General features: G+C 34.5%; 7 protein-coding genes and 1 long non-coding RNA gene across 11 annotated transcripts; 3 read left to right on the forward strand and 5 right to left on the reverse strand.

Moving 5' to 3' along the window:
* The first annotated feature begins 4,325 nt into the window (after positions 1 to 4,325).
* LOC127132682 (xyloglucan 6-xylosyltransferase 2) lies at positions 4,326 to 7,550 on the forward strand. Of its 2 annotated transcripts, none has more exons than XM_051061644.1 (2): positions 4,326 to 5,888; positions 6,777 to 7,550. In XM_051061644.1, the coding sequence occupies exons 1-2, from the start codon at positions 4,533 to 4,535 to the stop codon at positions 6,843 to 6,845; spliced, it is 1,425 nt and encodes a 474-aa protein (XP_050917601.1). In that variant the 5' UTR covers positions 4,326 to 4,532; the 3' UTR covers positions 6,846 to 7,550. The 2 variants fall into 2 exon arrangements, with proteins under 2 accessions (XP_050917601.1, XP_050917602.1); XM_051061645.1 differs by lacking the exon at positions 6,777 to 7,550 and adding an exon at positions 6,719 to 6,760.
* Positions 7,551 to 11,353: 3,803 nt separating this feature from the next.
* On the reverse strand, positions 11,354 to 12,731 carry LOC127129760 (uncharacterized). The gene is made up of 4 exons (XM_051058887.1): positions 12,261 to 12,731; positions 11,662 to 11,754; positions 11,513 to 11,584; positions 11,354 to 11,419 (listed from the first exon to the last, which is right to left on the reverse strand). Exons 1-4 carry the CDS (start codon positions 12,729 to 12,731, stop codon positions 11,354 to 11,356), a joined length of 702 nt encoding a protein of 233 aa, XP_050914844.1.
* Positions 12,732 to 14,294: 1,563 nt separating this feature from the next.
* On the reverse strand, positions 14,295 to 15,141 carry LOC127132683 (translocator protein homolog). The gene has a single exon (XM_051061646.1). It carries the CDS (start codon positions 15,067 to 15,069, stop codon positions 14,452 to 14,454), a length of 618 nt encoding a protein of 205 aa, XP_050917603.1. The 5' UTR covers positions 15,070 to 15,141; the 3' UTR covers positions 14,295 to 14,451.
* Positions 15,142 to 27,864: 12,723 nt separating this feature from the next.
* LOC127132684 (dol-P-Man:Man(5)GlcNAc(2)-PP-Dol alpha-1,3-mannosyltransferase) lies at positions 27,865 to 32,638 on the forward strand. Its single transcript, XM_051061647.1, has 12 exons — positions 27,865 to 28,149; positions 28,258 to 28,430; positions 28,713 to 28,781; positions 29,373 to 29,530; positions 29,604 to 29,670; positions 29,780 to 29,833; positions 30,167 to 30,255; positions 30,508 to 30,624; positions 31,474 to 31,610; positions 31,700 to 31,778; positions 32,006 to 32,062; positions 32,156 to 32,638. The coding sequence occupies exons 1-12, from the start codon at positions 27,963 to 27,965 to the stop codon at positions 32,322 to 32,324; spliced, it is 1,356 nt and encodes a 451-aa protein (XP_050917604.1). The 5' UTR covers positions 27,865 to 27,962; the 3' UTR covers positions 32,325 to 32,638.
* A 2,494-nt stretch (positions 32,639 to 35,132) lies between these two features.
* LOC127132685 (heat shock factor-binding protein) lies at positions 35,133 to 37,448 on the forward strand. Of its 2 annotated transcripts, none has more exons than XM_051061649.1 (5): positions 35,133 to 35,504; positions 35,767 to 35,820; positions 36,401 to 36,424; positions 36,506 to 36,553; positions 37,081 to 37,448. In XM_051061649.1, the coding sequence occupies exons 1-5, from the start codon at positions 35,502 to 35,504 to the stop codon at positions 37,216 to 37,218; spliced, it is 267 nt and encodes an 88-aa protein (XP_050917606.1). In that variant the 5' UTR covers positions 35,133 to 35,501; the 3' UTR covers positions 37,219 to 37,448. The 2 variants fall into 2 exon arrangements, with proteins under 2 accessions (XP_050917606.1, XP_050917607.1); XM_051061650.1 differs by having other exon boundaries at positions 36,506 to 36,548; positions 37,076 to 37,448.
* On the reverse strand, positions 36,401 to 37,306 carry LOC127132686 (uncharacterized). The gene is made up of 2 exons (XR_007806797.1): positions 37,081 to 37,306; positions 36,401 to 36,553 (listed from the first exon to the last, which is right to left on the reverse strand). It is a non-coding gene; the product is annotated as an uncharacterized LOC127132686 (long non-coding RNA).
* A 6,337-nt stretch (positions 37,449 to 43,785) lies between the features above and the next one.
* On the reverse strand, positions 43,786 to 47,517 carry LOC127132687 (protein LOW PSII ACCUMULATION 1, chloroplastic). Of its 2 annotated transcripts, XM_051061651.1 has the most exons (9): positions 47,212 to 47,515; positions 47,016 to 47,119; positions 45,539 to 45,674; positions 45,191 to 45,422; positions 44,820 to 44,977; positions 44,547 to 44,735; positions 44,346 to 44,446; positions 44,139 to 44,235; positions 43,786 to 44,068 (listed from the first exon to the last, which is right to left on the reverse strand). In XM_051061651.1, the coding sequence occupies exons 1-9, from the start codon at positions 47,461 to 47,463 to the stop codon at positions 43,994 to 43,996; spliced, it is 1,344 nt and encodes a 447-aa protein (XP_050917608.1). In that variant the 5' UTR covers positions 47,464 to 47,515; the 3' UTR covers positions 43,786 to 43,993. The 2 variants fall into 2 exon arrangements, 1 of the variants encoding a protein (XP_050917608.1); XR_007806798.1 differs by lacking the exon at positions 43,786 to 44,068 and having other exon boundaries at positions 44,137 to 44,235; positions 44,346 to 44,442; positions 47,212 to 47,517.
* Positions 47,518 to 48,309: 792 nt separating this feature from the next.
* On the reverse strand, positions 48,310 to 51,165 carry LOC127132689 (bifunctional protein FolD 2). The gene is made up of 5 exons (XM_051061652.1): positions 50,889 to 51,165; positions 50,596 to 50,779; positions 49,933 to 50,090; positions 48,995 to 49,207; positions 48,310 to 48,675 (listed from the first exon to the last, which is right to left on the reverse strand). Exons 1-5 carry the CDS (start codon positions 50,979 to 50,981, stop codon positions 48,439 to 48,441), a joined length of 885 nt encoding a protein of 294 aa, XP_050917609.1. The 5' UTR covers positions 50,982 to 51,165; the 3' UTR covers positions 48,310 to 48,438.
* Between the last annotated feature and the right edge of the window lie 11,912 nt (positions 51,166 to 63,077).

The raw sequence follows: 63,077 nt of genomic DNA on the forward strand, positions 1-63,077 counted from the left end.
GCAATGGATGGTCGGATAAAAGTTTCACAGAGTTGTTGGCCCTTATGAGAGAAATGCTACCGGATGATAATGTTCTTCCTAATCGAACCTATGAGGCAAAAAAATGTTGTGCTCTATTGGCATGAGCTATGATAAGATACATGCTTGTCCTAACGATTGCATTTTGTTTCGTAACGAATATGCAATGTTAACTGAGTGCCCTAAATGCGGTTTGTCTCGATATAAGAAAAGATTATCTCCCGCAAAAGTCTTATGGTATTTTCCGATAATTCCGAGATTTAGGCGCATGTTTCGTAGTGAAACCGATGCAAGACATCTTACTTGGCATGCAGATGAAAGAATTATTGATGGAAAGTATCGGCATCCGGCTGATTCACCACAGTGGTCGAAGATTGATAATGATTATCCTGAGTTTGGATCAGAAGCAAGAAACCTTCGATTGGCATTATCTACTGATGGAATGAACCCACATGGTCTTCAAAGTATCTCACATACCACATGGCCTGTGATTCTTATGATTTATAACCTACCTCCGTGGCTATGTATGAAGCGTAAGTACATGATGTTATCTATGTTAATCTCTGGGCCTAAACAACCAGGGAATGACATAGACGTATACTTGACACCTCTGATCGAAGATTTAAAGATTTTGTGGGAGAATGGTGTGGAGGTTTATGATGGATATAGGAAAGAAAGTTTATGATGGCCGACAAACCTCATATGCGTAGGATATGAGGTATGCTTAAAACTTATGTTAACTTTAATGTGTATATTCAAAGTTTAAAATTTATGCTTAAAATTTTACTTACATATTTTCCTTGGTTATGTTAAATAGACTCCCACAAAATCCAAATCAAAAGATAATGCGATTCCACGGCATACCGAGTCCACGGTTTCAAGAAAAGAGGTAATATACAATTATATGACATATATTCATGGAAGTTGTTACATTCTTAATTTGATCTAACTATTTATATGACATGTAGCTTCAAGAAAATGAGTCATTCGGATTCTTAGCACCCGCGACCGTCAACTTAGTTTTAATCTTAAATAGACCGGATACCGTGACGGAGTACGTTCTTCGGATCCTCATGGACAATAAAGATGCGGAGAAGTTGTTTTTTATACCGTTTAATACCGGGTTAGCATTTCATTCTAAATTCATCTATTATAATTATTTTCCAAGTTACCATCTAACATTTGCCTAATCATTACAGTGGACATTGGTTGTTGCTCGCAATCAATCCTATCCGAGAAATTGTGTATTATCTTGACTCGTTAGGAAATGATTGGACAACATACCCGGATATGAAGGTCCTAATTGACACGTAAGTGAGAATGTTCAAAATTTTTCTTAGTTTATGTGAATTGTTCTAATTGCTTCATTTTTATTTTATTAGCGTCCTACAAGCTTTTCGGGCCCAACGAGTTATCCAAACCTCAAGGAGGGGCGCCAACTCCATTACATGGATTAAAGTGGCGGTATATTTTTAATTACCACATTTTTTATTATATTAGTGATGACACTTGATAAAACTTAGGATTTATAATCCATATTTTTTTTCATATGTAGTGTCCTCAACAACGTAATCAAATAGATTGCGGGTATTTCATGTTGAGGTTTATGCGAGATACTCTTGCTTTGGGCCAATTAAAGATTCCCACCGATGTATGTATTTCTAACTTATGAGTTATTTTTATATTTACACATATCTCATATAATTAAATAGTTGGAATTAATTCAAAATATGTTATATTATTATGTAGTACTTTGAGGAATTCAAGTGTGCATTTTATACAAAGGATCAAGTGGACGAAATCAAAGAGGAGTGGTGTCAATTCATGTTAGAGCTCAATGTTTGTTCATAAATTTGTGTAATTAATGTGTACATTTGTAGTATATGTAATGACTTGTAAATGTGTACATAAATTTGTATATATTTTGATACATTTAAGGCAAAATTGGTTTGAATTGGTATATATATATATATTTGTTAGCCAAAAATTGGTAGAAAAAAGGCCAAAATGACATATATAAAATGTGATAATTGTCTGTCAAAATCTGGTTGAAAACAGGTAGAAATTCTGGTTTATAAACCTGGAAAAAATGTGGTTTAAAACAAAAGCTTCAAAAATTTTCGTATACCTTAGACAGCGCTTTTGTAAAAAGCGCTGTCTAAGGGGGGATTAGAAAGCGCTTTAGGGAAAAGCGCTGTCTAAGGGGGGGGCTTAGACAGCGCTTTTTGAAAAGCGCTGTCTAAGGTATACCTAAAAAATTAAAATAGGAGGGTCTTAGAAAGCGCTTTTGGCCAAAGCGCTGTCTAAGGGGTGGGGCTTAGACAGCGCTTTTCAAAAGCGCTGTCTAAGGTATACCTAAAAAATTTAAAATAGGAGGGTCTTAGAAAGCGCTTTTGGCCAAAGCGCTGTCTAAGGGGTGGGGCTTAGACAGCGCTTTTCAAAAGCGCTGTCTAAGGTATACCTAAAAAATTTAAAATAAGAGGGTCTTATAAAGCGCTTTTGGCCAAAGCGCTGTCTAAGGGGGGGGGGGGGCTTAGACAGCGCTTTTAAGATTTAAAAAAGCGCTGTCTAAACCTTTAGCAGCGGAGGTTTAGACAGCGCTTTAAAGCGCTGTCTAAGGCTAAAAAAAGCGCTGTCTAAAGTCTTGTTTGTTGTAGTGACTCTAATTAAACTAAGGAATATGACACTTTTGTTGGGTTTTATTTCTTATAAAAGTATATATTTTATTTTTTTATATCATGTGCTAAATAATAATTATTAAAAATATTTCATGCAAAATTAATTAAATTATTTAATAGGTGAGAAAGTATAATAATATATAGAATAATTATAAAAAGAAAATTAAAGATGCAGTTTTTTTCCTTTTTACACTACTAACTACATTTGGTAAGTAATTTATCTAAAATTGCAAAAGTAAAATATAATTTAGATATAATTTCATTTCAATTTATTATCATTAAAATATTGAATAATTTTTTTTATTAAAATCACTTTTAATATTACTTTATACATACATCATTATTTCTTTTTGGATAAATTAATTATAATACTCTCTCCCTGTATCAAATTATAAGTTATTTTAAATCTTTGACACGAATTAGAAAAAGTAATTAATATTATATAAAAAAGAGAAATTATGTCTAATTTTCTAATATTATTTTTTTTATAGATAAAAGAGAAATTTAAAGAATTAATAAAATAAATATAATAAATAATAGATAGTATATTTAAAAAAATACAATTAATATTGCATTAAATTTCTAAAGTGAATTATGAAATTATAATTTGGAAGGGTGGAAATACTAATATTAATTTGTTGATAACTCATTTTTTAGATTCATTTTGATCAATTTATATATTTGATCAATTTATATATTAATATCAAAAAAATAAATCATATTTAGGTTGATTAAATAATCAACGTATTTGATTAATTTATATACTAATACCAAAAGTAAATCATAGTATTTGCATTTTATAATTTAACTAAAATTTTAAACTATTTTTTCTTAAAATATCGATATTCATTCAATCAAATTTAAATATACTAAAAAACTTATTTAAAAATAATATAAAAGGTAAATTAACATTTTTATCTCTCAACTTTATCACGTTTTTTCCATTTTACAAATTCAAATAATTTTAGTCTCATTTTCATATTTTTTAATAAAAAAATTGATAAGATATTCATTTTACAACATATATTTTTATCTATAGAATTTTACAATAAATTTATATGTTTCACAAAAAATTATTATTTAAAAAATAAAAAAATAACTAATTTTAAAAGTAAAAGGATGAAAAGAGAACAAAAACTATTTAAATTTAAAATAAATTAATTAATTTCGTAAGTCAAGCAATAATCAAAATTATAATTAAGTTAATAAATTATGGCACTTTTGTTGGGTTCTCTTTCTTATAAAAGAAAATTAATTTATTTTTTTATATCATATACTAAATAATAATTATCAAAAATATTTTATACAAAATTAATTAAATTCTTTAATAGGTGAGAAAGTATAATAAACATTTAAAAAGATTAAAGATGCAGTTTTTCTCCTTTTTACACTACTAACTACATTTGGTAAGTAATTTATCTAAAATTGCAAAAGTAATATATAATTTAGATATAATTTTATTTTAATTTATTATCATTAAAATATTTAATAAACTTTTTATTCAAATTATTTTTTAATATTATTTTATACATACATTATTGTTTCTTTTTGGGTAGAGAAACGTTTTAGCTATAATATATATATACTAATATGAGAAAAGTAAATCATATTATTACAAACTCTCCAAAACCAGACTGTTTATTTTGTGTTATACGAATAGAATAATATGCTGTCTTTCGCCAACCTTTGACTGCTTTTGTTATCTCTTCATTCATCAACAAACGCGCTTCTGCATTAATCACGTTTGTCACCAACTCTAATTATATCACCTTTCTGGATTTTTCATTCATTCATTCATTCCCCTTTTACCAAAAACCACATTGGTGACAACAAAAAATGTTAGACAAGCTTTTGGGAGCTCAAAGGGCTAGAAAATTCTACAGATTTCTCAGACATTGTAAGGTTACAATCCTCTGTCTTGTCCTCACCATTGTTGTCCTACGTGGTACAATCGGTGCCGGTAAATTCGGTACGCCGGAGCAAGATTTCGTTGACATTCGCAACCGCTTCACCTCTCGTAAGCTACCTGAATCTCATCGCATTCTCGCTGAGACTCATTCCTCTTCATCTTCTTCCTCCTCTCGTTCAGACATTTCTACAAACAATTACAATGCATTCGACATCAACACAATATTGGTCGATGAAGAAGAAGAAGAAAAAAGCAGCTCCGACAAGGCTTATCGTTTAGGACCGAAGATTTCGAATTGGAATGAGCAGAGATCAAAATGGCTTATTGAAAACCCCGATTTCCCGAATTTCATTCGACCCGGAAAGCCTCGTGTGCTTTTGGTAACTGGTTCGTCGCCAAAACCGTGTGAGAATCCGGTGGGTGATCATTACTTGTTGAAGTCTATTAAGAACAAGATTGATTATTGTCGTTTACATGGTATTGAGGTGTTTTATAATATGGCTCTTTTGGATGCTGAAATGGCGGGGTTTTGGGCGAAGCTTCCTTTGATTCGGAAGCTTCTTTTGTCACATCCTGAAGTGGAGTTTTTGTGGTGGATGGATAGTGATGCCATGTTTACGGATATGGCTTTTGAAGTTCCGTGGGAGAGGTATAAAGACTCTAATTTGGTGATGCATGGTTGGGATGAGATGGTGTATGATGAGAAGAATTGGATTGGGTTGAATACTGGGAGTTTTTTGTTGAGAAACTGTCAATGGTCATTGGATCTTCTTGATGTTTGGGCACCAATGGGACCAAAAGGGAAAGTTAGGGAAGAAGCTGGGAAAATACTTACACGCGAACTCAAAGAGCGGCCGGTTTTCGAAGCGGATGATCAATCTGCTATGGTTTATTTGTTGGCTAAGGAAAAGGAGATATGGGGTGACAAGGTTTATCTTGAGAATGGTTATTACTTGCACGGATATTGGGGGATTTTGGTTGATAGATATGAGGAAATGATTGAGAAATATCATCCTGGTTTTGGTGATCATAGATGGCCATTGGTGACTCATTTTGTGGGATGTAAACCTTGTGGGAAGTTTGGTGATTATCCTGTTGAGAGATGCTTGAAGCAGATGGATAGAGCTTTCAATTTTGGTGATAATCAGATATTGCAGATTTATGGATTCACACATAAGTCATTGGGTAGTAGGAGAGTTAGGAGAATAAGAAATGAGACTAATAATCCTCTTGAAGTTAAAGATGAACTTGGTTTGCTTCATCCTACTTTTAAAGCTGTTAAGGTATCTTCTTCTAGCTGAGATGTTTTAGATGGATTGAAATGTGTTGCATATTTAGCTGCAGAAATAGAAATTTAGCCTCCTTATCATTATTTTTAGGTAGAAAGTACATTGTGAGAAACATGAAAGTAGGAATAGGATATGCAGTTTTTGGTATGATATTTTTCTGTAACCTCTCACTCTCTCAATCTTAAAGCATCTGAACTTAAAATGTTTTGTAGAATTGTATTTGAACACACATTTTCATGTAGTAATGGAAATGTGTTATGGCGAATTTGCATATAAAATACATGTTTGTGTATGATTCATTGTATTTTTAGGTTTGTGGTTACTACCATGATTCTAAATTGTGGTCTGCAACTGCAAAATATTGTTGATGCGGTAATCTTGGCAACCGCATCGGACCGCGTGATACACGCCCTTTCACATTAGCAACCGGTGTGATATACGTCGTCGCAATATTACTAATGCGATAGTCTCCGCAACCGCATCGGATCGTGTGATAGACACCCTTTTTTATTAAGAATCGGTAAGATACACGTCCTTTGATATTAGAAACCATGTCAAGCAACTGAAATTTCTTCAAAACTGAAAATTTAGAATCCAAAAACTAATATATAGTTTTGAAAAATCTTGACTACTGTCTCGGTTTCTGATCGTACTTATGAAGTAAAATAGTTTCGGACTTAACTGTCAGTTGGCTAGACCTTAATTTTACAATATACTGTATTCCAAGCATTTTGAAATTTTCTTGTAAAGGGTGGAGTTAAGTATGAGAGTTGGCTAGACCTTAATTTTAGTATTCCAAGCATTTTGAAGTTTTCTTGTAATAGGTGGAGTTAAGTATAAAAGTTGGCTAGATCTTAATTTTGCAATATACTGTATTCCAAGGGAAAGTTTTTGAAGCCATCACCAAAGCAAATCACTGTGTGGGGAAAGGTAGCACCATCCTTAATCTGATCAAGCTTGAGTTAAGTAAAGTGGAAAGGTATCGCATAATTCAAGTTTATAGTGAAGACTGAAGAGAACAAATGTGCATGAGGGGTACCTCATACACAAGAACAGTGTGTGCTTAGTTGTATAAGGCTTCAGCCCTCTTTTATCAAAAACAAAATGTATGGAATGTTGAAAGATTTGAAGAGGATTATAACAGCGACTGTTTCTGATTGTTCAGGCATTGAATTTCAATCTCAATTGTGTTTTTATCAGTTGAAAATTTGTCTAATGGAATTTTCCTCAAAACTGTATGGGTCTATCTTTCAAAAAAAGCTTACATGCTAGATAAATACCACTACCTAGAGACAGAAGAAAAATTGTCTGCATTGTTGTTGTTTTCTGTCAGGTTGATTTTACAAAATAAATAACACTACCTAGAGATAGAAGAAGAATTGTCGCATTCTTGCTGTTCTGTCAGGGCGATCTTACAAATTATATCAGTGGTAATCTCCAATGGTGGGAATTTAGTGCTATTGGAGTGTCTTAATACATTGCTTATAAGAAATGGAGCTAGATGAAGCAATTTTCAACGATTTGAAAAGTGGAACTTAACATTAAATATTATTTTTGGAACTAAATGCATTGCTTATAAGAAATGGAGTGTCTTAATTCATAGTTTTTGTATGGTTTAAAACAAGGTCCAACGCAATGATATGAGAAGTTTGATAATTTAATGATATCGAATGGGTACAAAGTGATTGAAAGTGACAAATTCATTTATTACAAATCTGAGAATTGTGTTTGCACTATCATATGTCTCTATGTAGACAATCTATTCATATTTGGATCAAACATTTAGGCCGTAAATGATGTGAAATCATTGTTGTGCAACAACTTTGATATAAAAGACCTCGGAGAAACGAACATGATTCTTTGTATCAAGATCACGATATCCGAGTAAGGAATTTCTTTGGATCAATCACACTATGTGGAAAAGATCTTAAAGAAATATGTTACTTTGAGTGTAAACTTGCGAGCACGCCATATGATCCAAATGTGAAACTATTTAAGAAAATTGGTGAAAGTGCGAGACAAGCAGAATATGCGAGCATCATTGGCAGTCTTAGGTATGTCACTGATTGTACTAGATCCGATATTGCATATGTCGTAGGATTGTTGTATAGGTTTACTAGTAGACCGAGTAACGAGCATTGACAAGCTATTGAGCGAGTCATGCAGTATTTTAAAAAGACTGTGAATTTCGGTTTGCATTATCAGAGATTTTCTATTGTACTTAAAGGATACAACGATGTAGATTGGAATATCTTATCAGATGATTCCAAAGTAACTAGTGGCTATGTATTCAATATAGTTGGAGGAGTTATATCTTGGAAATCAAAGAAACAGACTATCCTGACTCAGTCTACGATGGAGTCTGAGATGATAGCATTAGTGACTGCTAATGAAGAAGCAAATTGGTTAAGATGTTTGCTAGCTAAGATCCCTTTATGGGAAAAACCTATACCAATTGTCTTGATCCACTCCGATAGTACCGCAACTATTGCAAAAAGTGAGAATCATTATTATAATGGTAAAAGACGTCAAATAAGAAAGAATCACAACACCGTTAGATATTGTATCTCTAAAGAAGATGTAAAAGTGGATCATGTACGCACGGATGTAAATTTAGCAGATCCTTTGACGAAAGGATTAGCTAGAGAGAAAGTCCATAATATATCAAAGAAGATGAGACTAATGCCTATAGAAAAATGAGTTGCTCATGATGGTAACCCAACCTAAATGACTAGATATCCCAATAAATAAGTTCAATAGGTAATAACAAATTGTGAGTAATATGAGGTGATCATGCTAGAGTAAATAAGAGAAGCATGAATCCAGAAGCGATAAGAGAATGAGATAATATAAACTCTTAATAAGATATATATTTTGTATAAGGGAGTACCTATGCTACAGAAGTATTCTTGATAGCACTACAACAAACAAGACCTTAGACAGCGCTTTTTTTAGCCTTAGACAGCGCTTTAAAGCGCTGTCTAAACCTCCGCTGCTAAAGGTTTAGACAGCGCTTTTTTAAATCTTAAAAGCGCTGTCTAAGCCCCCCCCCCCCCCCCCCTTAGACAGCGCTTTGGCCAAAAGCGCTTTATAAGACCCTCTTATTTAAAATTTTTTAGGTATACCTTAGACAGCGCTCTTGAAAAGCGCTGTCTAAGCCCCACCCCTTAGACAGCGCTTTGGCCAAAAGCGCTTTCTAAGACCCTCCTATTTTAATTTTTTTAGGTATACCTTAGACAGCGCTTTTCAAAAAGCGTTGTCTAAGCCCCCCCCCCCCCCCTTAGACAGCGCTTTTTACAAAAGCGCTGTCTAAGGTATACGAAAATTTTTGAAGCTTTTTTTAGCCTTAGACAGCGCTTTAGACCAATTGTCATAACAACATACCATTATACAAGTCCACGATAACATTATATTCATAATTCACAAAACTAACCAATATAACAAAACAAAGCCAAATTAAGTTACACATCCACTCAAGTCCAAATTGAAACTAACATTTTGATTTGTAACTAACCATTGCATTTCATATAAGTTTAGCATTAATTTCATGAGCATTGTAACAGATTTTGAAGGATATATAAACGAAATTCCAGTTTCACAAAAGCAATTTTCTTCATCCATTCCAATTTTTAAAGATTCACTCATTCACAAAATTCCAGTTTCACAGAAGAAATTCTTCATTCATTCATGAAGCAGAATTGTCATATATTCATCCATGAATTTTCCACAAGTCAGAAACGGCACAAATCAAAAGTTTTAGAACATACATAACAACGCCACAGTTAGCATTCCACAGGAAAATAAGTATACCCTTAATTAAATCCTAATAATTACACATAGACATCATTGAAACTCGCTAATAAAAAATTACCAAAAGTGCAAGAATTAACCGTGGCAGCCCACCCCAATTCGGTACAGATGCAAATTCTGAAATCAGTTCGAAACCAAGGTAGTACATCCTGCATAATTATCACAACAGAACGAATGTTGTAAGTTAACATTAACCAATATAACTGAATCTAACATAATCATGTAATACCGTCACTAACCCTACTTCAAGTTATTAACATGGTTTTCTAAACAACTCACAATTCAAACCATTCAAACAGCTTTTTAACAACATAGCAGTATGTTATAACCATCGTAAACGACATTTTAATCGAGTTTTACTAAGTATCGGTGGCAAAATTCTCAATTAACTTCAAATCCATTACAATTATTAAGTTGTTGGCAAGTGAGCAACTCAAAACACACTAGCTAGTGCTGTCTAAAACGAGTCGTTAGCAGATTCCCAAAATTAGTCATAACAACTTAACTGATACAACTTGCTGCGGTAACAGCTCCCGGCGCTCATGCCCAATGACAAGTCATGCACCAAGACAATCATTAGCATAGCGGAAAGTTTCAGCAAGTAAGTTCTACATCAAATAATCAGGCAAGTGTTTGGTCATGGTCTTGGCCTTCACTAATAATGTTTCTGATACTAATAGGCCATGACAGATCTCACCATCAACTTGCTAACAGATTTACTAACATCAATCTAACCTTTTGTAGTAACATAATTTCAAAGCAATCGATTATAAATAAAACTAACAGAGTCAAAAAATGGGAAATAACTAACAGCAGGACTTTGACTAACAGTTAAGTTTTTTTTTCTAATTTCATAATAACCATGACTAACTAGTTCTCTAACTTAACCTAACTAATTTTAAATTGATTTGACAGACTTGTAACTAACAAAACAAACTAACATTTTAACAGCAGAACTTCCAACCACAACAAACCTTCATAGAAGTAACGTGCAAATCCAGCTGAACTGCAAGCTAAGGTCCAATTTTGACTTATCCCTGCAAGCAATACAACTATTTTAACTGATGGAAATAATTAATAGAAAATCAATTCACATATAAAATTAACTTGCAACTAACAGAGTTTTAACAAAAATCCTAACAACCTGCCCTAACATAACTAACCTGCCCGATCCGTTGCCCGATTTGGTTGAGAATACCATGTATATAACAGTGCAATCAGAAGCTTTTCTAGTTTTTTCATTCCTCACCTTCAATCTTCACTCTTCACTCTCAAGCTCTCTACCCTCATATTCAGAATCGGTTGCTTTTTGCTCAAAGATTATAGCTCATTCTTCACAGTTCATCTCTGAGAAGCTCACTTCACTTCCCTCTCGCGTGACCACTTCGCCACGTAACCACCGCAGTGATGACTCTGCAATTCCATAACACAGTTCAGAAGAGTTGAAGAAGAAGAAGAATCGCAATCACAGTTGAGAAGAATAAGATACATAACGAGTGACACAACAAGAGGAAGAGAAGCTAATACCTGCGATTCTCTGAAAATCCACCGCACCGGAATTCTGAGCCGGATTGGAGTTGGATCCAAATTCGATCTTCCATTCGCAATTGGTGTTTAACATTAAAAGTAATTTGTTCAATTATAAGGCATTAGTTGTCAAAAGTTACTAACAATGGAAAATCCAAGTCTTGAGACATGAGAGTTTGGGCAGTCAGCTGTTAACCTTAACACAATCCAACTTCAAACATAATTATGATTTTGAAAATATATAACAAAAGAAGCAGAGAAAACAAAGAACAAGAGATAACCTGAATCCGTGCTCCAGTAGAAGCTTGCATACTCTTAATTGTTTCTCCTCCTTTACCAATTATAAGGCCGACCTAAGAAACCAAATCAACTATAAACAAAACACTGTAGAAAGTACATGGGTGTACATATTTCGGGCAACTTTGCACACCTTATTGTTTGGGATTTGCATCGAAAATTCATCACCCCCAGATTGTGTAGCCATCCGTCTAGTACCACCACCGGCAGAAGCCCCGGCTTCAGCCTAGTAAAGAAGCAACTCTTATCAGTGATGTTAATGGTTACATTTCCCCCAGATTATTACAGTTAAAAATCAGTAGAAAACAACCATCGTCAATGACGCTTCACTAACAGGTTACAGTTAAGGCCATTCGACTTTGAAGATCATTTTAACAAATTCAGCACAAAACAATCATACTAAAGTTACAAAATCAGTTCAAAACAAATACTGTCAGCAATATTTCACTAGCAGGTTACAGTTGCAGTCATTCAAACCTCACTAGAGCAAATTAACCAGAAAACACACCATATTACAAATAGAAAGTCAATTCAAAACCACTCTTATCAGTGAATTTTCCCTGGCAGGATACAGAGCGCACTAATTCCAATATAATTTAAGCAAATTTATCATTAAACATTTCACATTGCATTTACAAAATCAGTTGAAAACAACTCTAACCAGTGATATTTCACTAACAGGCCAAAGTTACAGTGATTCCACAACATAATTAGAGAAAATTTAAAACAAACCTCAGCAAGGACTTCATTGATAAGTTTCTCAGCAGAAGCAACAACATCAGAAGTACCCATAAGCTCAACCATCCTCGTAGTAGAATTAGGATCCGCATCCATATCACGAGTAACCTGAATCTTAGCCCCAGACTGCAACTGAAGATACTTAATAGTCTCACCTCCTTTCCCAATAAGAACCCCAACCCTACCATTAGGTATCTCAATCTTCTTACTAGAACCACCATAAGAACCAGCTGAATATTGCGGCTTCAAATCGTAAGAATCGAAGCCAGATTGAGGAGCACCATTATCGGACTTGGAACGTTTAGGATCGAAGGAAAGTGGAGGAGCGCCGCCGGTGACACTGAGGAGCCGAGCGGCGGCTTCTTGAGCTTTCTGTTTAGCGTTTGCGACTTCGAGTTGAATGTCAGTGGCGGTGGGTTGGTCTTCGTATTTGCGTTTTAGGGCGTATTGTGGTTCTTCCGCCATCGTGACAAACCCTACCAATTCCATGCCTTAGACTGAGAACGAAAATAGAAGTCTGAAATTTAATTTTAATTAGACCTTAGACAGCGCTTTTGTGGAAAGCGCTTTCTAAGATATGTCTTAGACAGCGCTTTCCAAAAGCGTTTTCTAAAACCCCCCTTAGACAGCGCTTTTGGTTTTAATTTTTTTTTAATTTAAAGACTTTAGACAGCGCTTTATCAAAAGCGCTGACTAAGGTCTATATTTAAAAGCGCTTTCTAAAAGCGCTGTCTAAGGGGGGTCTTAGACAGCGCTTTTAGAAAGCGCTGTCTAAGACCCCCCCTTAGACAGCGCTTTCATTATTTTTTTGAACATTTTCCGTGTTTTATTTTAATTTTAACCTTAGACAGCGCTTTCTTTTAAAAGCGCTGTCTAAGATGCGCTGTTAAAAGTCATTTTTGACGTAGTGTAGACCTATGTGATTGTGGAACTTAGGTCGGTTCATATGGAATTGCGAGGCAGAATTCCTAGAACCTTTCATTAAACCGGGATGCACATACAGGGTCATTAAAGCACGGACTATTAGAAAACACCTTAAGAAAAGGTTGTGTGCGGGTTTGATGTCTGATATAGAGTTCAAGACAATTGTATCACTCTTGTTGAATCAGAATCATACTTGCTACGTAAATGTTCAAGTCATAGACACTTTTGTTTATGCATAATCTTAGAAATGCTTGACGATACTTATGCAACACTGTTTTAAATTCAAGTGGGGGATTTTTAACACATTATAGAAAAAGTTTTTTAAGTCAAGTCTTACATTATGTGTTACTTGAAAAAATTTCTTAGTACCACATTGTTTAGATGAGATATATTTCCTTAAGAAAATTCTTTGTTTCATTCCAAAACGCACCAAAAATTTATTTTAAGTTTTTCCTTCCTCATTTTCATAACTATGCGTCTTTCAAATTGTCGAAATGCCGACCTCTTTCTCTTTCTCGAATATTTTTTTAACTTGTTTCAGTTGAGAAATTAAAAATTTTGGATTTTGTAATTTCCAATGGTGGGAATTTAATACTATTGGAGTGTCTTGATACATTGCTTATAAGAAATGGAGCTTAACATTAAATATTATTGTTGAAGCAAAAGTCAAATTAAATTGAAAAGTGGTTAAAAATATAAATTAGTTGGGTCAAATATACATTGGGCAATTTAGATCCACAATTATGACAAGGGCAACAACAAAATTTCTTTCATTTGGAGAGATGCTCTAAGATCTAAGATGGATTAATAACTGAAGGATTTAGAATTTGCTCTTTCTAATTCATAGTTTAATCATAGTTTTTAGTTTGGCTATCTGATTTATTGATTGATAGTTTAGTTTCTCTCTCTCTATCTCTTTCAAGTGCCTGTGTAAGCATACTTAGTTGAACTTGAAGGTGCTGCTTTAGAAAGTTAGAATCCTCTCATAATATCTTATTTCACATGTCATTCCTCTTCATTGTTGACTAAAGAGAGAGCTATGCTTCTATTATAACAATGAGATGTTTTGTTTCAATTTCTGATATCAAAGGATATGATATCATATAACAAAAAAGCAATCTATTAATATTTGAACTAAAAACAGTACAAAATAGTGGGAATTATTTACACCTGGTGTTTCTAAGATAAGCTTTTTTATGATTCCTTCCATTACAAGATTTGTATACTACGTACAATACAAACATGTATGTATTCAAGGGTTTCAGATATAAATCAGCTTAAGATTTACAATGAAAAGAAAAGAAACAACAGCCAAACAAGGCTTTATCAAATCACTAGCAGCAGGATTAACCTTCCCAAACACATACATACACCCAATTAAGCTCCCAAAAATTCCCAAACAAAGCAACAAACCAAGACTCGTTGCGCCAACTCCAAAAACCACAGGCTCCCACAACACAGTGAAGAGAAGCTGAATCAGGTAAAGCAAAAAAGCAGTTGGATCTCTATGAAAGGCACCTTCAGCCCACACCAACCAAGCTGAGAGACCCATCAAGAAGCTGGAGGAAGGTAACATGAGATGCAGGAGCCATGATGGTGGAAACCAGAAAGGCTTTCTTGAAGAGGTTATGGATTCGTTGTTGTGGTTGGAGAAGGTGAAGGAAGAGGCTATGTAGATGGATAAAAGGGTTAATGAGAGAGGAAACGAAACCGCTATTATGAGTGATCTAAGACCGCGTGTGGCCATTGCCATTCGTTTGTCTCTTTTGTGGTTGCTTGTTCCATTTTTGTCGTCGTCGTTTGTTGTGGTTGTGTTGGTGGTGGTGGTTTGGTCGGGTGTGACGAATCGTTGTTTGAGGTCTGTGGTGGAAGAAGCCATGGGAGAAGATGATGAGATGAGAAGAGAAGAGGTTGAGAGAGGAAAGTGATGAGTGTTGGAGAGGAAGTGAAGGAGTGTTTTGGTTTTAAAGGAGAGAGCGTAGAAATCTCGCGTAGGAGGGACACGTGGAGGAGAGAGAAAGCGTTTTAGCGACAAACATTACGCGTGTTTGATGGGAATAAGGATTAAGTTGTCTCTGTTTGGTGTGGGAGCTGGTACTAGCTACACGTGGCTATTTCTTTTTCTTCCAAACCATTAGCACTCGGTTTTTTTTGCCGACACACCATAACACGGTAAGAAACAGAGCAAAAACAAAACATAATTCTCGAAACTTTTTACTGTTTAATCTTATTCCTTTTGCTTGACTGAGATATTGTTGCTGTTTTATTTATTGTTTTGTATTGGATAAGAAATATATATATGGGCTTATCTTAAATTTGATATATTAAAGTGTCTTTCTTAATCCACATGCATTTCAGCCATAAGTCAAGAGATTAAAAAATAAAGAGATTTTAAAAAAAAAAAAATTGATATTGAATTCAAGACCGATTCAAGCAATATAGGAAATTTTTAACAAAATAACTCATTTTTTAAAAGTTATTTAAGAAAGTCTCAGGTTTTAAAAAAATTCACAATCTATTCCATTTTTAAATAATCTTTTTTTAAATAAAGTGGGGTGTCAGACGAATTGACAGTTACATTTATTTTCTAATGGTGATATCAATTAGATTGATGATTGTATATGATGTTGTCAGATTAATTGGTGTCAATGTATACCTTTTCAAAGATGACGTCAATTCATCTGATGTCGGTGTGTATTGTGATTTTTTATTAGTATAAATATAGGGGTCACGTACCATTTACTTCACTTCACACCTTATTTTAAATTCTTCTTTTATTTTCTTCACTGGCTCTATCATGGTTGACAGAAGATATGGGCATGTATGTTATTCGGTAACGAAATCTTCGATGAAAATGCTTTTTTGGAACGTTCAAAGTTTTGAGCATCTTGAAAAGAGTTTGAAAAGTTGGTTAGACGGGGAGATTAATGATGAGGAAAGAATTAGAAGTATCGAGAGACTTGTTTCGTACATCTCAATTGCATATAACAATAATGTTATCCAGCATATGTGGGTGTGAGTTAAAGATGAAAATGATGTTAGGGATATGATGTCTACAGCATATGAGATTGTTTTCATTGTTGTAATCTCTTAGGCATGTTGTGGTGTTAAGTCTTTTTGTTTGTTGTTTGTGTTGTTGTTTTATGCGTATTTATGTTGGTATGTTATGTTGTGTGTTATTCGTGTGTAGAAACTGTTTTTAGGGGTGTTTAAGGGTGTTAATGTTATATTTGTTGTAACCTAAAGTTGTTATATTTATTATAAATACCATGGTTACAAAATTTTAAAGAAAAAAATAAATGATCATGTAGAATTTGCACCAACATTGGGACAATTTGTTCGAATGTGTCTGGGCTGGCGGCATATACCACATAATCTTATCATTTATCATTCGTATCAATTTCTGTTCTAATACGCGTGTATTCAGGGCGACCATTTTTCTTCTGTCACATATTTTCGTTTGTGTCAAATTATATCCCCTTGATATGTAGGTCAATCATCTTCCATTGCTATCACCGGGAAGCTATTAAAATGTTTATGACTTTGTAAACATCGAATAGATGCTTAGAAGCGTCCACACGAACATATGAACATGCCGCAATGACATGGGAACAAAGCATACAAAAGGATTGAAACTTGTCACAGTCACACCAACTTCTATTTAGTTGGACCTGATAGTCTCCATTCGACCTTCCTTCTTTGTGGTCCATTGTTTTCTTTACATTAAAAGTGTGTCTATGATAGTCAAAGATTGTAACGACATGTGTGCTAGCTTAGAGAGTTTTATCCTTCATCACTTTCATGCAACTTTCACTGAATAATTGCCTCAACTCTAACACTAAACTCCATTTTTCTCCTTTGATTGCGAAAAGTGATCCCAACCTAAAATAGGTTGCTCCCACCCACGCTATTATTGGTAGATTTTTGATGCAATTGAAGACGCCAACATTGAGACTCATGTAAGTATTTATTTCACTATTATATGCTATATTTTTGTTGTATGATAACCAGAGAGGCCAATGTATCTTACTTTCGCGCCTTAAGACATATTACATCAGTTTAACATTAGATGAAAATTCTATCAAAGAAAGGATAATAATAAAAATGTCCATAAATACCTCTATGATGTTGTCTAGAAAGTCTGCAAAGATTGCCATCATGCATCTTTGAAATGTTGTGGGAGCGTTACATAATCCAAAAGACATTTATCGATAGGTGTATGTATCATAAGGACATGTGAAGGTGGTCTTTTCTTGGTCATCAGGATGAATTGGAATTTGGAAGAATTCTAAATATCTATCTAAGTAACAGAAATGAGAGTGTTTAGCCAATCTTTTGAGCATCTGATCGATAAAAGGTAGAGGAAAGTGATCTTTACGAGTGGCTTTATTTAATTTTCTGTAGTCAATTCACATTCTTAATCCATTTTCAACATGTTTTGTTACAGCTTCCCCTTTCTCATTTTCGATAACTGTAACCCCTCATTTCTTGGGTACGACATGTACTGGGCTGACCCATTTACTGTCGGATATCGGGTATATAATTCCTACTTCTAACAACTTTTGTATCTATCTCTTGACTACATCACTCAGAATTGGGTTAACTCTCCTATGGTGTTCTCTAGAGGTTCGACAGTCCTCCTCTAGCATAATGTGATGCATGCATATAGAGGGGCTAATTCCTTTTAGGTATGAGATGTTATAGCCTAAAACTGCAGGGTACTTACTTAAGACATGTAATAATTTATCAGTTTCTATATGTCCTAAGTGCGTTGACTATTACCGGGCATCTGAGTTATGTGTATAGGAATTCATACCTCAGACTTTTGGGTAATGTCTTAAGTTCTATAGAGGGTTTATTTGGGTAAGGCATAGGATCTGGAGTAAGTGCGAGACATTCACTTAGACTCCTATTTACATATGACTTTCGCCATTCATCATCTTCAAATATAGGAGGCGTTGGAATCTTTAGTATTTCAATATACTTAGGTGGTTTCATCTCCATTTGTCTTACGCAATCGTCGATAATGTCTAAGAAACAACAAGAGTCATCTATAGCTAGTGCCTTCAGGAATTATGAAAGAATAAATTCAACTTTCTCTTCACCAATCTCAAAAGTTAGCTTTCCTTTCTTCATGTCTACAATGGCGTCAACTGTGGCAAAAAAGGGTCTTCCTAAAATGATTAGAATGTTGGAACCCTCATTTATGTCCATAATTATAAATTCGATAGGGATGTAAAATTGACCTATTCGAACGGGAACGTTTTCTAACACACCTACGGGGAACTTAACAGAACGGTCAGCTAGTTAGGGAGATCTTCTTGTGGGTCTTACTTCTCCTAATTTGAGTTTTTTACATATGGAAATGGGCATTAAAATAACATTGGCTCCTAAATCGTGAAGTGCTTTGTCTATGACAAATTTTCCTATTACGTAGGGTATGGAAAAACTACCTGGATCTTTTAACTTTCGAGGCATGTTGTTTTGAATTATAGCGCTACACTCAGCAGCGAGCGTCACACTTTCATTATCTTCGAGCTTTTTCTTGTTAGAAATAATTTCTTTAATGAAGTTAGAATACAAAGGCATTTGTGTTATGGCTTATGTGAAAGGGATTGTGATATTCAACTGTTTTAAAAGATCTACAAATTTCTTAAACTGCCCTTTGTTTTTAGACTTAGAAAGTCTTTAAGGATAAGGGATAGGTGGTTTATATGGTGGTGGAGGCACATATGGTTTTTCTTCATCTAAGACCTCTTTATTTTTGTCTCTCTTCCCATTGTCAGTTGATTCATCTTGTTGATCATTGTTTGTTACTTTTTTCGCTTCTTTTCCAGAATCATGATACATGGGTGGATTTTGAAGTCTCAGATCTACTGGCCCATCAAATTCTGTCCCATTTCATAGTGTGATATCATTAGCATGACCTTTCGGATTAGGTTATGGTTGGCCAAGAAACACTCCAGATGGGGTTGTTGTTGCTGCTTGTTGTTAGACTACCTGAGAAATTTGGGTTTCTAAAATTTTGTTGTGGGTAGCCATAGCATTAAGCTTACTCGATATTTTTCCATCGGCTCATTCGTGTGAACATGTTGGTTAGCAAACTCTTTATTCTGTTGGGTTTAGGCTGCGATAAATTCTCCAACAATAGTTCGACATTTGACTTTCTAGGTGCTTGGGGAGAAGAGGGGGCTCCTTTTTGATAACCTGGAGGAATTTCAGGTGCTAGGTTTGGAGCAAACAAAGCATTGTTGCTCTTGTAGGAAAAAATAGGAAGGTTTCTCCAGCCAGGGTTATAGGTGTTTGAGTATGGGTTCCCTTGGGCATAGTTTACTTGGTCGGTTGGAATACTAGCCAATAAATGACATTCAACAGTGTTGTGCTCAGGTGTTCCACATAATTCGCAGTTGGGTGTCACAACAGCTACGATAGCTGCTGGAGTTACGGTCAAACTTTCGATCTTTTGGGTAAGTGCATCCACTTTAGCATTGACACGGTCTATGCCATTAACTTCAACATTCCGCTATTTAGCGGTGGTTTCTCTGTAGGTGTTCGCTCACCTCCCCATTGGAAGTGATTTTGTTCCATGTTTTCAATGAATTGATATGCTTCTTTGTAAGGTTTATCCATTAGAGCACCGCCAGCGGCAACGTCTAAATTCAGCTTAGTGTTGTACAGGAGACCATTATAGGAAGTATGTATAATCAGCCACTGCTCAAGTCCATGATGGGGACAAAGCCTTAGCATATCCTTGTATCTCTCCCACGCTTTTAAATGATATTCATTGTCTTTTCTGCCTAAATTTGTTGATTTATGCTCTTAGCATAACCGTTTTGCTAGGTGGGAAATATCTTGCTAAGAAGACTTTATTCAACTCGTCACACGTAGTGATAGAGTTGAATAGTAGAGACTGGAGCCAAGCTCTCGCTCTATCTCTTAAAGAAAAAGGAAATAAACGTAGTCTTATAGCTTCGGGATTAACACCATTTTCTTTCATTGTATTTGCATATTGTGAAAACACTGATAAATTAAGGTTTGGATCGTCCGTAGGGCTGCCAGAAAATTGGTTTTGTTGTAAGGCTTGTAACAATGAAGGTTTCAACTCGAAATCATTTCGGTCGATGGCAGGGGCAACAATGTTGTTGTGTGGCTCTTCTTGTGATGTAGCAGCATAGTCCCGAAGTGGACGGTTTGGATTTTCGGCCATAACCGATTGTGGAATATCCGGATCAAGGATGTTGTATTTCAAACAAAACTCTTTAATTCGGTGTCATAGTATTATATAACTCTTTACTTTGTCAATCGGTTGTTCCAACTCTTCGCCTTGTGATCGAGTGTTTGGCATACAACCGAAGAATAAACGGTTGCCTTAGTCTATACGGTGCAACGACATAATCACACTATTGACTAAATTAGTCCCCGACAATGGAACCAAAAACTTGATCGCAACTTTATGAGTCTATCGGATTGTCTAACTTCAAGTATACAGTCTATCGCGTAGTTTTAAAAGACATTGAACCCATAAGGACTAATAATCAATCTAGTGTTATCAATTGATACAATGTAAAGCTAAAGCTATTGATTACTTAATTCATATGTAATTAAAAACTAGAATTGGAATAGGATTTAAGAAAATATCAAGAAAGGGAGGCCGAATTATGGACTTCGTGCACCTCAGGGACTCTGTAATTCATTGGCATTTGTTTTGTGTTAAGTTGCTTTTAGTAGAAAATACTAGTTTAAAGACTCTATCTCACACTCCCGCGCTATTGATTAAAGTTACACCCCTAACCATGATATTTTACTCTCGCTCGCCCATTTCAATTAAGAAGTGTTTTTTGAAAACTAAATAAGTCCTAATTGATACCTAAAACGCTCTCGCTGTATTTAGGATCAATGTCCAGTTTCTACTATCTGGTTCAACTCTCACACTCTCGCGCTATCGACTCGAACCTTAATTGTTTTTCATTCTCGTGCAAAAAAAATTGAATTAGACTTGAAAAATAAAGCCATAAAAATATTTTAAGAAAACCTGAAAACTTGAATTAAATTGCGAGAAACCTGAAACTAAAGCCATTAGAGACAACATGGTAATCAAATTAAAGTGTGATAAATGGAAATATAAAGCAATAATGTAAAAACCTGAAAACTTGAATTAAATTGCGAGAAACTTCAAATAACATGAATAGAAATAAATGACTTCAATTATGTTGGCAGGCTTGTGATCCAAGAGTACAGAAAATTAAACTAAAGCTGCAATAACCTCTCGATATGAGCGGTCATCACTTTGAATGTAATATCTGCCTAAAACTATAAACAACAGAGTTTTCGCGCAATACTTGGATGTCTAAAACTTATGAAAACAATGTCTTATATAAAGTCCCAATGTTGCAGAACCCTTTCCAAGCGTGTAGAATTTCGTTGAGAGAATGTAGGAAGGTGAGAAAGAATGAGTCAAGTTGGTTTTTCCACTTTTTGTTATTGTGCACGTATCGCCATGAGCTTAAGTTGTATGATGACATGGTTGGGTGCATGGCGAACGCCATACACCAGAAACTTGCTTTTTCTGCATTTTCTCCTTTTTCTTACTCCTTTTTCGGTTTCTACACATGGACACTTTATAATTGACAAGTACCCGAAATACAAACAAAGCACGGCATAAAAGTAATAAAACATGATAAAATGACACTAAATAACATGTGAATCGGGTCGAAATATACAATGCGTTTTCACGTTATCATACGCCAATCATCAGGTTCATCAATACAGAGATAAATCATAGTGAACGTGTGAAATTGTAGTTTTGAATGCTTTAAAACATCTCAGATCCCCCGATGTTCCACATAAAATGGCACCAACAAAGAATTAATGAACAATGAAACTTTGACAATTGGAAGGACTTCGCTAAATCTGAGTGTCGTAAATGGAGGCATCATCGTGACCATGTCTTACGTGACGTTGTGATGCCAACCCAATATAAACCAACTAATAGTTATACGACTTGGTATAAATCAGTTGCAATTGGGGTTGTCTCTGATGATATGTATTTATACGACCCGTGTCAAACCACTTACACACAAGAAGCTTCAACGTCTAACCCCCACAAAATTATCAGACCTGTTACTCACAACCTCTTACCGAACAAAATTACCGACCCACAAACCCACGACCAAAACTTGTCAGATACCCAACCACAATACCAAGAGCCTCCCCCATAGGATGGCTAACAAGATGAATATTATCAAGACACCCAAAATACATATGCCCCCAACAAATCATCCTACCATAGCCAAAACACCCAAGTAACATATAACACCAACCTTTCCTTCTACCTTATCGAAAACGCTCAAACATAATAATAACCATATGGCTATCAAACACCATAATAACCATTTCAACATTTCTCCAACGAATTATTCACACCAATGTATCCCTTCAATCATCTAGGTCATACACCAATAACACCATTAACACATCCCAACTACTCTGGCATCAGTTGTAAACTCAGTTACGACAGCGTGTCGCTCCATACACAAGACTTCTTAGAAATGCAAGAACATGTTAGAGATTATGGTGATGTTCCTGAGACCTCAAATCCTCAAACACCTGGAATGAATCAACAACGAGTGCAACGAGATACCATAGCTAGGGGTGTGGAATCGGTGCCCCGTATGACCAACCTGGTCGTCATCGTCAGTGTTTGTAAAAGTTATTTAAATAAAATATTAATGTTTATTACTTATGTTTAAAAAAATTACAAGACACACTAACACCAAATGAATTAGTGTCACCTTTGAAATGGTACACATTGGCGTCAATTGGGATGACAACACCATATGCAGTCTCGAATCCAGTTGGCGCCACCATTGGAAAAGTAAGTGTGGTCTCCAATTCGCCTGACACCACCACTTCGTTCCAATTTTTCTTTTGAAAGTGAGGTAGATTGAGAATTTTTTTGAAACATGGGTTTTTTTGAAAATAAATTTGAAGAAGTGAATTCTTTGGGTAAAAAAATTGAAATATAGAGGATTAAAGTAATTTTTATAAAGACATTTAAAAGAAACTCAAAAGAACCCAGTTACGAAAATATGATATTTTTTGTCAATTTTTTTAAAATAAAGAGTATTAATCATTAACATAATCAAGATTATACAAAAAGAGCAGTCAAACGGGCAATAAACTGCGTCGCTACTCTTGGTCGTATCTCACACAGTATAAAAATGTAATATTTATAACTATATTAATACAACTTAAAATATATATATATATATACTATATCTAAATTAATACAATATGCATCTTCAAATTATGGTGGCACAATTAGAAATACCCAGTTTTTGTAAAACCGATTAGAAACACGCACAACTTTCCCTCATTTCAAACTATTGTCCCGGAGATGTAGCCTTTGATTCCGATGGCGCAATGTCTCTCCTTAGGTCGCTCCACCTTAACCTTTGTTGAGGTTTTTCGAGCTACTGGCATGCGGCAGTGACTTCGTTACTTTCAAAGTTGATTTTCGAAACACGCACAACTTCCCCTCTTATTGCATAAAACATATCTTTTGATCACATAAATTGTTTTAAATTGTATTTTTAAGAAGAAAAAAAACAAATGTTGTAGTATAGAAAATATGTTTCTTAAGGCTAAATTATAGTTTTAGTCCATCTCTTTTGCTCTACTCACGAAATTAGTCTCTCATTTTATTTTTAAACAGTTTTGACCCTCATTCCTAATTTTGCTCCATAAAATGTTTATGTAGATTTTTTTTAAATACGTGTCATATTATTTTATGTCATGTAATTTATAAATAACAAAAAATAATTATTCAAATTTAATGTAATATTTAAAATTGAACATAAAAGGAGATAAAAACTTAAGAGAGTAGTCATCTTCTTCTTCCATTGCCCTAACTCTCATCCTTTCTTTGTGCTTCAAAAGTCATCTCCACCCCTTCTCTATGTTTGAAAAGTTTATGTGTTTGCAAATACGAGTCTGTGCAAATATCAAGTTCTTCTTCTCATTCTATGAGAAAAAAGGATGCACTGTTATTGTGGCTTGGATTTATCACCCGTGACTGTGTTAACATCTCAAAATCCAGGACAGAAGTTCTATGAATGTGGGTTGTACAAGGGACATCTAAATCCCTAATTTTTAGTTTGTATATTCATCTTCTAAATTCAAAATTTTATGGGTAATTCCTAACTTTGACACTACTACAAAATAGAACTTCCGTAACACACATTTTACAACATTCTTTCTGTTAACCGTGATAATAATTCTTTTTATTTATTTACTAAATGACATTTCACAATGGTCATATGTACCAACCTAGTGAAATCTACCTGGAGTGAAAGGGTTTGAATCCCAATACTAAATTTTTTTATTTATCGTGACATAATGAGTTTGACCTTGTATATCCCCGTGATTTTTATATATAAGCGAAATTATCTCTCTCAGTACATTACAATGGTCTCTCTTAAAACAAAACCCTAACATCTCTTTCACTCATCTTTCTCAAAACAAAACCCTAACATATATATCACCCGTCTCTCTCATATGGAAACCCCAAACTTATGCAGCAAACTCGTCTTCTTCGAAGGATACCTTTATTGCATCAAATCTTAGTAAATGACTACTTTACAGGTTCGTCTTCATTATAGTTTATGTTTCAAAATCTATTTATGTATTATTGTTTATGCTTCAATAGTTTGTTTCATAATGATTGAACTTTCTACTTGTTTTGACTTGTAGGTAGAAATGCGTGTTTCAATAATGAGGACAAAGCTAAAGTGAGCGTTACAAACTTGTGTGAAAGACCCAGAATGTCATTCATTCAAAATAGACACAAGTTTATAGCTCTCACTTCAGCTTCATCCTTCTTTCATTATGGATGTCATTATGAGACATGTATGTTTCTGAAACATTATGAGTTGATATGTTTTTTGTATCATGTATGTTGTTTATGGTTTGTTGTTGTTAATGTTTGTTTAAAATATTAGTTTATTATATCTTATGTGGTTTGAGTAATTTTCCAATCTCTTATCGAATATATAACTTTTCAGATTGCATTAGAAAATTATAATATAATAGATAAAGTTATATTAGAAAACAAGTACACGTTCAATTCTTGATAAGAACTTTTCAGTCCGTTATCTACATAATATTCTTTAAATGTTAGAATTTTATTTTATGATTGTAGTTCTTCAACCGCCCATTTTTCCACCTCTAATTTTGTTTGCAAAGTAAACAATATTTTGCAAAATGAACCAGAGGTGAACGGATGGCGGTTGAAGAACTAGGATCATTAAACAAAGTTTTAACTGTTAAAGAGCAAAATATGGATAACGAGTTGAAGAACTCTTGTTAAGCGTTGAATGTGAACTTGTTCTTCTAATATAACTTAATTTATCATATTATAATGTTCTACATTAGATTGAAATGTTATATGTTTAATGAGCATTGGCGAAATAAGCATTCCACATAATTTATAATAAACTCAGTGTATATACCACAACGGTTATTTATACCAATCGTTGTTAAATTTTATGTATTAAATAACATCACAACAGTTGTTTAAAGTAAATGTTGTGGTAGGTAGCATGATATATAACTTATAATCATGGTCGCACGACCGTGGTAGAAAATATCATACATACAATCACACCTTACCTCATAACGATCGATCTAACATGATGATATCCCTTTTCTAACCGTTATGATAGGTGTTTTCTGTAGTAGTGTTCCACCATTTTTTTGTATTATTCAGCTACAAGAAATGAAATGATGTTCATTTTTTTACTGATATGATGAGCAAATTCCAGACCGTTCACAAAAAGTGATTAACTCACTTTCGAAGAAGGTTAATAATTTGAAGAAGAATGATGATTTAGCTAACAAGATTGATGATGACCTCAAAAAGAAGATCAAGATTTTGGTTATATTATTGGATTTGTCATGGTTTTGATCATCCTATTGATTATAAAAAACTTGATTGGATAATGTAATTATGTCGTAACCACTCTGATGATGTTATAGTAATGTTATTGTCATTGCAATGAGGTAATGTTATAAACACATTAAATAATGAGGTTATGTTGTAATGTTACTATTATTTTAATGAAGTTATGTTATAACATCATTGGATAATGAGGTTACATTGTAAACTTATTTGTTATGAAATAGAATGTTAGCGGATAACTATTATTGTCATTGTAAACTTATTTGTTATCAGGTTATGTTATATTTGTATATTTTGTTTTTGCTAAGTGACATAAACCATAAGACATACATAATAAGTGAAAAAACACTAATATTTCATTAATAATGAGTCAATTGCAAAAAATGATACAACATGTACAATTAACTTGATTCTAAAATAGCCAAACCATTTCACACACACAAAAAAAAGAAAATTTTACAACATGTTCAATCAATTAGTTTCTTGTGTTTGTGGCGCTTGTGATCCTTGTATCAATACAGTTGGATATTCCTTGGTTGATGTATTCCTTTGCTTCTTAGCCTTGTTACTATTTTTTGCTAATTGTCGATCCGCCACTATTTTCCCTTTGCAAGTTCTTGAGTTATGCCCTAAGATCCCACAACTTTTACACTTAACAATGATCAAATTTCTTGGTAGTACATTGGTTGAAGATGGTTCATCATTAACTTTGTTTCTTTTCTTCTTGGGTCTACCTATAACTCTTCTTATGATCGGTGGATGAATTATTTCCCCATCAGTTGTAGGCCAAAGCCCTGGTCCATTAAATGACAACACTATATACGACTAAGTTGCGAATAAGCTTGATTTCATGTTAAAATATGCATATATCAATTTTCAACATAGATCGGTAAATTCAACACAGTTCCACATAAGCGTAAACTAAAATGAAAACTTCAGGTGATGATACCACATGCATTTGATTCTTACATAATCCAGATTGTTGATAATCTTAATAAACTCCATATATGACATAAAATCCACGTCACATTTTCAATGCATTTCATCTACCTTTTCATTTACATAAATCTTGCAAGGATAATTAACTAATTTCCATCACGATTAATCCCTAGTCTAAACAAACCAATAAAATACAGCTCATCCGGTAACCAACGCAAAATATTTTAGCATTTTTCGTTTCATAACAACAAGTATTCAGTTCAATTTTGTAGAATTAAACATTTCAAAACAACACATATTGAGTTCAATTCAAGTTCATTTAACATTTCAAAACAATTGAAGCTCACTTCATAATCAATAATAGACATACCTAGAACAAAATTTAGGATCATCCTCAGTCAAAGATGAAAGTTGACCGTGAGAGTAAGATATTTCTCCGATTGAAATCAAATTAAATTTAGGGTACCCGTATTACCTAAAAATAAAATAAATATTTTCAAAATCTTTGCTTGTTACATTTATGAATGAATCTTCTTCGTTCTACCTTGACGACTTCTCCGTTTGGCCATTTGAGTTCATCACCTTATTTATGACTTTAGTTTGTTTATGCCTTTTAACAAAAAAAAAGTTTTAAAAATTTAGATGAGACCAAAATTATTTAAAAATAAAATGGGATTAAATTCGTGAGTAGAGCTAAATAGAGGATGAAAATTATAATTTTTTTTAAAATTTAAAAAACACAAAATTAATGTTTCTCTTTCCAAAGCCCATATAGGTGAGCCCATAAACAACAAGTAAACTGAAAGAGTAGTTCACTTCAGACCGAGATCGTTGATCGTTGTTTGTTTCGTTGCGGTGCGGTGGATGTAGCAAAAATGGAAATCGGAGGCAGAAAATTGAAAAACACAGAAACAATGGCCGTCGAATCGGTTACACAATCAGCGCCACCGCCGAGATCAAAACCAAAAAACACTTATTTCGAAAACCCCAAAATTCCCATAGCAGTTGCTCTTCTCATTGCCGATGCCATCTTCGTCTTCCTCATTATCGCATTTGTCCCCTGTAAGGCTCCTTTAAACCTTCAATTCCATTATTGTTCCATGAATCGAATCAATGCACATGCTGTTGATATATGAGCATAAAATGATGTATTCAGTTTAATAATTTCAGATACAAAGATAGATTGGGATGCTTACATGTCACAGGTTAAGGGGTTTCTAGGAGGTGAGAGAGATTACAGGAACCTGAAGGGTGATACTGGTCCTCTTGTGTACCCTGCTGGATTTCTGTATATTTACTCTGCTTTTCTTTATCTTACTGGAGGAGAAGTTTACCCTGCTCAGGTCATTTTCATTCTTTGTTTTTATCATTCTATTTGCAGATTGTAATGTTTTGTTATTTATTTGTTCAACGCATGCAATTATTTATAGCTTGTTAACTATGAAGCATGGACACTACACTGACACATTGACCCAAGTAATAATTTGAAAAAATGAATAAATTGAATGTAATCACAAGTGTAGGTGTCATGTAGTTGTCGGTGTCTGTCAGCTTCACGGACATGCATTTTTCAGAGGTGCTGGTGCTACATAGCCTATTAACCTCTTTCTCTTTTCTCATTGCAGATTTTGTTCGGGGTGTTGTATATTATTAATCTTGCAATTGTTCTCTTCATCTATGTCAAGACTGATGTGGTAAGCAGGAATCCCTCTATAGCAAGTGAATAATTGTTAGTTTGTTCCACAAACTATAAGAATATAGTTAATATTAAATAGATCTAGAACTATTCTCATTCTATCAAGTTAGTCTCTGAATTATTACTGTATCTCCTATTTTGAAAGTAACTAATGGGCTAACTTGTCGCCGACTGTGTAGTCCAGTGTTATGGGCTGGGACGTTGATGGAGTATTTAGGAGGTACAGGGTTTGATCCTTGAGGCTAACAAATAATGGATGGACTAATCTGATCGATTGAGAATAGTTTAGAGACTATTTAATATTTACTATATTTCTATAGTTTTTGAACCCATTAGAACATAAAGTGATAGTTCGAGGACTAAATTGAAGGCTTATTCAAAGTTAATCTTAACTTGGCCTTAGTCTTTGCTGACACGTGGCGATGGTTTAAGGATCTCGTTTTATTCAATACATGTTTTTGTGCTTCACTTTGGTTTTTATTGCATAATTTTTACTAGCCATTTCATCCAATCTGCAAAAATTCAATTTGGATACCAACAGGGTCTTTGTTACTGATGTTAATTTAGTTGTTCTTGAAATTCCTAACAGCTTCCTTGGTGGGCTCTTTGCTTGCTTTCTCTGTCAAAACGAGTCCATTCTATCTTTGTTCTTCGTCTCTTTAATGATTGTGCGGCTATGACTCTTCTTCACGCTGCATTGCTTTTACTCATGCACCGAAGGTGGAATCTGGGTTTGATAGTGTTTAGGTAAAGGCTACATTCCTAAATTATTTTTCTATAATATAAAATCTGTACATGACTATGTATAATTATTTGTTAGTACGGCTGTTTCGGTAAAGATGAATGTGCTTCTTTATGCTCCCCCTTTACTGCTCCTCATGCTTAAGGTACATAAAACTTTTACAATTGAGTATGTAGCATTTGTAAACTAATGTTATTATGCACTGGCAACAACAATAGTTCTCATGTAGCCTCCTCTTCTTTTCACACATGCAGGCTATGGATATCGGTGGTGTTTTATTGGCCTTAGCTGGTGCAGCACTGGTTCAGGTCTCTTAGCATTTCTGTTTCCTTAATATATTTATGATGCTATGACTGCATAAATGTTTTGTGGCTTTAGACTTTTTCTGTATTTTTTTTTGAGAGGATCATTCTGTATTCTTAATGCTTTGGTATTTAATTTCCTTATACGAAATGATCCACAGGGTGAACAAATCTTTAGTTTCCTGATTGCTGGTATATTTTTTTCTCAAATACTCTTTTCCGTATTTTCAGGTGAGCTTCTCTCCTTGGGCTTCATGATTGATTGGTTCTCAAGGGTGAGCTATGTCTAATTGTAGTGACATTATTTAACTCCTGTCCTGATGAATGTCTGCTACACAGATATTATTGGGGCTTCCTTTCTTGGTTTCATATCCAGTTGCATACATATCAGGAGCCTTCAATCTTGGCCGTGTCTTCATTCATTTCTGGTACTTAGTTTTTAATTTGATTGTGAATGGGGAGTTGAAAGGGTTTGCGTAATTTCCCAGTGGCCATGTATTGCTCTGATTACCTATACTAGTTTCACTTAAGTCCAAACATCTAGGGGTTTGGAATCGGATTTGAAGTTGATATATTAAGTAGTTTGTTTTTGGGGGGCGGGAGGGTAAAGTGTATATTTCCTTTATTTTGTTTGGCTCAGTTCAATATTCTGATATATAATTTCTATTGCATGTTATCAGGTCTGTTAACTTCAAATTCATCCCTGAACCAGTATTTGTATCCAAGGGATTTGCGATCTTTTTGTTGGCTGCGCACCTCATAACACTGGCTTCATTTGCACATTATAGATGGTGCAAGTAGGTATAAAAGTTATATTTTATTACTTTCTATTCAGAAATGGGTTCTAATTTTGTTTGGCTAAAGTACAAGGAACCCCATCAACTACAAGTCAATGGGAAAAAACCCCGTGGTTTAAGAAACCACAATTTGATTTCTTGAATTTATGGAGGTTTTCTTTCTCCCTTTGACCTGTAGTACTAGTAGGAGTAGGTTATGTGTGTTTTAGCTAAAATAATTCTTAATTAATTGTGTCAAGTTATACATTTGATAAATTCTTTATCCTTTTTTTTTGCAATAAATAATGTGAACATGCAACAAGCAACGCTTTGTGGTGTTGTATGTTGTGCAGCAAAGTTCCAACTTACAACAAGATTTAAAAACTGAGTGTTATGGAGATGAAAATATTGCGATGGTTTAGCAAACATATAGGAGTAGATAAGATGATGAAGAATGGACATACACAAAAAGTAGGAGTATCACCTATTGATGAAAAGATGGAAGAATTGTGTCTAAAAGATGGTTTGGTCTTGTGAGAATATAAGACCAATAAAAGCTGCAGTGAGAAGAGTTGATGATAACCCACGGTTTTTGATAGAATATACTACTAAAACTGTTAAAAATGAATGAGATTGTTTGTCTGAAGACACGGTTTTTGATAGAACATAACCATGTTGTTTGTTCCATATAGTTGAGTTGACTAGACTTGGTGTAAATTGTTTTGTTGTTCCTTTATGGTTAATGTTTTAGTTTTGGCCATTCCACCGAAAACTCCTATTATAATTAGAATATACGGGATGCCAAGATGTATCTGATTGAAATATTGATGCAGATGGGTTATATATGTTCACTAATTTAGTTGCTTACAGACATGAAGGAGGGCTTCTCAAGTTTCTGCATTCAAAATATGTGTTCATGAGACTGAGGTTTGCACTTTTCTTCTCCTCCTCTTTTAAGAAGTTTGACAAGACCAGTTCATCGTCCGTCAAGATCCTTACTAAAGAACGTAAGTAATCAGTCTCATGTCAAATTAAAAAGATAAGGTTACTTCCTTTTTTTGTGATAAATGATATACTTATATTGCCTTTCACTCAGATATTGTGACTACTATGTTTGTTGGAAACTTCATTGGCATTGTATGCGCTCGGTCGTTGCACTATCAGTTCTATTCATGGTAAGTATGCTGAGAATGCCCTTTTTGCAGATGTATCATGAGTTAACCTACCTTTTCGGTTGACAAATACTGATTCTCTTATATCACATTTTCTCATAAATTCTCACCTTCTTTATGCTGAGCTTTCTTGAACTATTTCTCGTCTTATGCAAATAATAACACATATGTCTCACTTATGTGCTCTTGTATTCTAAGAAATGCATCTTGTAACTTGGTATACGGCACAGGTACTTCTACACCTTACCATACTTATTGTGGAGAACACACTACCCAACATTGATCCGGTAAGTTAACTGCTTTTGGTTGATTTTATTTTAAAAATGATTTTATGTTCTATTGAATTCATAAATGATTCTTCTCTCTATACAATCGAGTAGAGTGATTTTGTTCGTTGGAGTGGAGGTGTGCTGGAATATCTATCCGTCAAACAACATTTCGTCAGCTTTACTTCTCTGCCTTCACTTAATTATTCTCTGGGGTTTGTGGTCTGCTCCACCTGAGAATCCTTATGCAGAAAAAGAACCATCATCCCACAAAGACAAGTAGAAAGTTCAAAGGTCCCTCTCGGTTGACCCGGGAAAGTGATTTTCCCTAATCACGCCTTCACCTTTGATGTAAATGTTTGTTTGTGGTGTATCTGGGAGCTTGCTTAAGAATTACTACTATTTGCCTAACTGGTTTGTAAAACAGAATTTAGTTAGGATCACCAATCAGGATAGATCATGGTTGCCACATTTTGATAAGTTTTTGTTTTATTTTCCTTATTTATTTGAAAATTTTGTGCTTAGTGATTATGTTTAAAGGATGTACTTTAAAGGAATTATAGGTGTTTGATATCATAAATGTGTTATTGTTGACTAGTTGGTTGTTTCAACTTTCAAAGAATATTGACACAGTACATTCTTGGGATTAATACACCACAATACATCGTAGGGCTAATATCCTGAATTTCATTTTGAAATACGTAAAAAGAAGACACCATTTTTATCATCTTTTTAGATATTGTATCATTTTTTTTTAAATGTGAGATTAAAAAACGACCACCCTCTGCCTGAAAAAGAAAACTCTATTCACTCTAAATCTCCATTCTTTTGGTTCATCACATCATAGCGAGTAAAAGAAGATAGAATTTTAGGTAAAGATCCTTCATTTTCCTCTGCATTTGTCACATTAATCATATTTTTTTTCTTAAAAAGAAGAGTGTCGTATCTGGAAATGTATCTCCAGAACGAGTATGAGTTTGTCCGAAGATGCATTTTCGAAAGTTGTTTGTTTTTTATTTTCAGTTCTATCTTCAAAATGGATGCGCTTCCCTGACATAGGGATGCACTTCCCTGGCATGGGTTACCTAATAGCATGTGCATATATGATACAGTTTTTCGAAAACCTTTTTCCCACTGCACACTGCCTCACTTCAAAATCCAAATGATTGTATTATGTGTATTGAGTGGTTTTCAAAATCAAGTCATTTTGTTCAAGTTTACATGAAACCGGGATGTGTTATACCATTTACATCACCAGAGTGAACGACTCATTTAACAACAAAAGTCGAGACTTGACTGAATCATTTTATAGAAAGGATGCAAGAGTTCGAGAAATTGAGCAACATTGAAAGAGAATCAAATACGCAAAAGTCCAAGGGGGTACCACCAACATATTTAGCTATCGACATATGTTTCGATTCGTTTTAATTTCTTATTTTACTAGACAAATAAGTATATGTAATTGTGTTTTAATATAAATGAAATATTATATATTGACCATTTGTTCATATTTTATCTTAATACATTCTTGATCTCCCCCATAACAACATTTGTGTTTATTATAAATGAAAAAATAGGTTATGTCCTGGAACTGGTTCAAGAGAAGTTCCGGAGATGATTCTCTAAAACAAGATAATAGGGTGCAGAGTCAGAGATATATCTCTGAAATCAACATGATATTCATTGAGTGGTCCATATGGATCTATGAGTTCTATAAATTAAGACACTCTTATGTTATATTTCACACAAACTGAAAATGTCTCAAATGTCGCCACTAAACATTGTCTGGTATGTCGCAAATGTCTTCTTCTTCAACGGAGCTCCCAGGTGCACATTCAAGCTCAACGACTTTACCTCCCTCGATGATATCAAAGATGAAATCCAATATCTCCTATCTTACAGGCACAATCGAAAGATTGTGAAGTCCAAGTACCATTTACCGTCGATTGACAATGGAGGGAAGATTGAGTTCAACAAATTTGAACTCAAGACGCAAGCGGATGTAAGGGCTATGTGGAATACATTTTTCCGTTTCAAAACAAAAGTTCTACTTGAGTTGGAAGCGACGATTTCAAGATCCGTTGAAGATATTCTGAAGATGTTGAAGCGTCCACTTGGATATTGAAGTATAATGTTGCATTTTATGTTGAACTCATCTATGCAATCCTAATTTTATTTATGAATCTTAATTTGAATTTGGAAAAATCATTTGTTTTTGGGTCTGATACTGATGTGTCTGGCTTGTGGAAATGTAACTACGAGAAATTTCCAAAGATGCATCTCCAGAATAAAATGAATCAAACAATAGGGTGTAAATATCAATGGTCTTACTTGAGTGAGTGTTGAGGTGCTTTCAGAGATGCATCTCCGGAAACATGGGGTATTTGTGGAAATTCACGTGGTGCGGTAGAAATTTATAGGGTGCGTAAACAAACTCCCTAAAACTTTTTAGATGATACTAGGGGACCAACTGAATATATAGGTTCCTTTTTTAGATTGCTTTAATACTTTTTTTTGTCTTGTATGTTAATCTCGATGTTCATTTCCGTTAATTTAAAAAAATGTTCATATTGATCCCCTCATTCTTCAAAATGTATCATATTAGTCATTCTGATCAAATTAACAACAAATTTAGTGATGCGATCGATTTTTGAGTTTTTTCGTTGTTAATTTGATAAAAAAGACTAATATGATAAGTTTTGAAAAGTTAAAGAACTAATATGGATCTTTTAAAATTAAGAGATCAGAATTAACTCTAAAATTAATATAAAAGATTAAAAATGATATTAAACTTTTAAATTATGTGAAGATACCAAAAAAAAGAATAACAATGAAGAAATACCTCAAGAAATTAAAATTAATAAACGATTAAGAATTTAACAAAGAATAAAAAAATAAAACAAACAAATGAACAACAAGTTACTACAATTAAAATGCATCTTAATTTTATTCATAATATAAATGAAGATTTTGAATAATTGAATGAGTAAAGATCATAGACTAAGCATGCCACGCACACACAAATACACAAATGAGAAAGAATTTTTTATAAAAGTGATCTATAAGGCAGCAAAGAAAAACAGATAAAAAAGACTTCAATTACATAACATCTTATCAAAGATTCTCTAATTATTATTTTTTTCTTTTTTTCTGTAATTTTTTTCGGATCTAGACCCCAATTTTATATATTTTTTCGTTTATAATTTACTTTATCTTTTAATTTTTTAAATAATTTAATAGAACTCTCATCCATAAAATACACCAAAACTTTAAATTTATTGGTTAAATTATTTGGAATAATTTCAAATTTTGAAAAGTGTTAAATTTGTAATTATTACACCATGTTCTTCTGGATTTTACATGAATATCTTTGGACCTAAAGCCAAAGAGTCCTTTATTGGTACCAAGTTCCGATTTTGAAATTTGTTGAAAGAGTTCCACTTGAAGCGTTGTTCAAATCATGGTGAGTTTCCCTCTCTCTAATTTCCTCTTATGCTCTCTCACGCGAATCCCCCTTTTCAATATTCAAGCAAATAGGGTTTCCAAAATCTAAGATGAGTAACTAGTAATTTCAATTTTGAACTTTTCATTGCTTGATTAGGGATCTTCTGCGGAATCAATGTATTAGAGCCTGTTGCACTGAATTGAATTGAATTGAATGGTTATGTGCTATTTTGTTTAACTTTTGTTCATCGCATGGTTCATTTCTTCTTGTTTGATGACAGGATGGACATGATTCAGAAGATCCAAAACAAAGCACCGCTGATATGACTGTTTTTGTAAGTTTTCAAGCATCTTAATGAGTAATGCTTTTTGTTCTATGATTGTATTTGCATCTGTTTATAATCAATGAATGCTAGTAATTTAGTTTGGACGCCACCGTGATTTCGGATCGTTCATATTCTAAGTCATTGTGGATAGCTTGTTGTCCACTTGAATCCCATTGTCCATTGCGAGAGGGGAATGATATACAAATGAATAGCGTGTTCTATATTCATTATAGCGTATTGGAATTTGAACAAATCAATAATGTTCTGTGATACACTATTTAGTAATTAGTACAAAGTATTATTGTCATGTCGAGTAGAGCAGTATTAGCTATGCTATAGTACTATAGTGTAGCGGATTTGAATAAACTGTTATTTTCCGTGATCTGCGATCGTCAACACTGATTTTATCTCTAGCTTATATTTTTGAGCCATTTCTCACTGGTTGGCCCAAAGTCCGAGGTTGAAGTGGGAGTATGCTAATTGATGTTCCTGCTGTATTACTGGAGGATATGTTTTAATTAGAAGATTAAATTGTTTTTTTTTTGTATGTCAACTACATTTGATCTTTGTCCCCATTCTCTTTTTTCAGGTGCAAAATCTTCTTCAGCAGATGGTGAGTTGTATATGTTCATTGAGCTGCATTACTTATTTTGAATATGTAATTAACTGCTGCTAACAAGAATTTTGTTTCCAGCAAACTAGGTTCCAGACAATGTCCAACTCCATCATTTCAAAGAATATCCTTTTCAGCACCTTCAAGTTGTTGATATGATAAAGTAATCCATTATTATTAAATAGAAATCTGCTAAAGAAACTAATTTCAGAAATGGTAATGCATGATATTGATCTAGCTTTTTCCCCATAAATGTTGTCACCAACCTGTATTACTGCAGAACTCATCAGAATATACTTACACAACAGCACCGGTGGGAAACTATTTGTGCCCACTGATGCATCTTGAACTTTTTCGTTTTAGATTCAATACATACACCCTACAGTTCTGTTGTGCATGATTTATGACCGACGACTTGTCCATGAGATTGGTTTGCATCTTGAACTTTTTTGTTTTAGATTTAGTACATACACCCTACAGTTCTGTTGTGCATGATTTATGACCGACGACTTGTCTATGGGATTGGTTTTGTATATATTGTATATTGGCTAAAATCAGGATGAGTAGTGGTGCCAGTTCTATTATATGAGTTTTGCTGAGTTTTCCATTGTTCAAATTGTTGAGAAAATGTTCTCCTTGACTTCATTGCACTTGACGATATGGGAGGCCGTATAAATGAGTTGGAGCAAAGCATCAATGACCTAAGAGCAGAGATGGGAGTGGAGAGCTCTCCATCACCTGTGGCCCCTGCTAAGCCAGAGGTAGAAGAGTCAAACAAAGAAGGTTCAGCATAAGTAGCATACAACTACCTTATTTGTTGTCTTATGATACATCATGATTTGGTCCTGTATCTTGTGAGTGTAGAATTGATTCAGAGTTCAGATACTTGTCATGGAACATGAGTGCACTCTCTTTTGTAGCCAAAGTTCGTCTTTCTGTTAAATTATAGTACTGCTGATTAATTTTTCTTTTTCTGATTTGAATTAAACTGGTTACTATTAATGGAGGGAAATTTGTTATATTATTACTTTGTTCCCCTGTCCGTTTTATTTGCACGCACTTGTGTTTTACTTTCTTGATAAGTGTTTTATTTAAACTCTGCGCGATTCTGAAGAGAATGATTGAATGTCTTGATTTTAATGATAAGATAATGATTTGTTTTTTGTGGCTTTCAATTTCACATCTACTATCCAGATGCTGGGACAAATGTATCAATAGCCTAACTTGTTTACACACCAAGTTTAACAACTCCATTACATTTAGCTGTTAATAGTGTTTCGAGAAGATTGACGCATATTTCAACATGGAGCAGAACCCAGTATTGAGAGTAGGGTTATTTCCAAGTGAGTATACCTGTTTGAAATGTATAAATGCTTCCAGATTTTTGAAATGTATCTCATCACGTATCAAAAATTATGTTAAAATATTTCGGAGATGCATCTTCGAATATTTTGGAGCAATTCTTTTTTTGCTCAAAATCAATTCAAACTCTTAAATATATATATTCTCTCCGATTATAATTGTATACAAAAATAATTATTTTATATATATATATATATATATATATATATATATATATATATATATATATATATATATATATATATATATATATATATATGGTTACCATTATATACAAAATAATTATTTTTATATTGATTAAAAAATCAATTAATTGTAATATCTTTTATTTTGTCGTTAAAAATTATTAAATGACTTAACAACTTTTATGTGTTAAAAGTTGTTGACTTAGCAACTTTGAAAATTATTTATTTATTTTATTAATTAAGTTATGAAATGTGACATTGGGGAGAAATTTAATAAATTTAAAATGGTTAGTTAGTGGAATAATCAAAAAATAAAGAATATTTTATTAAATAAATATCAAAATTATAAAGTGCAAAATTTAATAAATTTAAAATAGTTAGTTAATGGAATAATCGTAAAATAAATAATATTTTTATTAATTAAATGTTAAAATGATAATATTATCTCTCATTTTAGGACACGTTAAATGACTTAATAATTTTTATATATAAAATAATTGTAAAATAAATAATATTTTATTAAATAAATATTAAAATTACAAAGTAGAAAATTTAATAAATTTAAAATTTTGGAGGTCGGAGAAGGTGAAGTCTCCCAAATACCCATCTCAAAAACATTTATATGATTGAAAAAAATACATTTGTAGTTAGTGAAATAATCATTAAATAAATATTAAAATTATAAAATTATCTTTCATTTTAACATTAAAAATTACTAAATAACTTAACAACGTTTATATATAACATTACAATAATTAAATAGTATAAGATGGATAGCTCCACAGTTGAGTTTATAGAAATACACTTTTTAGAATTAACGGCATAATTAGACATTTATACATCATAAGTTAATATTTCTTGATCTCTACTATTCAATACATTGCTCCCATACATCAGTTAAGTTTACATAAACATTCAGAAATCAAAGGAGGGAACAAACACCATAAGAAGTAAAAGATACATAACCTGAAATCATGGTAACTATAGTCTATAGAGGAATCATAGAAAGAAAGTTAAGCTTCTTCTAAGAGCTATTACGGCAACGGGTAATGGTGGTGCAGCCTCGGGTGTAAGGATTAGCTTCTGCACCTGGCTTGCAGTTGTAATAGGATGCACCCTTATGAGAGCATGGCACAGTGTTTCTCTGCAGTGCTCTGTAGCTTATATACTTTGTCGTTGCTAGGATACGCCGGTGAGACTCAAAGTCCATCCCGAACTCATTTTCTTCTATGCACTCTTCTACGGAGCCTTGGCATGCTGGTGTTGTCGTTGTCGTCTCCCACCTTAGACGGTGCTCGTCTGTTGCGCTGTTTGTGGTGGTCGAAAAGATGAACATGGAAACCATAAACAAGTAGAGAGTTAGTAGGAGAGAAGAAGCATTTGACATTGTTTATGTGAGGAAGGTGGTGAATATGGTGAAGGTGCTCTTATTCTTGTTTATGCTTTCAAGTCTTCATTCATGTTATTTCCACCATTTTATAGAAGAAGCTAACTCGAGGATTGAGAGTGGGTGAGTAACTTGTTTATCAAGTATTAGATAACAAAAATCAACAAATGGAGAAAGTTGATATTCCACATAGGTAGATTTACAAGTTCAAATGTGCTATAATTACTGAGAAGAATGTTTGGTAAAAGACAAGAGTACAAAACCTACCAAGAAAATGATGTTGAGAATGAAGGGGCATGGATGATACTAGGTTCAGATTCAAAGCATTAACTGAAAGTTGATAATGAAAGTTTAATATGTATGAGTTACTCAAATGTCTAATTCAAAATTGTGTTTGTGTCTGAGCCCTTAAAAAACTTGATGTTGGGTTTGAATTCATGTTGTCCACTAAGAGTGTTTTTTTATCCCTGATTCCACTGGCCAATTGACATTGAGAACTAGCTTCTCGAAGGAGTACCTTGTGGCATGTGCTTATTATCCATGCCAAGTTTCTTCAGAGGGAAAATTAACAGAACAACATAGACCAAACATTACTATTATAGCTTGAATGTTTAAGGTTTATTTACTTTTATTTTAATTATTTGAGTAATCCAAGGGATTATCATAATCATGATTCAGGGGTGGGGTGGTTTAACAAAGGTATCATTGTGCGGATGTAAATAAATTTAAACGGTCTCACATCACAGAATAATTTTAGAGTTTTTTGTGTTTCGATCTTGGATGATGTCCAACCCACTTAAGTCTAGATTACGCGAGTCTGATTGACATAGGTTATTCAGGAGATACACTTGTTAAAAAGACGTATCACATTGAGGTTGCCCAACCACCATGACCTGTTAGATAAGAAGGTTGATTGACATGTTGACAACTTGATTTATTGACAACTGTCCTTTGTCCTCTGAGACATGTATCCCTTAAAAAGGGAATTCTTAACGCATCCAATGTATTATTAGGGCATCGCATGAAAATATAAAAATTCCCCTAGATTTCAGAGATGCATCTTCGGACGCGCTCTAAGTTAATAGAAGTCTGACTTAGTGTGAAAAAACTACAGAGATGTATCTCTGGAAGCTATTTGTTCTAAAACGCGTCAGAACCCCTACTCCTTCCTCACTTCTAAAAAAATAACTCAAACTTTCTCAAATCCTTTCACCTCACATTCTCTCAAAATCAATCAAACCAAGTTCAAAGCTTCTTCCATCAACATCAAGTACATCAAAGAGATTATGCAACACTGAAGTAAACTCTCAATTTGTAAGTTTTTATTTTTGTAATCTTTTTCGAGTTTTTGTATAAATTTGTAGAAATTGATGATTAGGTTATGAAATAGATGGTTTTGTCAAGATTGATAATTTATACACAATGAAAAATTTGTTTGATGGTTAAAAGTAACGTTTGATGCATTATTTTTGGGGGTTTGGAAGTTTACATTGTCGTTATTGACGTAGCTGAAGGTTGTAGGAAATTCCGGAGATCTCCGTAATTTTTCAATGTTTGGATTCTCAGGAACCGGAGATGCATCTCCGCAATTTATCTGTATGTTTTTTATTCCTTTTCTTGCTTATAGGGTTGCGTGTAGTAATTGCGTGACACTTGTCTAGTTTACTTACATGCATTATAGATGATAGAGACGACAAAGTGAGGCCTGAGAGGATGACACAACATGCATTTGTCCGGAGGGAAAAGAGTCAGGTTTTAGAGGCTCTTGTTCCCCTTAACCCAGTTCATGCTGAGACGTCAACTTTTGGGGCTCATGTATCTCAACCTTCTTCTTCCCCGTAGAAGACAGGTGTCACCTAGTGGCGCATCACTGCCTTCATCTTCCCGTAGGCGTCAGGTTTCACATATTCAGACGCCAGAGGTACCCGAGTCATTGGAGGTACTTGAGACACCAGTGTCACCCCAGGCACCAGAGGGACCTCATGCTGATGATTCAGTTCCACCTCAGATGTTTGGAGGAGACCCTCTAGAGTTGTCATTGCTGCCTCTTTACTCGGACCATACTGTCAGACATATCTGAGACGAAGAGGTAAAATTAGTTAGATGCGTTCTTTTTAAATTCCGCTTATTATTATATTAAAAGTTTCTGACATTGATTTTTTTTTGTAGGACCGTAATCCGTTGAAATTCATTTATCATGGACAAAAGATTACTCACTTGCATCAGCCTAATGATGAGTGGTTTCAGACTACTTTGTTCCTATCTGGGATGAAGGACTTATGCGAGACCAATTATGTTATGGTCAACCACGGGATGCTTAATGCATTTGTGGAGAGACGGAACACTAAGACCTCATTATTTCATCTACCACTTGGTGCGATGTCTATCACACTCGACGACGTGTCGTGTTTGCTGCATCTTCTAATTAGGGGAAATTTCTAGATCATGGGAGGATTAGCAAAAATTAGGCACTCAAGTTGATGATAGACTATCTCAGAGTTGACCTAGAGGCTGCCTTGAATGAGTTGAGAAAAATATAGGAGCTTATGTTAGGTTTGAATTCCTGAAAAAGGTATATGCCGATGAGCTTCTTAGAGCAGAGTAGGCTAAAGGTGATGATGAGAAGGTGGAGCTTCATAGACTGTATGATATGAGAGCATACATGTTATATTTGGTTGACACTATGATTTTTATGGACAAGAGTGTCACTTATGTGGATGTCGTCTACCTACGATACTTCGACGACTTTGAGCGGATCCATGAGTACAATTGGGGGACGCTTGTTTGGTCTACTTGTACTCTAACTTATCCGAGGGTTGTAGGTGGAAGACGAAGCATGTGACATGCAGCATCACACTCTTGACGGTAATATTAATTGGTCTTTTCATTACATTTTTGCAACGCCCTTACTAATGATTCATGTGTTCCAACACTTTTCAGACTTGGATCCTCCAACACTTCCCACGCATCTCCGGTTGGTCACGTGTACCGACTATACTAAGAATATGTCGTGTGCTTCTACATTTTCCCTACTCAGAGGGAACCAGGCGATAGAGTTGTTTCAAGTGTATCTTGACCTCTTGATAGTTGAGAATATGCACTTTAACAACCATGTCGATCACCGTGAGATGCGACCATTTGACGACATAGTGTTATACTTGGGATGATTGACTTGCAATTCACGTCTGACATTTCCTCATGAGTGCGTCATCAGGAGATACTAGAGGAGGAGCAGACACAATTATATCATGCTCATGATGTGTTTGTGGAGATTACGCAGACATGCATTAATAGAGGTATCTTTTCTGATGGTTCTGAGGTGAGGGAGGTCCTAGATGCAATTATGACGGAGAGACAAGAGACACTAATATACCGGAGACAACGGAGGACAATGGCAGGGGAGGCCGATGAGCTCTAGTCTGGCATACGCAGTAGTTGATAGTATTTGTACTTTAGATTTATTATTCATTGTATTTTATTTTGACTTATTTCGACTATATTCTTTATTTCGACTTAAGTATGTATCTATTGATGACTTATTTTGACCATCTGGATTTATATGTCATTTTTGATATATCGATTGTATGGTTTAATGCTCATCACATAACAACAGCCTTAATATTTATAAATCGTCATTTTCATCTGAGTAATAAAAAACTAACTCTACTTGCATTATTTTGATAGATTATCGAAATGAATCTCCGTAAATCTTAAACAAAGATGCATTAAACGGAGATACATCTCCGGATCAATAAATGTTTAAAATGGACCTTTCAGAGATGGGTGCATGGGATTTATTTTGAAAATTTTCGAAGATGCATCACCAAATCAGTTAATATTTTGACTTAAGACAAGATATGTCCGGAGATACATATCCATAATCTATAAACATTTTGAATTTTTAATATGGTGTTTTTTCATCCTATAGGATGAAATAAAAAATCCCCCTTATAAAAGTTTACAGGGCTTCGACCTAAAGACTAAAGGACAAGTTTAGATACATATAATTATGATTGTAACATAAACCTCACAACCATCATTAAATTGAACGGCAAATTTATTGCAAATAAACCTCCCACCATCCAACAAGAGCAAAGGACTATTCCAGAGTTTGCCATTAGATCTTCAGTTACCAACAACCCGTTAAGAAGGTCCGTTTCCTAATTAGTTAGCAAGTCATACATTTATAACAATTGAACCGCTATGGTTATTATGATTGGTTGGTGGTAAAAAAATTAATCTCTATAATTACCTGTGATTTCTCTAAATGTTTCAGACTGCATTTCACCATTCAATATCACCTTCAACTAGAATATATTTTCACCCTAAGAGTTCTAGTAGAGGTAATCTTTCTCTCAAATGAATTGGAATCTCCAAATAAATCCGATTTTAGGCTAGTATAAGAGATGGAGGTAACAGACGCAGGATAAGGGTGAATGTACTGTGTTGCAATTGTAATTTTCTATCTCAGTTGTAACATTTACTTTGCAATTGTCTATTGATGTGAAAGTAGAGGAGTGAATGTACATCCCATAGTTTAATGGCACAGACAAAAATTGCAACGTGAAATAGTAAAATAAATAAAACTGCACCCTCCAAATTCTAGGAGAATAGTATGTAACGTAATACTACTTGTCATCTTTCCAGTTTGCTTAGAATTGCATCCATCGGCGGCAGCTCCAGCGCAATTTTCTCCCAGTCAGGTATACCCTGCAAATGCATTATCATCTATTAGTATATGCAGTTTGCTGATAGTGGCGGAATATGAAATTGCACTTACTTTCCCTGATCGTCGAACTCGCCCGTCTAGGCGCAGTATTATGTACACGTCTTCGCCAACTGGAACTCCTTCAGACTTCTGCTGATCTCTTATCCACCTAGTTAAGTTAGCACATATTAGCGATTCTTTGTTGACATCAATCCTCGCTTTCAATATGTTGATGACTAGGTAATTCATTTGTATAAACAAGATATCGGAACTAAGTACCGTTCCCATTCGGCTGGCGATACAACCTCAGCCTTGAACCTAACTTCAGCTTTCAGTTTTGATTGTGCAGTTACGGACTGTGTCCGCTTCTCAAAATCTTCCTAGCAAAATTCTATGGTTACTTTTCGTTTCGCCAAAGAAACAAAAGCTTTGGATAAAAGAAAAGGGTTCATGAAGGTGCATGGTTATATCAAATCTTACTCCAATGGATGGAAGTCCCTTAGCAGCCTTCGGTCGAGGGCTAAAACCTTTCTTTTTAACTTTGGTTTCTGTACCTTCTCCCCAGATGACAGGAACTAACAAAACACCGCGTCTAACGAGATCAGTGCGAAATCTATCTGCTCTTTGCAAAGCCGAAGTCACCGATTCTTTTTTCCCAGCTATTATAACCTAAAGTCCAAACCTGAGTTAAACACAGAACATTCACAATGCCAAGATAAAGAGCAGACGGGGAGGAATGTTTATTATACTAACCGGTCTAACTATGTCCCTTAGCTGCACGAGTTCAACTACGCGATTAGTTGACAGGCGCAAAGGCAACCTTGATAGTGTCTCATTTCGGGATATTAGCGCAAGCTGTTCCTCCTCTTTTTTATTCTCCCAAAGGAATAATGCCACAAAAACAACAATACCTGCACATTGTTGATTCCATTGCTTAGTTGTTTATTGAAGCAATGTGGAAGGTGTTTTTTTTTTTAAGGTTTTTACACAGAAATCGCCTTATAATGAAAATCACGGACACGAGAATACGTAAAAACATACACAAAGAGTAAGACACTAAGCTTAACAAATGTATAAACTGAACCTGAATTGTTTTATCAGGAAGTTAAATAGGTCACTTTCACCTCCAATGTTAACGGCAGCATTGCCAGCGGTTTCCAAGAGATCAGGAGCACCGTCACCGCCTTGAATTACACGCAATATCCTTGGTACATTAAACAACAATGATATTCCTGCAGAAACTGTAAATGCAACGTAAAAGAATCTCCTAATCCCACGAAACGGTGCTTGAACTTCACTGATAAGTTTTAAATCTCTTCGAAAACTGGAGCCGACATCTTCCCCACCCAGCCTCGCCTGGTTATGTGGCAGAAAAGCATTAAGAAACAATGTAGTTCTTGACGACTAAAATAAAGCACATAAAGATGGTAGAACTTAGTAAATACAAAATCCTTGGGAACTAATTAGAAAACCTCTTCTTGTAGTTCTTTGAATTCAGGCAAAGCTCTGAAGGAGGCCAAGTCTGGATCATTGAGAATTGTGCCAAATTTTAGACTGTATTCTCTTAAAGCAGTGCGAAGACATTCAGCAGCTTTCTTTCCCTCTCCTCTGCATGAAAATAATCACCAAACAACATCCAAGTTAGAAAGAAAAATGAAAAAACAGAAGCTTATGCAAACCAGCTTCTTGTGTAAAATCAATTGATTTTATTTATACTATCATTTATCATATCTAGAAAGTTCAGGCAATAGAGAAAACTTAATAATGTTTGAGTGCCCTTGCCAAAAACACCTATAAACTTCGCAGAATTATGAATGAAAACTCACCAAGTTCTTCACCTTACCATCTCACAGTATAAAATCCCACAACTCAAGTAATTTGTTCAATCTGAATGAACTAGAACAACTATCATACAACAACAACAACCAAGCATTATCTCATTCTCATTAAGTGGAGTCGGCTACATGAATCAACTTTCGTTATAATGTTGTATTCAGAATCATGCTTCTATTCAAATTGTTAGTATTGAGATCTTTCTTAATAACTTCTCTTATAGTTTTTCTAGATCTTCTTCTACCTCTAGTTGTTTGACTTCTCTCCATCTGATATACCCTTCTTACCACAAAATCTAAAGGTCTTCTCTCTATTAGCTCAAACTAAGTAAGTCTAGTTATCATGTCTAGTCGTACCACACATCCAACGCAACATCCTAATCTCTGCTACACTTAATGCAACATCCTAATGTTATCTCGTGATTCTTAACCGTCCAACATTTTGTCCGGTACAACATCGCAATTCTTACCGCAGTCCAATAAAATTTTCCATTCAGCTTGAACGGTACCTTTGTGTCACATAAAATTCCTGAAGCCCTCCTCTATTATAGCCATCCAACTTGAATTCGATGATTTACATCTCCTTCTATTTCTCCATCATTTTGTATTACATACTCAAGATATGTTCTCCATCGTTTTCTATTTTCACCGCGTGATTTGTAGGATGCTATGATCTCAAACTCAAATTTCATAGACTAAACTCAGTGCCCACAAACATAATTTCTACTCATAAACTTAGTAATTTATGAAAGCAATGGAAATCATAATGACAAACTCAAATGCCATAAAATGCAGACTAGTATAGGAGCAGTTTCAAGAAACTTGTGAAACCAGTGGAATTATTAATTACTTACCAAAAAGTGAAAACTATTGAATCCACATTCATTCATTGTAACAAAGATGGTATTAATACCACCTCCATCCACAATATAAGTTATTCTAGCAAAAAAAAAGTGACCTTTTATAAGTATTTATTATCCTTGTATCATTAATGAAGAGTAATTTTGTAAATTACTAACTAATAATGTTCATAAAAATCAACAAAATTAACTGTGTTTCTTAATTGGTATCTAATGTGTTAAAGTGACTTAAATGTTGGATGGATAGAGTATTATACCTGTATGCATGACAGCAAGCTTTGTTATAGAAAGCAGCTTGGGCCTCTACAGGATTTGGATTCAAAGAAATCGCTGTTTCAAACTGAGTCAAAGCATCTTTAACCTGAAGAATCCACAACAACAAAAAAAAAAGAATCAACTTAAACATCATTGTTTGAATACTATAAATAAAATTTGGAAGATAATAAACTATACCTTTCCTTTGGAGAAGAGTTGAAGACCCAAATTGACACAAGATTCAGCAGTTTGAGTTTGAGTTTCTGGGGTTTGTGAAGAAGAACATGAAATGAGTGGAAACTGAATCTTAGAGTTGCGTGAACGTAGTAGAATGGAGGTGAATTGAGGAAGGGGAAGACATGGTCTTGTTGTTGTCGTTGAGATTCTGGAATTTGATTGTGATGAGAAGAACAGGAACTGTTGTGCTGCAAGCATGGCCATTGCCACCATGTTTCATATCTTGTTTTGTTAATGTTGTTTTGTTCTTTCTATTATCCAAACGCTGTCACAATCTTAACCATTCGGTTATTGCCGAATTTCAACTGTAGAAATGGACGGTCAGGATTTTAAGGTACCAAACAGAGCTACCTGATTCCGATCTTACGATGTGTTTATTATTTACTAATAATCTGAAAGTTTTCATTTTTAAAATATATCCAAACACAAATAAATTTATTTTTAAGAAAATCAATTTAATAAAATTAAGTAACGGTAGTCATCTATACATTTTGTTTAATTGTTTTTTTAAATATTTATTTAGAATGAATTGAATATAACATAATTTACTTTTGATTGCATTCATATAAATTAAAGTAGAGGTAAAAACACCAATAAAAATCAATTATGAAAGTAAAATCAATTATTTTCAAAAATATCTAAACACATCAAAACTAATTCTACAATTTTATAATCAATTTTACCCTCCCAAAAGTTAATTAAACCAAAACACAATTTTATAATCAATTTTACCCTCCCAAAAGTTAATTAAACCAAAACACAATTTTATAATCAATTTTACCCTCCCAAAAGTTAATTAAACCAAAACATAGTCGCATACTCATTCTCTTTTTACAACTAGAATGCAAACCCAATTTTTTTTGGTATAACATTGAAGTTGCAAGCATAGTAGAGGGGAGGGAAAAATTGGCTTAATGAGGATTGAAATTTTGACATTAACATCATAATAGTTCCCTTATTTTGGTGTACTATTTGAAGCCTTACCAGACTTGACGGCATTCCAATATAAGTCTACAAGAAAGAGAACAGGGTAACTATAAGGGGGAGAAACTAAAATAATGAACGAGAAGAACCAAAACCAACTTTCAATACCAATTCTTACGGTTTTATAAAGATACATTAATCTATCAGCAAAAACTGATTCTCAAACGAAGAGTAACTTCCTTTTTATTAAAACTAAAGGAATATTTAGTTATTCTGCTCAATGGTGCGTTTAGCGCCCTCCAAAGTATTCTTCAGCAACATTGTGACTGTCATTGGACCCACACCACCAGGAACAGGAGTAATCCAACCAGCAACTTTAGATGCTTCCTCAAAATCTACATCTCCAACAAGTCTATAACCTGATTTCCTAGTTGGGTCATCCACAGAATTTGTGCCAACATCTATCACTGCAGCTCCAGGTTTTATCCAGCTTCCCTTGATCTAGAAACAAAGTAAAATATAATATTATGAATTAAACGAACTTTATATCAGTGAAGACGATGATCCGTAGATATATTTGATGGAGTGTGGGGCCCTGAACAACAATTTCTTTTCAAAATTGTTTGCAGACTGGTATTGTATACCAATGTCGTTAAAGGAAATATCTTTTAAGTTTAAAAGTGTTGGGGAGTTCTGAGAGCATCAACTGAGTTAAAAACTAGGATCAAGGGAAGAACCATCTAAATTTGAAAGTTGACAAAAATTGCACATAGATGCATAATAGATATGAAGATAAAGTAAAATTTGTTAAGCTAGTTACCATCTTTGCCTGTCCTGCTGCTGCAATAACAATATCTGCTTCACGTATGATATTTTCTGGTTGACTTGTGTGTGAATGAACAATGGTAACTGTAGCATCTGCTTTCAAAAGAAGCAAGGAAGCTGGTAATCCAACTATGTTGCTTCTGCCAACCACAACAGCCTTTTTTCCCTTTATACTTACACCACTTCGTGATAATAGTTCAAGACATGCCTGCATACATGTAGCATATGTAATTAAGATACACGATATCAAGAAAATAATTCAAAAGCTTAACTTGTAACTTTATGTCCTTGATCAGCATGAACTGTTAAATTCAAGACTAGCGAAATCATAAACTGCAACAATCTTCCCCCAGGTTTTAGGGGATAACAGATGGTTGTATCTTACTATTTCTTTGTGCAAATCTTTTTTTTTTCTCATTCTTATCCAACTCATAAATTTGCAAATATTTCTGATATAAATTACTCTAAGCATGAGTAGGATAAGAATCTCACATCAAACACCAATGTCTCAGCTGAAGCTATCTCATACTTAAAAATTGTGCTTTAGACCAATAAAAATAAAAATTGCCGCCACCAATAAAAATTTCACACCAGATTTCAGTCAATAGAAAATTACCAACACCTTTATAAAAACTATAAATCAACGACATGTTAGTTTGTCTAAAAAATAAACCAATATATTTGAATAGATTTGCCAATTTTTTATCCCCTAGTAGTAATTTAACCAATCCAAAACTCAAAATCATATTTCTCAACATCTTTTAAGAACATATACCCTATAATTTAACTAGTCCAAACATCAAAACCATCTTTTTAAACATATTTTATGTATACTTCATATTTAAAAAAATAGGTGTGCAGAATTCATGGAATCATTGTCTTACTAACACAATTGAGTTCTTTCAAAGATAAATCAGAATCAAGAGTATTTACCTTGGGAGTGCATGGAAGAAACAAAGGGTCTCTTCCTTTCATTGCAAGCTTGCCAATGTTCAAAGGATGGAAGCCATCTACATCCTTTGAAATGCTGATTTCAGTCAAAACTTTCTCTTCATTTACGTGCTTAGGCAATGGAAGTTGAACCAATATACCTGAAGATATAACAACACAACAAGCCAAAAGCCTTTAAATAACAACACCTGTATTTTCGGCATAATTTGATCTTTATCTTTACCAATTTCATTTATAAACTAAATCATACTTATACAGCATCAACACTTATGATCAAAGGTGTGTACCAATATGTGGTATATTCAATTTCATTTCTTAAGGCTATGTTTGGATATAATAAAATAAACGGAGCGAAATGGAGTAGAGCAGAGTGGAATAGGTAGAGCGGAATGAAGATTTCATTCCATAGTTTGGAAATTTTAGGACGAAACAAGGCAAACTTTTCATTTCGTCCAAATCAGAGGGGAAGAAATATGGTGGTAAGTGATTAAATGAAATGGAATCCAAACAAAGCCTAAATCATGACTGGCGTGTAAGTGTTTGTGATTCATATCACATACATGATGAATATAAAGCTATTAATTGAGGAATTCTGAAAACAGCATAAGAACGAAAAAAAAGAGTAGTTAATAATAACTGACAAACCATGTACATCGGGGTTAGCGTTCAATTCGTGAACATTTTTTATAATTTCAGCTTCAGAAGCATCCTCTGGAAGGTCGATATCGAAGGATTTGATTCCCAATTCAGCACACGCTTTTCTCTTCATTCCAACGTAGCTTTGAGAGTCCTTTCTGTTTCCTACTATCACCACTGCAAGTCCAGGAACCTACAACACTTAACGTGATTATGATGATGATGATGAGAATTTAGCGATTAATTGGCAATATATCGCGAGAAAATAGGAAAATAAGGAGTGGTGGGATGGAGTTACATACCTTGCCGTACTTTTGTGAGAGAAGACGAACCTCGTCGGCGATTTCAGATCGGATAGTTTGTGCAACGGCTTTGCCGTCGATTACGGTGGCCATTTGATCGGTGAAACTGAGATCGTGCGGTGTGGTTTTCTGTTAAAATGCAACTTCACTACTTGTCCTTTGTTGCGATTGCGACGGATTAATTTGTCTATTCATTAAACGTTAAAAGAAGAAGAAGCAAGAATTTAGATAAACAAGTGGATAATATGCTTGTATTGTGTTTGTGTGGTGCTCAAAAAAAGTGATTTTGGTGAATTAAAATTGAATGATAAATGTTTTGATTTTTTAGAAATTTTTATTTAAATAATTTATTTTTTCAAATAAACACCTAAATTAATTCACTTTTTTATTTATTTTTCAAAATAATCCACTTTCGAATAAAAAACATTTTAACATGAAGGAGACGTCAATCCATTTGACGTCTGAGTACAATACATAAGAGAATATGTCAATTCAAGTGGTGTTAGTGTACAAATATATATGAAAGAAAATACATTCTCTCTCCCACATGTCTCTACACTAGTGTCAATTGAATTGACGTTTTCTCTTATGTGTTGTACACGGACGATAATTGGATTAACGTCTCTTTTATTTTGATGTTTGAAAGTGGGTTATTTTAGAAAATAGGTGAAAATGTGAGTTATTTTGGGTATTTATTTGAAAAAATAGATTATTTGGATAAAAAAATTCATGTTTTCCAATTAAAATACTACTATAGTCTTACCATTAACCAAATTATTCCTCTTTCAAACAAAACAAAAAAATTGCAATAAATAGGAGGTGTCATTGGTAATAACACATGCACTAAAAAAAGAACATAGGTGCCACACACACAGGTGATTGTTGGGCCTAACGCATGTGTTATTGCATAAAGAGGAGACGACACTAGGTTTGACACCTACGTGTATTGTTTTTTTTTATAAATAGGTCATTCATTCTCCATCAATTTTCACACCTCTTCTCAATTTCTTAACTTTTTCTTTATTTTTTCTGACATGATTATTAAAAAAATGGGTATGTTGTTATTCGATTTTAAAGCCTCGGATGAAGATGCGTTTTTGGAACATCCAGAATTCCAAGCATCTTGAGAAGAGTTTGATCTATTGGTTAAATTGAGAGATTAAAAACGACGAAAAAATTAGAAGAATTGATAGGTTTTTGTTGGTGTTCAACATTGCGACTGAGAATAACAAAGTACATCGTTCGTGGGAGTCAGTTAAAACATACAGTGATGTCGATGTTATGATGCATCGACCAGATGAAATTGCTTTAATGGTTGTAATCTCTTAGATATGTTTTAAGTGTTAAGTCATTTTATTTATTTTTCGTGTTGTTGTTTTATGCGTGTTTGTGTTCATTTTGCTATAACTGAAAGTTGTATTTAATATTAAATTTCTTGGTTATAAAAATAAATTACATATCAAGAGTGTATACAATAATTTGTTGGAACAAGATTTGTTCATGCCCTTAAAAAGTTTTGATGATAACAAAGTATTTAAAGAATAGTAATAGGATTTATTAATGGTTATTCTAGTGTGCAGGATCAAAAGACATTAACCTTGATATAAATCAAGTTAATCACTTAGAAGAATCATTAAGGAGAAGCAAAGTTGGTATGTATCTAAAGGATCAAAACCAAGCCAGCAGGATCTGAAGTCAAACTACATCAAGGTTTCAAAGCCTATCTAAAGGCTCAGTTCCACAAAGAAGTGATTCAAGTTCTGACTGATCATAATATGTAAGTTGTCAATCAGCATCTGAAGGCTTCAAACTCTGGTCAAGATCCAGCCTCTGATGATGACAACTCAGCTTCTAAAATACTGAAGAGCATCTGATTTTTACACTGTACCAAAACAGTCTTGTCTTATCAAATCTCCAGAGTTCTGGACAAAGTCTACTAGGGTTTCGTGTTGCAAGGCTCAAGAAATAAAGATGTGGTATCTTCAGTCTGCTCTACCCGTTGATAAATATCTAGTACCATGAAAGGTACCGAGAGCGTTGTTATTATTCAATGGACAAAGCTTCAGACCAGATTCTAATCTCCAACGACTCTCTTGGCATACTTCTTCAACAAGCCTCCTCTTTATGCTCAAACTCTCCAACATCTATTTTCCTAATCCTTTAAAAGGAAGTTCAAGGATATGAAGAAGATGTTGAAAAATGATTGATCAAGTTGATCATTATAGGTTCTTTGACTTTGGTTAAAAACTCTGAATATGCTAAAGGTTCAAATACAGTGAAAGTCTTTGAATAAGTTGTAAACATAACCATACAACACAAGGAGGATCTGATACAAGCAAAACCACTTTTGTATATTTGTTAGCTTGTACAATAGGGTCTTAAGATTTATTACCTTTGTTAATCTTAGAAATCTTAAAGATATCAGGATCAACATTGTAACTATGCACCACTAATAAGAGTATCAAGTGCATCTATAATTACTACTCTCAACTGTTGATCAGAATATGTAAGAAGTCTCTTGTTGGGTGCTTTAGCAAATAAGTTTCTTTCTATTAGATTGAGCAAAGAAGTCTCTTGTTGGATGCTTGAGCAAAGAAGTCTCTTTCAAGGATTTATTGAGCATTGAATTCGCATGCTTGCGGGCAGAGCAGGAAGTCCTGAATGGGTTATTCAGGCATTGAAGTCTCATGCTTGAGGGTAGAGCAAAAGTCTCTTTCTGAGGGATTGAGCAGGAAGTCTTGGGTGGGTAGCTCAGGAAAGGAAGTCTCTTGTTTGAGGGCTTGAGCAAAAGTCTCTTTCTAAGTTGATTGAGAAAATTGTAATCTGAGTGATTATAGTGAAAATCTCTTGTGCTACAAGGGGACTGGGCTACTCTCGGTTTGAGAGGAACCATGATATACTGTGTATCTCTTTATTTACTTATGCATTTATATTCCACTATGCAACAAACTCTGAAGTCAGACTCTAATCTGATTTAGGCTCTTACTTGGATCAAAATTCGAGCTTGACATCTCAGGTTCTGAACAGGTTTAAGAAAAAGAAGTAAATTTATATATACACAATTCAACCCCCTTTCTGTGTAATTTTTTTTTCACCTTCATAACTATGTTGTGGATCTTGTTCCAAGATTGGGACAATGTGTCTGTGTATGTTCGGGTTGATGACATACATCACCTAATCTTACCATTTTGTCATTCGAATCCATTTTGGTTCTAATACACATGTCACAATGAAATAAGAGTCAGGCATACAGAAGGCTTGAAACTTTTCCGCAGTTGCATTAACCTCTATTTAATTCGACCTGATAGTATCCCATTGGCATCCCCTCACTATGGTTTATTGTCTCATGTACACTGAAAGTGTGTCTATGACGGTCAAAGCATGTAAACACATGTGTGTTAGCTTTGGCATTTTCCTCCTTAATAAATTTAACACGACTTTCATTGAACAACTGGACAATGATATTAAACATATACCCCAACAAGTTAAAAATAAGTTCATCAAACAAAACTTAACTTAGAGATGTTTATATACTCATAACGCTACAAACAAATACCAGCCAATGATATGAATGTTGCATATGAAAATCCTTGAAGAACTGGCCTCCAATGGCATTTAATGATCTCAAAATCGCCATCTTGGTGCTCTTTACTGTCACTTTCAGTCTCCAAATAGATAAGCCTTGAAAATATGCCAAAATATATTAGTCAAATCAGTTCAGCACACATCAGAATAGGCCCAAAAAGGGACCTATCACGCGTGTGATAACTTGTATCGTGCGTGCAATGCTAACAATACTTTTCTATCACGCGCGCGATGATGGGCATGATTATTCCAATAGTTGCTTGTTTTTTGCTCATTTTCCACCTGATATTTATTAAGTCCTTATTTATTCATGCTTAGTCATTTTTGCATCTTTCTTTGGTCTTTATCCTTCATTTTTGCTCATATTTGACTTGTTTTGATCTGTTTCTTCGACCGAAAATATGCAATGATAAAGTGTCATCAAATGTGGAGAGCGAAAGAGAGAGAGAGAGAGAGAGAGAGAGAGAGAGAGAGAGAGGAAGTTGAGGGTGAGAAGTGATATTCACATTACATTGAGATGAGAATGCATCCAAGAAATTTATACAAGTGTTAAAAAAAGTTTGGGACCTTAAAACATATAATTACATAATAGAAAATCACAAAAACTCGGGCATATAATCGGTTACACCAATTGATTAACTGGTTACAACTAACATGAGAATTAAAACACCTTCAGCGGTAAATAGTTAACCTCAGACGTTAACCGGTTAAACCTTCGAATATTTTCCTTTTTTGCTACTCAGAAGTGCTTTTGCCTTTGTTGTAACCAGTTACACCCTCGTGTTAACCGGTTACAACACTTTATTTAATCAAAATGCTTTTAACATACCACCTTAATTCAAGAGCTCCAAGTCTTCCATGCTCATGCTCATCTTCAACCTCTTGAACACATCATTTGTGGCTCCCTTAGTAGACAAATCATCCACTTGGTTTTCACTTCTACAATATCCTAATTGTAACCTTCCTTCACTAACAAGCTCCTTAAAGTAGTGAAATCTCATCTCAATATGCTTGCTCCTCCCATGTGCATTTGGGTTCTTAGTAAGATTAATCATGGAAACATTTTCAACCAGGAGTGTAATAACCTCACCTTCACTGTTTCCAACTCCTCTAATAGATTCATAAGCTACACGACTTAGCACCAATATAACAAATCAATAATGTACTTGGTCTCACAAGATAATAGTGCAACTACCGATTCCTTCTTCGAACACCATAAAATTGGTGTTCCACCAAACATAAATATGTATCCAGCTATAGACTTTTGATCACCTTTATCTCCGCACTAATTGGAATCGGTAAAACCAAAGCAAATTGTATTTTATGCATGTATTCGCTACGGGAAAAAGATGATTTTGCAGCCAATAAAACCTTTGACATATATCAGGATCCTCTTGACTGCTGCCTAGTGAGACGTCTTTGATCTCCCTATGAATCTACTCACAATACTGACACTAAACACCAAGTTTGGTCGCGTATTGCACAAATAATAAGGATCTAATCAACCTCCTACATTGAATTGGATCAACATCTTTCTCATCATCATTCTTCGACAACTGCAACCTTGGTTCAACCGGAGTAATGGCAGCATCATAATGCTCCATTTCAAACTTCTTCAATATCTCAAGAGCATATCTTCTTTGGTGCATGAGCAATCCCTTTTTGGACTTGTGAAACTCAATGCCAAGGAAGTATGTCATGAGGCCAATGTCGGTAATCTCAAATTTTGTCATAAGTTCACCCTTGAACTTAGAAATACACTTTATGTTGCTTTCCAATATCGACAAGTCGTATACATGTAGACAAAGGATAATCACTCATTCACTTGTATCCGTATTCACATACACTTCATGCTCAGATACACATTTCTTGAAGCCAACCTTCTTTAAGAAACCATCTATTCTTTTATTCCAAGTTCTTGGAGCTTGCTTCAAACCATACAAACTCTTTCTTCAACTCGTCGAGCTCCAGCTCTTGGTTTCTCACAACAAAACTAGGGGGTTATCCTACATATACCTCTTTTTTAAGCGGTTTGTTCAAAAACACATATTTGACGTCCATTTGGTAGATGGCCCAATTGTGGTTATTTGCTATACCAACAACAAGTCTAATATTTTCAATCCTAGCAATTGGTACAAATACCTCCTCAAAGTATATGCCTACTATTTGCAAAAATTAATTAGCAACCAATCAAGCCTTATGTTTTATTACTTCACCCTTGGGATTTTCCTTCACTTTGAACACTCATTTCACACCATTTGGCTTATTTCCATCTGGTAAATCAACCAACTCCCAAGTGTCATACCCAAATTTTGTCCGGGCATATTTAAATTATTGTAAAATCGATTTCATTTTTAATTTACATCATATGCACAGCATGACATGCATTCCATCATGAATAATAACTAAAATATCAGTCAGAATAAATTTATTGAAAATACAGACAAATCGGTTGAATCATTTTCTCAAGAACGTGCACAAATAAGCGGGTAAAAAGTTTCAAAATTAAAATTATAGACACCAGTATTATTAATCTACGGTTCACATAGTTTAACCTGGTGTGCTCGTTATATTTTTCAGCGACTGTTTCGGTTGCATTTTGACCCGCCTGAGCCTTTTAACCGGTGAAAATTTATTTCAAAATTTAAAGAAACGCTGTATTTTTTCAATAAATATATTTCGTGTTGATCATTCTAGTACGTCCGATTTAATTTTCCGAGCAAATTTTCGCCCGACTATTATTCATTTTTAATCGTTTTAATTTTATTCTTTCGCCAAAATATTCAAAAAAAGTAAATAGAATTTTCCATATCCTTATTTTATTTTTTTATCATGCTTATTTCAGACGTGAGAATTTTTATTTGATTCAATTAATCTAAATTATTTTAAATTGATTGAAACATCTAAAAAAGGGTAATTTTTGCATCTTCAGAATTAATTAACATTTGTGTTTTTTCAAGATTAATCAAAGGTCTATAATAAGTTATCCATGTGTGTTTGTGTCTACCAATTATAAATAATCGAAATAATAATAACATTAATTAAAAAATCAGAATAGAACCAAATAATATCTTCCATCAGTTGTTGACAGCTAATGCAAAGAAGATTCCTTCTTATCCTCTAAATAGGAGCACGTGGCGGGATGTTACTGGTGAAAAAGAAAGTGGAGAGAGGGTCTCCCAACGGTCACTTGAAAAGAAAATGAAAACGAAAAATAGAGCAACCACCCTCAAAAAGCAGACAGCTAGCACGTTACCCCCCTCTCTCGGGTCCTCAAAAAGAAAAGAAAATGAGAAGGCTAAAGGAGATCTCTATAAAATCACGCGTTCCCATTTTTTTTCTCAATCTACTCTCTAATGTCTCTCTCTGAAAAAGACAAAAGAAATAGGTAATAGGATTCTTTTCTTCTTCGCCAATCGCACACCGTTCACCACCGAACCAACCGTCCGCCTTCACTTCCAAAAAAACTGTCGCCAGAAACACCACAGATCCCCCCTCAACAACACACACTCACCATCCTCTCTCCATCCGCCACCAATTCCGGAGAAAATCTCGCTCACACACCGTCATCAACAACCCTTCACCTCGCCGCACCGCCGAACCACACATAAACAACTATACAACTCAAACCGCCATTCACACAACAGCTCCAACCACACACATTCAACAATTTGTTTCTACTTTCGGTCGCCGATTCGTTGTGTAAGAGTTTATCCTACATCTTTCATTTTATTTTCTGGTTTGTCTTACTGTAACTGTTACTTGTTGCTGCTTGTTAGTTTTCTTCATTTTCATATTATATACTTTTATCTTAAGTTTTATTCATGTATATGTATTATTGAGTTTTAGATTTAGTTTCCATTGAGTTTTATACTACTGTTACTTTCTATCCTAACTTTTTTATATATATTATACTGTTAGTTTTTCTTTATTTATAATTTTATATGTATACTTCGGTCAATGAGCTTCACATATATGTATATACATTTTGTTTTTTTTAGTTATATACATTTTGTTTTCTTAAATTATATATATTTTGTTTTTTATTTAAGTTTTATATACATTTTGTTTTTTTAGTTTGATATTAAATATAAAGTATACTTTATGCTTTCAATTTTATATATAAATTTACTTTTGGTTTACTTATATATATATATATATATATATATATTAAGTTTTATATTAAATATAAAGTATATTTTATGCTTTCAATTTTATATATAAATTTACTTTTGATTTACTTTTATATTTTTGAAACCACTTTCATAATACCGCTTTAAGAAGTAAACCAAAAGTAAGTGTTTACCTTTGAAAGCATAAAGCATAAAGCATAAATTTTATATATTAAGTGTTTACTTATATGCTTTCATAATACAAAATTCGATTCCATTCCATTCCATCATCAATTTAAAACCACTTTAAACCATTTAAATCACACAATTCTCGATTTAATATCGAGTCCATTTTCAAACACCCTTGTAAGTCGATCGCTTTTAAAGCATCGCCATCAACCTCACATAGCTTACTCTTGGGCTTTCTTACAATGAGACCTATTCAATTTTTATCGAGTAGAAGAACAATACACTAAAACAAAATTCACTTCATTCAAAACACAAATTTAAAACCTCGATCCAATGTCGAGTATTTCTATACAAATCAAATTAAAATACCCAATCACAATCAAACACCATTTCATTTGGAAATGAAAAGGGGGTGGCTTTGAGTTTTCAATTCCTCTCCTCGATTATTTGAATACGAGTTCTCTTACTCGGTTAGTCAAATAGTCGTCATTTCCATCCACCTAAGCACAAACAAATCAAACTATTTCATAATAACAAAACGAAAAGGGAGATGACTTTGAGTCTTCAATTTTTCTCCTCGATTTATTTGAATACAAGTTCTCTTACTTGGTCAGTCAAATAATTGTCGTTTATCTAAAAACTTCTAAATCAAGATTAAATCAAATTATTTTCATAATAACAAAATAAGAAGGGAGATGACTTTGAGTTTTCAACTTCTCTCCTCAATTGTTTGAATACGAGTTTTCTTACTCGGTCAGTCGAACAATTGTCATTTTTTCGCAAATTAATAAATTAATCAAATCATTTCATAATAAATTATATGAAAGGGAGATGGTCTTGAGTCTTCAATTCCTCTTCTCAAGTGCTTGGATATGAGTTGTCTTACTCATCCATTCGAGCACTTGTCGTTCATTCTAAAAATACATCAACCATACGCAAACTTATTTTCGTAATCACTCCAATGAAAAAGAAAGTGGTCTAGAGTCTTCTATTCCCTTTCCCGATTATTAGGATACGAGTTGTCTTACTCGGTTATCCGAGTATTCCTCATCCGTTTAAAATACCTTAACCATCATTCAAATCCTTTCCATAATTAAGGATGAAAAAGAAAGTGGTCTAGAGTCTTCTACTCCCTTTCCCGACTGTTAGGATATGAGTTGTCTTACTCGACCATCCGAGTAATCGTCATCCAACTAAAATATCTCAACACAACCAGTCAAACAAAATATCCAACACATTAATCCAACTTGTCGCCCCGTGTGACCAAAACTCATTTCAGAGAGAACACTGTTAATCTTTTCTAATGCGCACAACAAACCAATGCTTAAGCCTCCGCCGAGAGTAGACGAGCCAACGTTTAGCCTTTAGGATGCGATCCTAACAGTTATTCATTAAAAAACACCAACCAACCGTAGTTCCCTGAACTACGAATGCTCTGACTTCCTTATTGCACCATAAAGATACGTAGGCAGGAGATTGATGTATCTTCGCGAGCACACTAATAAAAAACCTCCCTTTTCCCCCTTCTAAGGTTTCCATCCATTTCAATTTTCAATATATGTATAACCCGAAGATAACAAACAAACATAAATTAACACTCGAAACACACATTAGAACTAAAAGGTTCCCGTTGAGTACAACGGACGTAAGGGGTGCTAATACCTTCCCCTTACGTAATCCACTCCCGAACCCGAATATGGTTGCGACAACCATTATTCTATTTTCTAAAGGTTTAATCGATATTTTCCTATTCCTTCATTGGGATAAATAAAGTTCGGTGGATACTCTGTTCGAACACCAATTTTTTCCGCGACCATCGCGAGGAATCGTATTTTTCGAGATGTGACAAATGGTGACTCTGCATGGGATTAGCTCCAAGCAAAAGAGAGTGAAGCCTAATTTAGTCCAGTTTCTGTATTGTGTGTTAATCTTGTTTGTTTATCTGTTATTTTTTATTCTGTCATAATTATTATATTGTGATTTATTGACTATGTCTTATTTGGGGTTCTCTGGTTGGTGATACTTTGTGAGATAGGCTCTCCACCCGAGTATAAGAAAAACCATAAGATTAAGTTGGTGGTCGCGTAGTGGGCGCCCACAAGGAGTCTTCCTTGTTGGGAAGAAACGAAGACCCCGCCTAGAGGAGATTCTCTTGAGATATTATTGCCCGACGAGTCTTCGTCACGACGATAGTATTCTCAAGTTGGATCAATGACTCTAGGGACCTTTTAACCCATTATATCTGATGGTTATGTAGTATCTACCTGAAATGTCCCAGACTTATTGGGTTAATACGAAAGCCCCAATCAGATGAGATCCCTTGGACGTATGACTATCTTACAGTAATATTTCCAACCTCGATCTATGACTCTGAGAACCTTGCTAGAACCCTTGACTCGATAGTCGTGTAGTAAAATCCTCATGGAGTTTTCCTTGTTTGGATAATACAAAGACCTCACCTATACGAGATCTTCTTAAGGATATTATTGTCCGACGAGTGTTCGTCACGGCAGTGACGTCCTCAAGAAATATCCATGACTCTGGAAACCTACCAACTGTAGAGCCTACCCATGGGGTTCCATCATTCAGAGATACCCGTCATTCACCCGTTATTCTGATCCATTTAAGAACGCTTTGAACCTGTGATCCTAAACATGTCATTACATTCATACACATATCATTGCATTTACATTCATCATCATACATTTCATATCATTTTTCACCAAAAAATAAATACAAAAAAAAATCATCCATCCTTCGTCCATAACCTGCAGTTGATTCCCCGACACTTATATCAGACTTAAAGTAGCTCTTGAAAAACCATGGATCCATTGGAGCAAAATCACATTGCATTAAGAGGAGATGTTGACTTGATAAAAAAAACCAGGTATACCAACTTGTGGAGGCTATGATAGCTTTAGAAAAGAGGGAGGACAACATTCAGCAGACTGCAGTCGTAGAGAATATTATTCCAGCTCCAGTAAATGGTCCTACTCAACCTCAGCTTGTGCGAACCCCAGTTGATAACTCTGCTGTACAAGAACGTCATATTGTTCAAGATTCCTCATATCATGATGCTGTTGAGTATCACAGTTTTGCATTCTCCGTGCCAGATTCCCATGGAACAAGCCTAGTGGTTAATGCTGAACAACCACAAGATGAGGAGATTGCTAAAGGATGTCGCGTGCTAGAGAAAAGACTCAAGGCCATAGAAAGGCAAGATACGGTTGAACTGAATGCCTTAGGCATGTGTTTGGTACCTGACCTGGTTATACCCCCAAAATTCAAAGTACCGGAATTTGAGAAGTACAAAGGGGATGACTGTCCAAAGCACCATTTGGTGATGTTTTGTCGAAAAATGACCTCTCATGCCCACAATGATAAGTTGATGATTCACTGTTTCCAGGACAGTTTGACTGGGGCATCATTAAGTTGGTACATGAAGTTAGAAAGGAATCATGTTCAATCATGGTTGGACCTAGCTAACACATTCTTGAAGCAATACAAATATAATATGGACATAGCTCCTGACCGCATGCAGCTAAGATCCTTATCTTAGGAAGACAATGAATCCTTCAGAGGGTATGCCCAAAGATGGAGAGAGTTAGCGGCTTGTGTTGAGCCATCACTCTTAGACAAAGAATTGATGGAATTATTCAGGGACACCCTGCAAAGTCCATACTTCAAAAGGATGATTAGCAGCGCAGCATCAGACTTCGCTCACTTAGTGACAATTGGAGAACGCGTCGAGAGTGCCCTAAAAAATGGAAGAGTCCAAGGTGCCTCGACCAACCAAGTTAGCGAGACAGAATCCCTCAGCGATTCCCAAAAGGAAGAGGATGATAAAATAAATGCAGTCATAGCAGATGTTGGGTATTCTCATGATGCACCAGCCAAACCTTATGGTTCTTCGCCTTCTCAGCAATCACCATTTCCAACACCACGTTATCCTTATAGGCAACCGGCAAGGCCTAGAGCACCATTCAAGCAACCATGGACTGTTCCTCATACAAATCAAAGATCTCATGGTCAAGGATATCAGAATCAACATCTAAACCAGCATAGACCTCGAAACAATCTGGAAAGAAGGAATGCTCCTCTTGATCCAATTCCTATGTCATACAGTCAACTTTTGCCACGTCTGATTCAAAGCTCGCTAATGGAGCCCAAGTCTCTCAGGCCATTGTCAGAACCATACCCACCTGGATATGATCCTGATGTGCAATGTGGATACCATGTTGGATCAATAGGGCACTCGACTGAAGATTGCAACACTTTCAAAGCCAAGGTTCAACAGTTGATT

Source organism: Lathyrus oleraceus, chromosome 3 (assembly GCF_024323335.1).
Source record: "Lathyrus oleraceus cultivar Zhongwan6 chromosome 3, CAAS_Psat_ZW6_1.0, whole genome shotgun sequence".
Taxonomy (NCBI): Eukaryota; Viridiplantae; Streptophyta; class Magnoliopsida; order Fabales; family Fabaceae; genus Lathyrus; species Lathyrus oleraceus.

Bases quoted from the DNA above. Each gene is read 5' to 3' on its own strand.
- LOC127132689 (XM_051061652.1), bottom strand. From the start codon at position 50,981: ATGGCCACCGTAATCGACGGCAAAGCCGTTGCACAAACTATCCGATCT. The intron at 50,780-50,888 runs GTATGTAACTCC...TAAGTGTTGTAG, and splicing joins TCTCACAAAAGTACGGCAAG to GTTCCTGGACTTGCAGTGGT. The intron at 49,208-49,932 runs GTAAATACTCTT...ACATGTATGCAG, and splicing joins TTCTTCCATGCACTCCCAAG to GCATGTCTTGAACTATTATC.
- LOC127129760 (XM_051058887.1), bottom strand. From the start codon at position 12,731: ATGGCGGAAGAACCACAATACGCCCTAAAACGCAAATACGAAGACCAA. The intron at 11,585-11,661 runs GTGTGCAAAGTT...TTGGTTTCTTAG, and splicing joins TGCAAATCCCAAACAATAAG to GTCGGCCTTATAATTGGTAA. The intron at 11,420-11,512 runs GTTATCTCTTGT...TAAGGTTAACAG, and splicing joins CTACTGGAGCACGGATTCAG to CTGACTGCCCAAACTCTCAT.
- LOC127132684 (XM_051061647.1), top strand. From the start codon at position 27,963: ATGGAAATCGGAGGCAGAAAATTGAAAAACACAGAAACAATGGCCGTC. The intron at 28,431-28,712 runs GTCATTTTCATT...TTCTCATTGCAG, and splicing joins GAGAAGTTTACCCTGCTCAG to ATTTTGTTCGGGGTGTTGTA. The intron at 30,625-31,473 runs GTAGGTATAAAA...AGTTGCTTACAG, and splicing joins GCACATTATAGATGGTGCAA to ACATGAAGGAGGGCTTCTCA.
- LOC127132682 (XM_051061644.1), top strand. From the start codon at position 4,533: ATGTTAGACAAGCTTTTGGGAGCTCAAAGGGCTAGAAAATTCTACAGA. The intron at 5,889-6,776 runs GTATCTTCTTCT...CTGTATTCCAAG, and splicing joins CTACTTTTAAAGCTGTTAAG to GGAAAGTTTTTGAAGCCATC.
- LOC127132685 (XM_051061649.1), top strand. The intron at 35,821-36,400 runs GTAAGTTTTCAA...CTCTTTTTTCAG, and splicing joins CCGCTGATATGACTGTTTTT to GTGCAAAATCTTCTTCAGCA. The intron at 36,554-37,080 runs CTTTTCAGCACC...ATTGCACTTGAC, and splicing joins CCATCATTTCAAAGAATATC to GATATGGGAGGCCGTATAAA.
- LOC127132687 (XM_051061651.1), bottom strand. From the start codon at position 47,463: ATGGTGGCAATGGCCATGCTTGCAGCACAACAGTTCCTGTTCTTCTCA. The intron at 47,120-47,211 runs GTATAGTTTATT...TGGATTCTTCAG, and splicing joins AACTCTTCTCCAAAGGAAAG to GTTAAAGATGCTTTGACTCA. The intron at 44,736-44,819 runs GTTAGTATAATA...TTTGGACTTTAG, and splicing joins TAAGGGACATAGTTAGACCG to GTTATAATAGCTGGGAAAAA.
- LOC127132683 (XM_051061646.1), bottom strand. From the start codon at position 15,069: ATGGCTTCTTCCACCACAGACCTCAAACAACGATTCGTCACACCCGAC.